General features: G+C 37.8%; 2 protein-coding genes across 4 annotated transcripts; one reads left to right on the top strand and one right to left on the bottom strand.

Annotated features, from left to right (window-relative positions):
• Nucleotides 1-22,876: 22,876 nt before the first annotated feature.
• LOC131149627 (uncharacterized) lies at nucleotides 22,877-44,200 on the top strand. Of its 3 annotated transcripts, none has more exons than XM_058100246.1 (8): nucleotides 22,904-23,146; nucleotides 23,247-23,526; nucleotides 24,213-24,275; nucleotides 24,550-24,589; nucleotides 25,392-25,456; nucleotides 25,689-25,805; nucleotides 42,725-42,853; nucleotides 43,763-44,200. In XM_058100246.1, the coding sequence occupies exons 1-8, from the start codon at nucleotides 23,073-23,075 to the stop codon at nucleotides 43,811-43,813; spliced, it is 819 nt and encodes a 272-aa protein (XP_057956229.1). In that variant the 5' UTR covers nucleotides 22,904-23,072; the 3' UTR covers nucleotides 43,814-44,200. The 3 variants fall into 3 exon arrangements, with proteins under 3 accessions (XP_057956231.1, XP_057956229.1, XP_057956230.1); XM_058100247.1 differs by having other exon boundaries at nucleotides 22,964-23,146; nucleotides 42,725-42,874; nucleotides 43,763-43,891; XM_058100248.1 differs by lacking the exon at nucleotides 42,725-42,853 and having other exon boundaries at nucleotides 22,877-23,146.
• Nucleotides 44,201-67,405: 23,205 nt separating this feature from the next.
• LOC131148819 (photosystem I chlorophyll a/b-binding protein 3-1, chloroplastic) lies at nucleotides 67,406-68,848 on the bottom strand. Its single transcript, XM_058098749.1, has 3 exons — nucleotides 68,443-68,848; nucleotides 68,305-68,366; nucleotides 67,406-68,183 (listed from the first exon to the last, which is right to left on the bottom strand). The coding sequence occupies exons 1-3, from the start codon at nucleotides 68,605-68,607 to the stop codon at nucleotides 67,568-67,570; spliced, it is 843 nt and encodes a 280-aa protein (XP_057954732.1). The 5' UTR covers nucleotides 68,608-68,848; the 3' UTR covers nucleotides 67,406-67,567.
• Between the last annotated feature and the right edge of the window lie 3,241 nt (nucleotides 68,849-72,089).

A 72,089-nucleotide genomic window follows, 5' to 3' on the forward strand; every position in this document is an offset into this window, starting at 1 on the left:
GATCTTTCATTCATATCTAGATAAATTTGTTGTTGTTTTTATTGATGATGTATTGGTTTATTCGAGGAACTATGAGGAGCATGAGACACACTTGAGACAGGTGCTGCAGACATTATAGGAAAAGAAATTATACGCAAAGATTAGTAAATGTGATTTTTGGCTTAAAAAGGTCGTGTTTTTGGGGCATGTTATTTATGGAGATGGAATTTATGTAGATCCTAGTAAGATTGAGGTGGTAGTGAATTGGGCTAGACCGAGGAATGTCTAGGAGATTAGGAGTTTTCAAGGGTTAGCTGGGTATTACTGTCGTTTCGTTGAGGGATTCTTAGCATTATCAGGACCTATGACACGGCTGACTAGGAAGAATGTCATATTTGAGTGAGACAACAGCTATGAGCAGAGTTTTTAGGAACTGAAGCAGAAGTTAGTCACAACACCAGTATTAATTATCCCGTTAGGGGGTGAGGGTTATACTATCTATAGTGATGCATCATTGAAGGGACTTGGCTGTGTATTGTTGTAGCATGGTAGGGTGGTGGCGTATGCTTCCCGATAGTTGAAGGAGTATGAGAAGAACTACCCTACCCATGATCTGGAATTGGATGCAGTTGTACATGCATTGAAGATTTGGAGGCATTGCCTGTATGGCGAGCGGTGTGAGATCTTTTCCAACCACAAGAGCTTAAAGTACTTTTTCACTTAGAAGGGACTGAATATGAGGCAAAGAACATGGTTGGAACTTATTAAAGATTTTGACTACACTATCGGTTATCATCTAGGGAAAGCAAACGTGGTAGTTGATGCGTTGAGTAGGAAGTCCAGGGAACTAGTGTTGGCGGCTATGGAGATCCAGTATCCGATCATGATGGATCTGGAGAGACTCGACATTGAATTAGTTGAAAGTGGTTCTCAGGCTCACATTCCCAGTTTAATAGCGCAGCCTACTCTGCAGGAGAGGATTAAAGCTGCCCAAAAGGAAGACCAGAGTTAGCAAAGGCAATAAATAGAGTACAAAGTGGTCAGGGGGAGGAATTCAGTATTGCAGATGAACGGGTTTTGCGGTTCAGTTCCAGATTATGCGTTCCTACCAATACCGAGATTAGAAAGACTATTTTAGAGGAGGCTCATATATCTTTGTACACAGTCCATCCCAGCAGTTGGGATCTGCGGGAATCATACTGGTGGAGTGGTATGAAGAATGAAATTGTCGAGTACATGGCCCAGAGTTTGACGTGCCAGCAGATAAAAGATGAGCACCAAAGGTCGGTAGGGCAGTTGCAGCCATTATTTATCCTAGAGTGGAAGTAGAATCATATATCTATGGATTTTGTGACAGGACTGTTGACGACATTACACAGTCAAAATGCCATCTGGGTGATTTTTGACCATTTGACTAAGACTGCCCACTTATTGCCTATCAAGATCAGCTACTCCCTCAATTGTTTGGTAGAGATTTACATTCAGGAGATAGTTCGTCCTCATGGGGTGCCAGTGTCTATTGTGTCAGATCAAGACCCGCGTTTCACGTCACGTTTTTGGAAGAGTTTGTAGGAAGCACTAGGATCTGAGTTGTCTTTTAACACGACATTTCATCCTCAGTCAGACGAGTAGACTGAGAGGACGATACAGATATTAGAGGATATGCTCCAAATGTGTGTGTTAGATTTTGGGGTTAGTTGGACTCAGTTCATGCCGTTGGTGGAATTTGCGTATAATAACAGTTATCAAGCTAGCATAAGCATGGCACCGTTTAAGGCACTTTATGGTATGAGATGTCGTTCTCCTTTATTTTGGAATGAAGTGGGTGAGCGGCGAGTAGTGGGACCAGAGCTGGTTCAGCAAGCGCATGATAAGGTTCATTTTATCAGAGACAGAATCGGTGCAGCTCAAAACCGACAAAAGAGTTACGCAGATTACCGCCGCAGGAATTTAGAATTTGATGTTAGTGATCATGTATTTCTGAAAATAGATCCCTTAAAAGGGGTTATGCGATTTGGGAAGAACGATAAACTTAGCCTTAGGTTTATCGGTCCATTTGAGATCCTAAAGAAAATGAGGTCGGTGGCCTACAGGCTAGCTTTGCCACCTGTGTTATCCAGAATTCACGACGTGTTCCATGTATCTATGTTGAGGAAATACATCCCAGACCCTTCTCATATTATTAGTTATGGAGAGTTGGAGCTTAGCGATTCACTAGTTTATGAGGAGGTGCCGGTACAGATTCTGGATTAGAAAGTGTAGGAGTTACGTAACAAGAACATTCCTCTGGTAAAAGTTTTGTAGAGGAAACATACAGTGGAAGAGGCTTCCTAGGAGTCCGAGGAGCAGATGAAGCAAAAGTATTCGCAATTTTTTGAAGAAGCTTAAGTAGTTAGGTAATATTTCTTTTTGCAGGTACATGTAATAGTTTAATTAGTAAGTGATATTTTAGTTTTGGGAGAATTTTATTCTGTTTACGTAATCTCCCAGGACTCGGAATGTAACCACGGTATTCCTCTGCCATAAGTGAGGGTAGGTAATAAAATAAGTAGACCATTTTTCTTTAAGGGATGATGAACAACGTAAATAGTAAATTTCGAGGACAAAATTTTTATAAGGATGGGAGAATGTAATGACCCAGAGAAATTATGGTATTTTAAATAATGATAAAGAGGGGGAAGTAGAAGTTGGAAGGGAAAAGAAAAGGGCACGCGTTCATCGACGAAGTTACAATTGGGCTCTGATACCAAAATGTAACGACCTCACAAATTCATACCATATTTTTTTAATATATATATATATATATATATATATAGACTGATAATCCTTTACTCTTATACCCCTATATGATATGTCGACATACGGGCCGAGCTATTAATATGATATGCTGGTGTACGAGCCGAGCTATTGATGTGATTAAGCCGGCATACGGATCGAGCCTCTTATTTGTTATGTGATGCGGTGTACGGACCGTGATTGATAAAATATGAAATGCCGGCGTGCATGCCGATTATTTTTCACTTGTATATGAAATATGATAGGATGATAGTGAATTGATAATTATTACTATGGAATAATGATGTATCACGGTTTGGAATATGATATATATTGTCAGAACCTGGTTGGCTTGGTTAAGGCTACACTAGACACGGTATAGTAGCTATGTGGTCACATTTATCATGATATTTGTGTTATCGCTGTTGTACGGGGTAGCGTAAGGATGGATAGTTGATGTGGTTAATGAAGTGTTGGCGCCCTGGTGTACGGACCAGTCTGGCAAACCCATCGTACTTACAGACATTTATTTTGACTTGCCAGTGGTCAGCCAGCCATTGTCAGGTCCCACCTTTGGGCCACACAACCCAGTCATGTGAGGGTAATACATGACATTAGCCAGCTAACCTACCAGGGTTGTTTTTTTATTAATATTATAAAAGATGGAATATGCTCATGTATGCTCTTATGTATAACATGGAATATTTATGTTGTCACACACTGGTATTAGTTTATTTTCCCTTACTAAGAGGTGTCTCACCCCAAAATTTCATGAATTTTTCAGGAGCCTCAGATAGGAGAGCGAATAAAGCTCTACTGAGGTAGATACAATTGACCTGCCCTTTCCGAAGGATAAGTCGTTTGCTAAGGTTCGATGGTGGTTTTGGGTGTTGACTCTAGGGCTAGTTTTTGGTTATTTTGGGATGTGTATTATGGATATAGTAAACTCTGCTATTGTATTAAGTGATATTAAGTTATGTATATGATTTTATGTTTTCCTGCTGCTTAGGCTTCCATACTGTATTTTTGATATATCTCTGGTACCCACAGGTACAAGTGGATATGATCTGTAAGATTTATTATCTTGGGTTTATTAAAAAAAAAGATAAAATAGGGGGGTCATTACAATATATCCGTGATAACCACCCTGAAGTAGTCTTCTCGCCGAAATAACAGACACTAATTGTGGCGAAGTGTGAACCCATGCGCCTACGAATCTAAATTCTTGCTCACCTAGGGGTCTGAAGATCACTTCTTTTCGATGACAATCTATGCTAGCTTGATTAGCTGCCAACCAATCCATACCCAATATCACATGGAACCCTTGTATGTCCAATACCACAAGATCGGCTGGTAGTACTTTCTCCTGAATGCCCGCTAGAAAATTTTTAAGTATCCTCCTACACCTTATTATTGATCCAGTCAGTGTGGCTGCTAATAATTCAACATCTAACAATTGTACCTCAATCCCAAATAACTTAGCATACCCTGACGATACGAAAGAATGGATGGCACCTGTATCAAACAAACCAACAACTTTATATGGTAAAGCAGTAAGAATACTTGTCACGACATCTCTAGAAGCCTCAACATCTTCCGGTGTCAATGCATAAACTTTTTCTGGAGCTGTGTTCCTTATCTAGCTGCCACGAGGCGCCTGGTAACCACCCCTGAACGATCTGTGAGCTGGTGCATGAGCCGGCAGTCCGTGACATGACCAAGCCCTATGACCGGGTCTCCCACATCGATAGCAGACGTTCTCTCCCATCCTACATTCACCTAGATGTCTCCAGCCACATCTGGAGCAGATGGTATAAGTCTGCTCACCCTAGAAACCCCGATGTCCCATCATCTACCTCTGGCCCCCACTGAACCGGTCTCCCCTCCATGGGCCCCGGCTGGGACCTGCCTAAAAACCCGTAAGCGTGGGCCTCTTCCTTTGGCTTGGTACTTCCACATCTTTCTTTTCACTCTCCTCTGCTACTGTGGCTCTGTCTACCAATTCTAAAAAGTTCTGCATCTTTAGAACCACCACCTACTTATATATATCTTGTTTGAAGCCCCTCTCAAACATCTTGACCTTCTTAGCTTTATCTAACACTATAAATGGAGCGAATCGTGATAGCTCGATGAATTTTTCCGCATACTGCTAAACTTTAAATAGCCCCTGAGTCAAACTCAGAAACTCCTACACTTTAGCCTCTTTGGTAGTAACAGGAAAATATCTATCAAAGAATATGTCTCTAAACCGACTCCATGTCATAGGCACTGGTATAGATCTCTGCTCCTCCAGTAATATGATAGTCATCCACCATCTCTCAACCTCTCCTGTCAACTTATACATGGCATAGAGGACCCTCTATTCATCGATGCAGTGAAGCACCACCAGTACTTTCTCCATCTTCTGCATCCAGTTCTCAGCAACTGCAAGATCAGCTACTCCTAAAAACGCTGGAGGGTTCATCTTTGTGAACTTCTCTATCGTACACTCCTGCAATGCAGATGGACCTCCTTGCTCCATGGAGCTCCATGTAATCTCAGTCATGACCTGCTATGCTACGCTGCGTAAAACAGCATCTGAGTCCTCGCTGCCTATGCTAGAAGGCCCTACTCCATCATCGCCGCTAACGTGAGCACTACTACCTCCAAGATCCATCTTGCAATAACACCAAATTATTCTGAGAATCTGAACTTCATAATGCTACTCTTATATTAATCTAACTAAAATATCATTATACCACCTATCACTAATTTAAGGTCTAGTCCTACCATATGGAAAAAGAAATCGACGATAGTTTACTATGGTTTTCCTGAAATCGTCACCCCAAGAAAAACACAGAAACCACCCCGAAATTCCTGCTTCCAGGCTGTAGAACAGAACGCTAAATTCTCATCCTAGGTTCCCATCATTAATTCACCGATATTATGATCTATCCCAATTTCCATCCTTCTCAAAATTTCATTCCTATATTTTGGTATTATTTTTCGCTGTACTCTAAAGTATATAGAACCTAACAACCTAAGCTCTAATACCAAAATGTAACGACCTCAAAAATTTATACCATATTTTTTTAATATATGTATATACAGACTGATAATCCTTTACTCTTATACCCTTATCATGACTACTGGAACACCTATGCAACAAAAACCATAAATTTGTACAACCATTATTACAATACCAGAATTTAGTATTGTTGATTTAGGTGTAATCCCAAGAGGTGGGGTGAATTGGGTATTTTAAAATTTTTTGAACCTATTTACTACTTAACCCCTATTTGTATATTTACCAAATCAAATGTTGGGATTTATGACTAACTTAAATTGATTTTATCAATGAGTTCTTTTTACCTAACTAAATGTGTGTAGAGCTATTCAACATACATATGCAATATGAATAATAAAGTGAAATGCGGAAAATAAAAAGTTAAGGGAGGAGAGAAGAGAAACGCAATTTTTACGAGGTTAAACCAACTCGCCCTACGTCCTTGCCTTGAGCAACTCACTCAAGGATTTCACTAAAATTCCTGCTCCTTAAATTGGGACGAAGCTTCCCTTACAATCTGTTGCTTACAAGAGGTACAACTCCCTCCTACTCCGCTGCTTACAAGAGATACAACTCTCTCCTCAAACTCGGTTCACACACCGAACTGTGAATACAATAAAATCTATAAGAACATTCAAAATTGCTTCCAATAAAAGCTCGTGAGTACAATTCAAATTCCTAATACATTAACATATGATGAAACTTGAAGCTCTGAATGTTTGAAACAATACAATCGTTTATGTATGATATGCATCCGCACAAAAAACTTTTTTTATCAAAAACTCCCAAGTAAAGATATATTTGAAACGCTTTGGAGTATACTAGGGTTCTAGTTCACTTTGTAAAGATGCACAAATATATCTAATGTGAACTTATCAAAAGCTTTATCTTGAATATTATATTAATCAAAGTTAAAAAGCTTTCTTTCAAATATTCAATCACGACAAGATCTTTGTAATATGCAAGTATATATATATATACGATATGTATTCCAAAGATAAAAAACTAATGTAATCTATTTCAGAAAATATCCTTCAACAATATATATATAAATATATATATATATATATATTTATGAACTTCAAGGATATCTAATCAAGTGGATTTGTAATATTAAAAGTATCAAGTCTTTGAATGGAAAAACTCACTTGAACCTAAAGTATTCAATCAATAGCTAAAGCTCTTTTCAAGTGATAATCTTATCAAAGTGATTTAATATATGCGCTCTCAAGATCAACTTCTTAACCAATATTCAAAAGTAGATCTTACAATGAAAAGCTCTATGAAAATATATATATATATATATATACTCTTGAATCAAAAAAATATTCAACTTATAGCTAAAAACTTTCTCAAGTATTCAACTTGTCAAAAACAATCTTTATATGAATGTGAAAAACTTAATATCAATCTTTCTAACGATATTCAATAACAATTGATGAGATGAGAAACTCTTGAAAATATTAACTTGAATAACCAAACCTCAATCCTAAGTTACAATCAAGATGTATAAGAGAGATCCCTTTTTTGGTTTTCTGAGTTGATTTGCCTAAGGAAGATGAATATAGGTCGAAGTGCAGGTAATCGTATAGCTTTACGCTCAGATTTCTCAATTCTCTTTCAAACAAAGTTCTTTTCTCTTCTCTTTTCATTTGGCTTGTCTTGGCTTACCTACTAGGGTTTAGATATTCAGTCTTTATAGTGTCTTACCCTTAGAATTGATCTCAACCGTTGGATCAATGAAACATCTCGCAAGTTCTTTTAATAAAAGTCAGATTTTTAAGTTTTCCCGCAAGTTCAAGCGACTGAGGTCGAAGCCCGGGCGACTGAAGTCCTTAAAGCTTTGAAAAATTAACTTGGAATACAGGGTTAGATGACCGAGGTTAAGGGTCAAAGGACTGAAGCGTCGAGTTTAGACGACTGAAGTCAAAGTTCAGTCATATGAGGTGCTTCTGCCAGTTTCTATTTTTCACCAATAAATCTTCAAATGGCTGAGCTTATTCTTCAGACGTCTGAGGTAATTCTTCAGTCAACCGAACTTAAAGTTCAGTCATCTGAAGTTCCCAATTTCTGCATATTTTCTTTCCAGTTCAAAAATCTGTTTTACTTTCTTTTTTTGCTCTTTTATAAAAACATTTTCTAAGGTTTTAACAATATTTCTAAGTTCATGAATGTCTTCTAATGATGTTTATGAAATGCATAAGTCCTAAAGACATTCTAAGGTATATGTTGAGCCTCAAATTAAATCATACGAAAATGTAAATACATGAGTTCTAAGTACCTAGTCCTATGACGTTCTTGAACTTTGCCGCTTGCATCTTGATTCTCATACTCTTTGAGTTCCATGGATCTTGCCAAGATATGTCAGCTTTACTTTATGGCTTCCATGACTCGTTATCCTTCCGTGCATGCTTAATATAGTTCCTGTTCACAAACTCAATGCACAGATCAAATACCAAGTGATTTGTCATTATTAAAACCGAATTGGACTCGTAGAGTCAACAATCTCCCCCTTTTTGATGATGACAAATACACGAGCAAAATATATATATATATATATATATATATATAATAGGTTACACCTAACAAGGCTCCCCCTCAATTAATGCATCAAATATTCAATAAATAACAATATGCTCATGTTCATACACAAAGTGTTTAACTTGAATCCAAATGAAGTATGAAATATGCTCATAATGAATATGCTCATGATGATTCAACCATGACATCAGCAACAGTTTCTCCCCCTTTGTATATCTCACCCTTTGCATAACGTCAATAATAGTTTTTGCCCATTGTTCTTTGCTTCTGATTTGTTTTTATTATTTTTGCTCCCAATTTTTCTCCCCCTTTTGACATCAAAAAAAAGGTGTATAATCAAAACCGGATTTGACTCGTAGAGTCAACAAGTATTATTCCCCAAAACACATATACATAACTACACATTTTCCCAGCAACCTCTACCAAAAACCCCTGAATGCAACTCAAAATACATCCCCATGAAAACACTTACGCTGCAAACAGGGTAGTGTAAATGACCTCTCTATCTCCGAGTCTGATCTGCTCATCTAACTGGTTCGCCTAAAAAATGTTAAATTATTGAGATAAGACAACTCTCAGTAAGAGGAAATATGCTATAATCAGTGTGTGACATCTGAGTTTACATAAATAATATATTGATGATTAATTGAAACTGAGATAGCGTGTAAAATAGTATACAATATAATTCACACCTAGGTAGCTTAAAATACAACTGTATTATCTGAACTTTCTATTTATTCATACTGCTAGTATTATAATATATCTGCTATTATTTTGTGAAATCTATCTACATATAAATAACCGTGTAAACTTTCCTTAGAAAATTGTATGTCATGATTTAACCCCTCATGACAGGGTTGTGTAGCCCGTAGGTGGGACTTAACATTGGTTGGCCTACCAAGATAAGTCAACTGAAACTTTATCATCATCAGACTGCCCTCCTCTACCAAGAATACTGGGGAACCTGCAATCCCTCCAAGGCATGGTAACTAATCTCCCCACCGTCAAACCGACCAACTCAACCTAAATTTCTAGGGAGCCTACAATCCCTCCAAGGCTCGGTTGACTGAAATATACACACTATCTAAGATATGTGGTTACACTCTGATATGAAATAGCTACGGTACCGTGCTCTGCTGACTGAACTGATTCATCAGGGATCTAACACTATAGAATACTATATATATTACTGTTTTACCATGATTCTAATACAACTAAAATAAACATAACATTGTAATATCTGATCCGAATAACTGTAATATCTGTATAACTGAATATTTGAATATCTGAATATCTGAATAATTGAATATCTAAATGTTGTGGTTTTGAAATCTATAAATATCATGGTATTTTGTAAATGCTGAAAATATATGTTTCTGTACATATACTGTAAATCACGGTATTCATAAATTGCTATAATATATGTCTCTATGCACATACTGTAAATCATGTTATACTGAAAGTTGTACAAATTCCATACTGATCTCATAGTAACTCATGCCATACAACTAGATAAATCCATATTCTGAAATCTGTATTTTCTAGTAATAAAATAATTTATGAACTGTATACTGATATGAAAAAATATATAATTTAATTCCTTTAAACATCTATAAGTCACATCCCAAAATACATATACTTTATTGATAACAATTTCTAAAATTTCTAGTGTAGCATATTTCCCTTACCTGGCAAACTAAGCTCGTCTAACAATCCTAACTCACGCCCACTACTTTCGTAATTCTAAAATCCTGAAATTGTACATATATATATATCCTTGTCAATTAACTGAATCCCCAGAATAATTTCCATACTCACATTTTCCTAAACTATAGCTCATTTATCATTTTACCTGGGTTCCTGAGATAACACCCGCTGGTATCCTTAACCCATGCTTGCAGTGTTTGGAAGCCCAAACCCTGAAATCGTAACACTCTAGTTTAATTATCCCAAACACTAGTATATCAATATTTAATACAAAATCTGGCATCAGAAAAGCCTACTAACCAAATATACCTTAAATAACCCACTTACCCTGATTTTTGGATGGTATCCAAATTTCTCAAACCAAAATTATGCTCTAACTAAGTTGTAGAGAATATCCCCAAGATCATCGTGGTAGCTTCTGATCATCGAACCGGGGAGATACGGAGCCGAAAATCTAGAGAGAAGGTAGAGAGGCCAAAATTCTAGAGAGAGAAACAGAAGGGAATGAAATTTCTCACCAGAAGATTTTTGCATATTTATAGGTGACCTAACATATGGCTTCGTCGATAAGACACGTGGCCTCGTCGATGAAGTGAAGACGACAGTTTGTCAACGAAGGTAGCGAATTCATCAATGAACCAATGGGTCTGAAATACACCCTCTCGATACCTCTTTATCTATGAAACACTGAACTATCCTACAAGGAGTTAGTCGACAAAACCGGGCATTCGTCAACAAATCTTGTTTTGACCTTCTTAAAATTTTCCTTCCTCTCTATTATTTAATTATTATAATTTTCGGGTCTTTACATCTTTGGTTAATTTCATGGACTTAGAAACCTTTTAAAATATTTGAAAAATATTTTTATAAGGTCAAAAGTGATTTCAAAAAGGTTAAAATTATTTTTGGAATGAAAAACACCAAAAAGAGATTTTCTAAATTATGTTCTTTTTTCTATATCCGCATTGATGTACAGATTTATCTATCAAAGAAATTTATCTTCAAAAATGATCAACATGCACGTTGTAGGATTGTTTCTTGGTTTTCTGTTGATACTAAGAACATCAAATTTGGAACTGTATAGAAAAAGTTATGTCTAAAATACTGAAAGGTGGTCAAAGGTGTCAGGCGACTGACCATATATGTTCAGGCGACTAAACAGCAGACAGAACCTATCCAAGTGACTGATCCCTATGACTCCAGGTCCCTGACCCTATATTGACTTAAAAAATACACTGAAATTTGAGTCCAAGCAACTGACTCCGATAAGTCCAGATGCTTGAACCTCGTAACGACTATTTTAAAATAGTGTTTAAAAGTTTCCAAATTATGTTGCTTGTGCCCCAAACTTTGTCAAAACTTGGAAAACACTCCAAGTAACTTGGGCAACACGAAAATATGACTTTTTTAACTCTATAAATACATGATTTCACAAATCAAAATATGCCAAGAATTAAAATCAGCAATCAAGCCTTATTGCCTACAATCTTCAAAAGCTCTCTTGTTCACATACTTGCTGAAGTTTCTACTGAGTCTTGCTAATATTTTCTCACCAATCCTTGTGCACAAATTTTGAATCTTTCAATCTAAGAAAGAACCTAGTGATATTTATCTTGAGCTTCATCTTTCTATATTGTTATTTGATTGAAGTATATTGTTTTCAATTTTACTAATATGCTCTTATTGAGAGTGTCTTTGTACACCAATTTGTTTCTTGATTTTCTTGACGGTTCAGGATTATTGAATCATTGTACTGAGCATGGGGTATCGCTTGAAGAGGGGGCTCCACCCTAGTTGAAGGAGTGTACCGAGCGTGGGGCATCGTTGGAGAGGAGTGTTTTATCCTATTGAAGGAGTGTTGTAAAGGTTTGCTCCACCGGTAAAGGAGTGGTCTAGTGGAATCCTTGGGTGTGTTGCCTAAGGCGAGGACGTAGGCGGGTATAGCTGAACCTCGTAAAAATCCCGGTGTCTCTCTCTTCCCCTAAACCTCTTTAATTTCTTGCATATATAATTGCGTGGATGAATGTTAAATTTGTGAAAATTAACTTGTGATTGGGAATTGTAACGGGAGTACGTTGATTAATCTTTGCAGAAACCAAAAAGGGAGTACCCTGATTAATCTTTGCAAAAACCAGATTTAAAAGCTTGTTGAAATTTATGGTTTGTTTCATATTGTAAAATCAAGCTTATCTTGTTTGTTGGATTGACATATTCAAAAGCAAAACTAAAATCTAATATTGGTTGTGTATTCACATCAAGGTTTGAACTTGACATTGATATATTGAAGTGCTGAATGTTTAAAACTGAGACTTATTTATTTGATATTTTGAAACTCAGTTTGATATCATTTTCATTCATTAATTAAAGAAAATCTGAGTTTTTTGCTCAAGTTGGTCTTTAACATGAAAGATTGATTGGATGGAATTTTTAGATAAAGCCTTGAAAGCTGAAATTGTTGAATGCACAGCTGATATAAATCTTGTGAAATAAAGTATTCTATTGAAACAAAATTACAAGATACTTAAAATAACTTTCAGATATCAATATTGTCTTTGGAGTATAGTGAAAAGAAAATCTGATCTGAATATTCATCTATTGAAATTCTAAAAGTTGAGATTAGCAATATCATCTTTTGTTAGTTACTTTAAATAAGGTGGTTAAAAAGAATTGTGTTGATTGATTTGAGAGTGTGATTGTAATAAACTCAATCTTAACAAGGGGTTAATACTTAACTAAAGGAACTTAGAGTTTGCAAAGAAATTTTTAAAATCCAATTCATCCCTCTCTTAGGAGTACATCTTCCTTTTTAATTTAGCCTACATGTTTTTATACCCTCCAAAAGATTCCTCTTATAAATTTCCTTCATCCAATGCTCACCCATATGCGCTAACTGCATATGCCACAAAACGGTGTCATCTAACTCAAAATCTATGGCTGCAGCTCCACCTATGGCTGCAGCTCCACCTACAACTGTAGTGCCCACCAGCAGTGTATAGATAATTCCCACTAACTTCTAGCCTTTCATTGTCGTTAGAATGCTTTTACACACCTTCATAACCTCACTTTCAGACTTGTAACTAAATTTGCTATAATCCAAAGTGCCCAATGAAATCAAACTCTTCCATAGGTCTGGTATGTGCCTTACATCACAGAATGATCTTACAATACCATCAAACATCTTAATTATGAAGTTTCCCATTCCAATTGTTTTGCATGAAACATTATGAACAAGAACTAACTGACCTGTGGGTGTTGAGCCATTCTTTATTTGGTGTTATATGATAAGAGCACGCCGAATCTAGGATCCAAAAGTCCATAAGGCGATTCGACCCCGATGAAACTGAAAGCATATCACCATCACTGCTTTCCAAGTTTCCTTCCATTACTACATTTGCTAATTTTGAAGTACCCTTTTATTTTTCAACATTCCCCCTTTTCCATTCCGACACTCCGATTTTATATGCCCTTTTTCCTGCACTAAAAACACCAAATATCCTTCTTCTTCTTGGACTATGATTGAGACTTATTATAATTCGATCCATTCTTGAATTTTCCTCTCCCACATTTATGGTTACCCTTCACCACAAGCCCTTCACCATGTGAAATTTCATCGTTGACCTTCTTTCTTTGATGAAAGCCCAGCAATGCGCTTGTTACCTCTTCCAAATTCAAGGTTTCTTTACCCCATTTTAAAGTCGTAACCAAGTTTCCATATGTGTGAGATGTAGGTAGGGAATTCAATAGCATCATTGCTATTGACCTTATAGGTCATACCTAGTTTTGATTATGACAAATACTCTGGTATTTAATGTCTATCAAGTTTGTGTACAGACTCCTATTAGCAAGATCATTTGATGGCACATGAAGACTTGAAGAATAAAGACACTAAAGATACATTTATTGTAATTTACATTATGTTCATTTAGGGACTGTAATAGTTAAATATGAAAGGTCTATAATAATTAATGCACATCATGCATGTAGGAACTACAAGCTCAAAGGCCTTAGAATGACCCTAGGTCCCTACACATCACTTGAAAATCAAGAGACCTTAGACAAGACATCAAATGACGCCAGGTTTTTTAGGTTAAGTTAAAATACCTAAAACCTTAGAATGACCTTAGGTCCTTGCACTTATACGTAAGATTGTCCCCAATATCACATATATTATTAGGGGAATTAATTGAAGTAAAACAGGACTTAGAGGGATAATTCAGTAAGGCTTCGAGCGATTGAACTGGTGTGTTCAAAACCCTTCGGGCGACCGAACCATTAACCAATCAGAGTGTTGGGGCAACCGAACCAAAAGGAACGTAGCGTCCTCGGTCAACCGAACCACAATTTTGACTTTTCCCACCAACTCGGCAGGCCAAACTTCACGTTCAAAAATGCCTCGAGCTACTGAACACATGAGTTTGGTAAACTAAACTCTAGGCCAGGCGACCGAACCTCGGATAGAATAGAAATCGTCTTCGGTTAGCAAACCAAACCTACACTCAGGCACCCAAACTTCAAAAATCAACTTTTTCTATTGTGTCTATTTGGGTGACCGAACCATGGGTCAGGCACCCGAAACTCTCGGGTTTTCAATTTTTTACCGCAATTAAGAGGGATAAAATAGGATTAATTTTCTTAAATGGTTTTAAAACAAATTTAATAATACCCTACGTATCCCCAACGGTTATAATTTTAACATATTCTATATATTGGGGTTCATTTGCTTGGATTAGCATGTGATTAGCAAATAGATTAAGAAGAAGTCCTCTAAAACTTCCTAAGCCCTATTTCCATATACAAACCCCATACACTAATATACTACCATTCTTTTGAGAAATTAAAGTTTTGTGAGTGTTTATTCATTGCTCTATTGTGCTAAGAACCCTCGTTTGTGTATTGCATATTTGATTTTCGATTGAGGGTTAAACAAAGATGTTTCTCCTTGATTTCAACTAATAAATCTTTGGTTGGGAAAAATCTTATAGGTAAGTGAGTTTTTGCATTATTATCGCAAGACTCATTGAGCTTGTATTTTTGTGTGTGCAAAAAAATTTTACAAGCTCATATTTGAATTTCTCTTTGTGCTTTGATATTGAGAAAATATTTTTGAGATATTTTGATTATTCTTGGTACAAATCTTTGAAACCCTAAACTGTGATTGAGATTTCATCTTTACATAGTTTCAAAGATTAGATTGTTAATACACTCTTGTGCTTGAATTGAGATAGTCATTATTTTGAGTGTTGATTACACATATTTGCACCGAGTTTATAGTTCCTATATGTTTGAGGTGCATTGATTAGTGCTTGTGTGTAGTGGTACATATTTTCTTATGTGAGAAGCATTTGTTTGTTTGTAAATTTTTTTATATCTTTTGTATTTCAGGCATGGGCCTGAAGAGGCAAACTTGCCCTGGTAAAAGTCCTGAATTGGCTTTAACCCAGTTAGGAAAGTTAGGTGCACCATCCTGGTAAGATGTAGTTGTAGGTTGAGGTCAACCCCGTTAATTAATCTAGTTGTAAACGGTGCTGCTCCACCCATTAAGTGTGCCGTAGTGGAAACCCTCTTACTTGTGAGCTCGAGGCGGGGATGTAGGCAGTATTGGCCGAACCCCGATAACATATCGTACGTGTGCGTTATATTTTCAGCACTTTATATTCTTGCACATGTATGTTTGATTCGATATATTATGAATGCTACGCATGATTTAATTTCTGCATATTATCTGCGCAATTAGTATATGCTTAGAAAGACCCTAGGTTGTGAAATACTACTATTGGATTAGCTAAACCTAAGAAGAATTTTTAAATACCCAATTCACCCTCCTCTTAGGAATACACCAAAGTCAACAATTGGTATCAGAGCCTCGTAGCATTGACTTAAACGTTTTTGCTAAAGATTGGGATGACTCACATTGGTGTATCCCCATTTGGAGAGGGACGATCACCTTCTAGTCCTCCATCGTTTTGTACTATTAACTACACCCATTGGAAAATTCGAATGAATATTTTTATAAAATCTATGGACTGGAGGGCCTGACAGGTGATTGATAAAGAAATTTGTATGCTAGTTGAAAATGATAATAGTTTAATACATGCAAATTCATATGTCATGGATTTATTATATTGTGCTTTAGATTCTCATATTTTTCATGAAATTATGGCATGTAAAAATGCGAGAGAGATCTGGGTTGAACTCGAAAAAAAGTATGGAGAGACCCAAGAAAAGGAGACCACCACTTCGGAAATGTTAAGCTCAAAGGAACTGGAATCGGTAAATCACGGGGTAATTGAATTAACAGAAAAAGAGGTATATGATTCTCACTCTAACTCAATTGATGATTCTTGTGCCAAATCCTATGATATCATAAATGCTGAATCATGTGTTGAATATCATGATAATTATGTTAATGATGCATGTGATGATTCTTATGTTGAATGTTGTAATATATTATGGGATAAATCATCTGTTGTATTTTGTGATAAATCTGTTGATGATGCATGCAATGATATATGTGAAAATTATTGTGTTAGTTCTTATAATGAATCATGTGTTGAATTGAATAATGAAAACATGTTGTCATATGAAAAACTAGAAAAGACTTTATTGAAAATGAATAAATTTCTAATTAAGTTATCTAAGCAGAAATTTTTTTTTAAGAACGGAAATAAGAAGCTGACAACACAGTTCGAAAAATTGAAAGAATATCATATTGTCTTAGGAAAGAAAAAGATTGAGAAGATATTGAAAATTGTCTGCTTGGAAGGAAGTGAAAAGAAGATCCATAATAAACCCTTAGGAATCAAAAAGAAAAATCACTTTAAAAAGGGTTCAGGCTTGATTCATAATGCTCATAGTCATTCAATTGCCTCATCAAATGAAAATAGGAGATGTAAGAAAAATTCTTCACATGCATATAATACTTGCTCATCCAGAAGTGCTAGAGGCTTACAAAAAGAAATGAAATGGATTATCAACAAAGCAAACCCCGTAGGACCTAAGGAAAAATGGATTTAAATTAAATTTACAAACTAGTTAATTTTCCCTTAGACCCTAGGATTAGATTTAGGGGTTAGTAATGTCAATAGGCTTGGGAGGTAGCTTTGGTTCAAAATATAGAAGCTTAGTATACATATCCGCTTCCAAATGGACAAGGCAATTGTGCCTGGTATATATTTCCTATTGCTTAACTCATGCTTAAATATGATCATCTAAAGTTAAGCATACTCTGTCCATTGCACAAGTCTGAATTTTAGGAAATGAATCCTTTTAGTTAAACATCTTGTCCTAAACTCATCTTGAAAGCCTAAAATGCCTTATAAAATGTTTAGCCATCACTCTAGGCTTGAAGCACTATTGATCATAAATGATTAATATATATTGAGTGCTCATCATAAGACATCCCTTTTTCTCTCCAATTGTATCCTTGCTTCATAATTATAATATATCTAAAGGATACATACCACTGACCAAAGAGCTATATTCAAAAATTCATACTCTCCAAGAAGCTCTTTGCTCATACATGGACATGATTACTAAGCACGAAAATGTTTTGAACAATGTCCTACCTTTCCTAAATGCTTTTATGAACTTAATAGAAATTTAATTATTAAAAGTATTTATTCTTTAGTTCTCTCACATGTATTAAATTCATAAGAAAAGAGGCAGACATACGCTTATCATCTAAACGAATATTTATTGTGACTTTTTGGTCTAATAAGCCTAATGCATCCATCGCCAAGTTTAAACCATTGAAAATCTTAAGCACCTTGGCTAAAATATTTAGAAATAAAAAAAAAAGGCATAAAATGAATCAAGTGCATAACTCAGGGGGAACATTTATCTTTCATGGTTATAAATTGAAATGCTCTCTTGACATTTTATCTTTTATGCCCATATGCCCTCATATGAAAAGCACTGAACTCCTACTATTCATTATGTGTTAAATGAGCATATCTTCTAATGGATAATTTATCTTTTGTATCATTTGTTGATTGCTACATGATTGCATGCTTAGTCTAGAATGCCTTCTGCATGACGGATGCAATTGATGTGAATTGCACGCTGGTAGTGGATTTTAAGTTGTTGCATGATTTATATGAATATTTTATTGAGAACAACTAGCTATCAGGTATATATTTTATGGGAAAATGTCCGATTTACAGATGTCATGCTACCAAAATTTCAACAGGAATTTTCCTAATAGTAAAACCTTGTATATAGATGATTATGATAAAATTAATGTTAAAATCTTTTTGAAAGGATGAGTGAAAACTGAATAAATTAAACTTAATCCTAACATAATCATCAAACATTTAGAAAGACTCAGATCTATCCCTATAGGAAACGCATAAATGACCCATATGCATCACTTTCATCTACTGAAATATTGAGGCTCTTCTGAAATCTCTAAACATTATATCATGCACTTAAAGTTTTATGTTTTGATATGGAATGTTCTTGGGTCACGAACTTTATAGTATGTATTAATATACACTTTTTTTATGCATCTATGGTCTATAGGGACAACTATGCTAATAAGGATAAATATAGTTGATTAATAATCAGTATGATTGATTTAAAAGTTTCAAAATGATGGCTTATACTATTAGACATAATGAAATAATTCTCTATCTAGTATAAGTAGTTATTGCATTTAATTTAGAATTCAAATTGATAAGGGGGGCATCTAAAATTAAAATGTTTATCATATTATGCTCACAAACTTTTTAGCTTAGATCTGTTATTGAATCAAGTGTGTCATGTGCTTGAATAAAATGATTATATTAAAAATCTTAAGTTGAAATATGTAGTTTTGTCACAGTCATTCGTTTTTGCCATATGATCTTGTTTTTATCTTCAAATATATCTTTAAGTTTCATATGGTTATATTTTTCTAGTCATGAGATGTTTTATGCTTAAATATTTACTAGAAAAATTCTGCTTGTATGTGCTTTAAATTAAAGTTTCTTTTTCAGTAAGCACCCCAGTATTTCTTGACAACATCCTAAGGGTGATATATATTTATTATATACATATATTTTTAAATAGCATAACTGGTTTGATAACTTCACATGTAAATGCATGTGAACTTGTTAGACTATGTTTGTACTCAAACCAACTATTTGCTATCATATGCTGTGTGCTTTAAACTCAAATCTTCCACGGGTCTTATGATATGTTTCAATTGCAATGGTTTGTATATATTTATGATCTAACCTCGTTTTCATGTCATTTAAATCATTTAAATGACAAGTTATATTGTTTGTGTGCTTAATTGTTATATTTCATACTTCATGAGGTTATCTTTATCATTCATTTTGCATTGTATGACTATTCTATCTTTTAGATGATTGAAAGTTATACTTCTGTTTATTATTTTGATCCATACTAGACTGTTTGAGTTGATTATTGTGAATAATTATATACTTGAACTCAATTAGGTCATTGAAATATAGATTTTTTTTTTTGGGAAATACTTTATTTTCAAATGGCATGCTGCCGAAAATTTTAAAATATTCTCAAACCATATCTTATATTTAAATGATTCTTTCTCAATGCCTTGCCTATATGCTTCCAAGTTATCATGAACCTTTTTGCTGTTGCCAAAAGAGGGAGAAGAGGCAAAATTTGGGTACTTTAGATAAATGTTTTGAACTTTTAAATTTCTACATTTCACTTATGCAAAGTTTCAGGGGGAGCCTTTCTTGGCTGTACCCACTTTTGCATAAGGTATTTATCGTCATAAAAAAGGAAGAGATTGTTGACCTTATAGGTCATACCCTGTTTTGATTATGACAAATATTCCGATATTTAATGTCTATCAAGTTTGTGTGCAGACTCTTACTGACAAGATCATTTGATGGCATATGAAGACTTAAAGAATAAAGACCCTAAAGATTCATTCATTGTAATTTATATTATGTTCATTTAGGGTCTATAATAGTTAAATATGAAAGGTCTGTAATAATTAATGCACATCATGCATGTAGGAACTACAAGCTCAAAGGCCTTAGAACGATCCTACATCTCTACACATCACCTGGAAATCAAGAGACTTTAGAAAAGACATTGACCGATGCTAGGTTTTTTAGGCTAAGTTAAAATTCCTAAAACCTTAGAATGACCTTAGGTCCTTGCATTTATACGTAAGATTGTCCCTAATATCACATATATTATCAGGGTAATTAATTGAAGTAAAACAAGACTTAGAGGGACAATTTAGTGAGGCTTCAGACGACCAAATTGGTGTGTTCAAAATACTTCGGGCGACCAAAGCATTGACCAATCAGAGTGTTGACTTGGCTTTGGGCAACCGAACCAAAATGAACGTAGTGTCCCCGGTCAATTGAACCACAATTTTGAATTCTCCCACCAACTCGGTAGCTCAAACTTCACGTTCAAAAATGCCTCGGGCTACTGAACACATGAGTTCGATAAACCAAACTTTGGACTAGGCGACCGAACCTCAGACAGAATAGAAATCGTCTTCGGTCAACGAACTGAACCTACACTCACGCACCCAAACTTCAAAAATCAACTTTTTCTATTGTGTCTGTTTAGGCGACCGAACCATGGGCCAGGCGCCCGAAACTCTCAGGTTGTTCAATTTTTTACCGTAATTAAAAGGGGTAAAATAGGGTTAATTTTCTTAAATGGTTTAAAAACAAATTTAATAATATGCTACGTATCCCCAACAGTTATAATTTTAACCTATTCTATATATAGGGGTTCATTTGCTTGGATTAGCATGTGATTAGCAAATAGATTAAGCAAAAATCTTCTGAAATTTCCTAAGCCCTATTTCCATATACAAACCCCATACACTCATATACTACCATTCTTTTAAGAAATCAAAGTTTTGTGAGTGTTTATTCATTGCTCTATTGTGCTAAGAACCCTCATTTGTGTATCGCATATTTGATTTTTGATTGAGGGTTAAACAAAGATTTTTCCCTTTGATTTCATCTAATAAATCTTTGGTTGGGAAAAATCTTATAACTAAGTGAGTGTTTGCATTATTATTGCAAGACTCATTGAGCTTGTATTTTTGTGTGTGTAAAAGTATTTTTACAAGCTCATATTTGAATATCTCTTTGTGCTTTGATATTGAGAAAATATTTTTGAGATATTCTGATTATTCTTGGTATAAATCTTTGAAACCCTAAACTGTGATTGAGATTTTCATCTTTACATAGTTTCAAATATTAGCTTGTTGATACACTCTTATACGTGAATTAAGATAGTCATTACTTTGAGTGTTGATTACAGATATTTGCACTGAGCTTATAGTTCCTATCTGTTTGAAGTACATTGATTAGTGCTTGTGCGTAGTGGTACATATCTGCTTGTGTAAGAAGCATTTGTTCGTAAATTTTTTTTTTTATCTTTTGTATTCTAGGTCTGGGCCTGAAGAGGGAAACTTACCTTGGTAAAAGTCCTGGATTGGCTTTGACCCAATTAGGAAAGTTAGGTGTAGCATCCTGGTAATGTGTAGTTGTAGGTTGAGGTCAGCCCCGTTAATTGACCTGGTTGTAAACGGTGCCGCTCCACCCTTTAAGTGAGCCGTAGTGGAAACTTTCTGACTTGTGAGTTCGAGGCAAGAGCATAAGTAGTATTGGCCGAACCCCAATAACATATCGTGCGTATACTTTATATTTCTAGTACTTTATATTCCTGCACATGTATATTATATTCGATATATTGTGAATGCTGTGCATGATTTAATTTTCTCATATTATCTGCACAATTGGTATATGCTTAGAAAGACCCTAAGTTGTGAAATACTGTTGTTGGATTAGTTAAACTTAGGAAAAATTTTTAAATACCCAATTCACCCCCTTCTTGGAAATATACCAAAGTCAACAATTGTCTTGTTATCTTCCTCGAATTTCACATCAACCCGCATTAAATCACTTATAATTTGATTGAATGCATTGATATGTTGGTTCAAATCCGAACCTTCCACCATCTTAAGCCAATACAACTTTTACTTAAGAAATAATTTATTAGTAAGAGACTTAGACATATACCGACTTTCAAGTTTATGCCAAACAGCCACGGTAAATCCTCGTCCATGACATGATACAACACATCATTGGCCAAACAAAGTCTGATAGTCACCACAACCTTTACTTCCAATTCCTTCCAATTTGTTTCATCTATGTCATTCGATTGAACTCCATATAAAGTTTTCACCATGCCTTACTGCACTAACAGATCCTTAACACTTCTCTACCATAAACTGAAGTTTTCCATTCCATTGAATTTAATGACATCAAACTTTGCAAAAGAAGTTCCAGAAGCCATTACAACAATGCTTTGATACCAATTTGTTGTGAAAAATGAATGCACAACAAAATAAACTGATCTTACAACGCAACACTCAATGGTGGTAAATATAAAAGAATAATCACGCAGATTATAATGAAAGCAATACCAAAGACACATAGACACATAAAATTACGTGGTTTGGCAATGCGTACATCCATGGGAGCAATCGACAATGTCATTTTCATTATCTTATGTCCAAAGACACTTTGTTACATAGTACAACATATATTTATAAGTTTCCCAGAGGCTGTCCCTCCAAAACCCAACCAACTTAACGTTCCAATTCAAAATTTTAAAAATCAACGTTGTTAATCGGGCCAAACCGTCAACGGTTTGCAGAGATATCGTCGACGATTATATACCAATAGCAAACAATCGCAATAACTGGTTCAGAACCATCGACAGTTCACTGTACCTACGCCAAGTAGACTAGAATTTCATTTTCCACCATATTTTTTTTTCGTACATGCATACCGGAGCCATATATCACAACAAATATAAAAATAATAAAAACGTAAAAGCTCCAAATGCACTTTGAAATTCAAACCCGTAATCCCTCCATCCCTGCGGTAACACGGTCATAGTGTACAAAATAAAATGCCGGCGTATTATTAAAAATATTCAATCGCCGGTCAGCCCTTGATTCTTCTTTAGCGCTAGCTTAATTGTTAAAGGCCCAAAACATAGAGGAAAGATGATCAGTGATAGGGAAGAAGCAACGTCCGAGGATTCTTCATCTCCGCAAATACTGGAGCAGCAGTGGATCGAGTATGTAACACATCGTAATGATAATTTTAGCTTCTACAATCTCAAATTTTGTGTTAACTTTTCGTTTTTTAATCTTTGCAAAGGGGTTTCACTGTTTCAGGGTTCAAGATTCACTGCGAAGAAGGTTGGTTGCGGAAGACGATTTCGCATGGCGATTACCCACAGCCTTGTCCCCGGCCATGGCGGCTCCAGTCAAAGCTGGAGAAGAGTATTTGAAGTATGTGGGTGGCGTTGATGTGAGCTATTCCAAGGATGATCCGTCCGTCGCTTGTGCTGCCCTTGTTGTTTTGGATCTTCAAACTCTGGAGGTTGTCTATGTTGATTACTCTGTTTCCGATCTCCGAGTCCCATACGTACCTGGCTTCCTGGCTTTCAGAGAGGTTCTTCACATTCCCCTCCACCTCTCTCTCTCTTTCTCTGGGCATGACCTTATCTTCCTTTGGAATATTTATGACTTGGATACCTGCTTATCCGCCTTGGAAATTTTAGAATAATGGTGTATGTGTCCTTTTGAGTACCTCCATAAGGGGAAACAAGGTTACATGGGTTAGCCTTTCTGAGGTTTCAGCATCATCATTGGGCACCTGTTGCCTTTTATTTTGATTACGCTATTTTTTTTTTTTTTTTGAATTTTGTGAGGTGTGACAGAACTTGAGATTGAGCACTATTCCACTGTGCTTTGTGTGAGACTAGAAAATAGAAAGCCAATGTAGTGGATGGCAAAACTAGAGAAAATTGCAACTTAAAATCACACCTTACCATGAAATTCAAGTAATGCTGTTTCAAGAACACAATTTGGTGCACTTGATTATGGTGATTTGGCGCGCGCGCGCACACACACACACACACACACACACACAGAGGGAGAGAGAAAAAAATAAAGAGAGAGAGACATATAGTTGCTAGGTAAACTGTGAAAGACACTTTCAAATTCCATGGGTTGCTTTGTTCAAAGGTCCTCTTAACTGTCAGTTCTACTGACCAACTGTTGCAAGTGCTAAGATATATGTTACATTAGTGTTAAGAGATATTCCATCTAATGTATTTTGTTGTTTCTTAACTGCAGGCTCCAATTCTTCTAGAGCTTTTGGAGAAAATGAAGAGTGATGCTCATCCTTATTACCCGCAGGTGACTTTTGTTTTCCATACAATTTTTTTTGTTGCTTCTACAATTTGAATTTGATCCCTACATTTTTATTAGCTTATTAACAAATTAAGATTAGCTCTACTTGATTTTATTTGACAATAATTTTACTTAATGCAGTGTTAATTGTTAATCTTGAGTTGCCTTGAAATTAGTTATATATAACTATCTAAACTATATTTTCTTCGGTTTTTCCACAATTTAAGTGCTTTATTTTCCCTTTAAATTCCTTACTATGATTTTCTATAAATGCCCACAGTTGTTAATGGTTGATGGCAATGGGTTACTTCATCCTCGAGGCAAGTGTTTTAGCATTGGATCTCCTCATACACTCCTAGTGTGCTTTAGATAATACAAACATGACTCTCTCTCTCTCTCTCTGACACGCACAAAAAATACACTCACACTCACACTTATGCCCACACGCACAAAAAAAGTGATGATTAGCAGCAATTTCAAGTCCATTTTCTTTTTGTTTTTGCCAATTATTGGAACATATAATCCATTGAGTGGTGAGTGGAGCTCCCTCTTTGAGTATCTCCTTTGTGGTTGTAAGCTTCTTCCTTGTTACCCTTGAGATTGTTGACTTGTAATTGTTGTTTTTGTTTTGTGGGTTGATTAAAGGGGCTATGCAAGAAATATGTGATATGGGATATGTATTTTTTCTCTGTAGTTTATATTTTTAATTTCTTTAAATTTGCTGTCATTTTCTGCCAATTTTTCCATTCCATCTAAAATCCTTTCAGCAGCCAATCCAAGGAAAATGGGCCCAATCAAATCCATATTGATATTGGGTTGGAAATTGTCTATTAGGCTTACTGGTTTTTATAACTTGGATCTGGCCTATGTCAACCAGTAACCCGACCCAATCTGCTGGAGTAGCCGTCTTATTAATATATCATTAAGGCAGTAATGCCCATACAAATTGCAGTGCTATTACGTATTCAATAATGTCTCGCATAAGGACTATTTAGGATTTAAATTGGATATATATTTTGATCATTGTGCGGGCTTTAACTGGTTTACTGCTATTAGATCATTGTTATTAAACTACATTTATTCTGCTGAAGAAATCTCTGAATCATAAAGTTACTTCTGCAGGGTTTGGTTTGGCTTGTCATCTGGGGGTTCTGGCCAATCTTCCTACAATTGGGATTGGAAAGAATGTGAGTTTTGACTCATTAGCTCTAAGTAATAGCTTCTTTATTTTTTTTAGCATTTTAGCTACTATCATGATGGATCTCTCTCTAATAGTGAAAGATCAATTGTGTTTTAAGTTTAGTTTTAGTTTTTTTTTTTTTTAACCTTATTCTCTTGCACTTATTTTATCAAGAAGTCAGCACTTAGATGGATCCATTTCATTGAAATTATGACAAAGTTTTGACTTTGATACGTCAGTTGCATCATGTGGATGGTCTTACCAAATATGGAGTGAGACAACTGCTTGAAGCCAAAGAAAGCTGTAGTGAAGATATTGTTATTTTAACTGGAAACACTGGGCAGACATTTGGAGCAGTAAGAATTCTAGTCTATCTTCTTCTCTTTGAAGCAGTATTTTAAGAACTCATTGAAATATGTTCATTTTGTTTCCATTATGCTGTCAAGAGTGAGAAAAAGCCTTAGGAGTTATTGCCATTTTATCAGGAGCATTCAATCAAATTACTTTGTTAATTTTGTTAGAAAATTTCTTAGTGTGATCCATTATTTGGGTTTTACAGAGTTACTCATTGTGTTTGAGGAGAAAGGCTGTATATAAAGATTTTCTTAGATCCTTTAGGCCGCTGGCTCCCAATTTGATGAAGGCACAAGGTTAAGAACAATTGCAAGAAATTAGAAGGAAAAAAAAAAATCAATCACATGGTAGAAGAATTTTTGTGGTTCAGCACTGAGAATCTAATGCCCAAGGGCAGTCATTTCATAATCTAGGCAGAGAGAAGTATAACTAGAGAGCCTAAGCACACTTCTCCACAATTAGTGAAAACCTAGTAATCCTTTTTAAAATAAAAGAAATGTGGGATGAATAACCCAAGTGAACCCTTATGAGAGTCTCTAGCCTTTTGGCTTGAACTTCTCCTTGGCTATGCACCAACTTCTCCTCAATTAAAAAAGTTCCACTAACAAGCTGGTCCATCACCCATTAATGACCAAGCTGCCCCATCACCTATTAAGGACACATGTAACTTTTTGTCAAACTTGGTCTTGGAAACTTACCTGGACATGCTTCATTATCTACTATATAGCCAATTAAATTTGGCTTGAGAAAGCTACTCCCTCTACCAAATTATTATGACTTAAAATTGGTGGTGTTAGCCCCCTCCCGGGGCCCAAGAAAAGAAAAAGGATAGAGACTTTGCTCGATGTACAATTCATCCCTTAACCCTCACACATTATGATAATTGGGCAAAAAAAAAAAAAAAAAACTTACAGTTGGGATCCCCCCCCCCCCCCCCCCCCAAAAGTTGTGGAAAAAAAAAAATAATAAAACAACTTCATATTTTATATATTGTTGCAATTTGGAAAAAGTTCATTGTTGGTTCCCTAAGACCCCATTTGAATCAAGGATTTTGTTTTGGAAAACAAAAGGAAAGGAAAATAAGTAGGAAATGCATTTTCCATTGTATTTCCTCTCTACATCAAATAGTACTAAAAATGAAAATTTATTTTAGTATGATTAAAAATCAAATGTTATTCATGTGTAAATCAAAATTTTATTCATTGATTTGTAAATATTTTATTTTATTTTTTACTTTTCTCGATAACCAAACATGAAAAAGTTGGATTCCTACCTATTTTCCTTCTCTTTTCCTTGTATTTTCTAGGTTTCAAACTTACCCTAAGTGTCCTCAAATTCTTGAATGATTAGTTATCTTGCAGTTTGGCTCCACCACTCTTAAATTTCTAATTACACCCTGGGCAAAATCTTGGTTTTGTTCTTGACTCTTGATAAATTTTGTTTGATACATTTTCTGATTTGAATGCAGTGGGGAGAATGAATTGCCAACTTCAAACATGTCAATTATTTGAAGTATGGTCTTATTAATTATATCATTCTATTATAATATTACTAATAAATTGGACAGGTATGGTAGGTACTTTTGATGACCAAGATGTGTGAAGGTGGGCTTTGTGTTTGTGTGTCTTCTTTAGTCTCAATGTGCTTCATTTAAGAGCTTTTTGCCATGACATCAATAATTTAATGTATCGGTTTTGGCTTGGTTTTATTTGATTGAATGAAATATGGTCCTAATTACCGAGAGAATAAATATGTCAGAAATATGGGTCAATCTTGTGTGAAATGCTATGTGTCAGAAATAATGCTTGTCAGGAAAATTTAAAGTACATAGAGGTCTTGAAATGAATAAGAGATGCTGTTAACACATTGATAATGGCTTGTAATGCTACTAAAGCACTGGTGATGCCAATTGTTGAAAATTAAACTTGATTGAATCTGGAGATGGCCGGCAGCCCACCGCAGTTGAATTTTCTGGAGTCGGCAGGCAACCTATTCCACTTAACAGCCGCACCTGTTGATCACCAACCTCACCTACCAGTTGCATTTGTTGATTTTTCATTTTGTATCTGCTATAAATAGAAGTGTGTGTGTGCAATGTAATGTGGAGTGTTGAGAGTATAAAGCCAGTGAGCGTGAGAGAAAGTTTTAATTTGAAGTTCTCTTTATCCATTTTGAGATTGAAATATATTGTTATTGTGTATTGATTCTCACTGAGTTTCAGTCACAACTAGTGACTGAGTGATCCTCTCCACCCATCAGTGGTATCAGAGCGTCTAGGTACGCTGGAATTCGCCAAACAGAGGCGAACAGAGGAAAAATTCATTTTTCTTCCTAGTTTTGAAGTTGCTCAAAATCCAAAAATTGAGCCTACCATTGTGAAATTTGACTCGAGACGATTCCAACGGTGGAAACCACATCTCAAACGGACTTTGGGAAGATTCGCACGCACTCACACGCACCTAAGACGGTTTCAGCGCTTCTCCCATGTGCCGATGAAGACTCTAGTCGCTTGCGACATGGGTCCACGCGCTCCGCACGCGTCTTCCTCGCCCGCTTGGCGAGATCCGACCCGGCCATCAACCCACAACCCGGCTCCGCGACCCGCAACTCGGATCTGTACCTGAGACCGATCCGCTTCCGACTTCCCAGCCGCCAACACGCGGCACGCACAGATAGTGCCACGTGGACTGACGGTAAGCACTAACGCCGTTTAAACGGCTGTTAAGTTAAACCATCCCAGTTTTAAATCACCAGAACTTCGTATAGACGGTTCAGTGATTTTTGGACTGATTCTTTGCAACCCAAAACTGGTTCCTAAGGTTTGTTGACCTTTTGAACGCATTGGTGGCATCCGATTTACCAAAATCAGCCCCCATCTCTTTATTTTTATAAATTAAATTAAATGACGAACGGTGCTGCCCAAGCGGTCATTCCAAAATTGATTCGGGAGAATTATGACAACTGGTCGATTCAAATGAGAGCCTTTCTAGGTGTTCAGGATGTCATAGACATCGTTGAAGATGGGTACAGAGAAAGCCAATCAAAAGAAATTGAAGTAGTTATGTCCGATGCTTAAAGAACAATACTGCGAGTCGATCGAAAGAAGGATTGCAAGGTGAAGTCCATAATCTACCAAAGCCTTGATGAGGCCACGTTCGAAATCATCGCCTCCGCCAAGACATCCAAAGAAGTTTGGGACTCTCTCCATCGAACATAGAAAGGGGTAGATAAAGTGAAGAAAGATTCGTCTTCAAACATTGCGAGGTGAGTTCGAATCTCTAAAAATGAAATCTATTGAATCTATTGCTGACTACTATACACGAGTTATGGTAGTATCAAATCAATTGAGAAGAAATGGAGAGACTCTCAATGACGAGAGAATTTGTGAGAAAATTTTGCGATCTATAGATCCAAAATATGATTATATAGCTGTGACTGGAAGAAATAAAAGATTTGGCAACAATGTCTGTAGAAGAACTTGTGGGCTCACTCCAAGCCCATGAGCAGAAAGTCAACAGAAGGAGTGATGATAAAGCATTGGAGCAAGCCCTCAAAACGAAGTTGTCCCTCATTGCAGATAGATACGACAAAGGGGGGACGTCACAACAAGGAAGAGGACGAGGCCGAGGATCTCGTGGAAGAAATTCTGGAAACTTTGACTCCAGAGGAGGTAGCAGAGGCGAAAGAGATTCCACTAGAGTAGGACGAAATCAACAGAACTATGTCCCACGAGGCAGAGGACAAGGAAGAAGAGAAGGATGCAATAACCGCTCGAATGTAGACAAAAGAAACATTCAATGCTACAATTGTCAGAAGTACGGATACTATAGCAATGAGTGTTGGGAGCGACAACAAGAAAAGGTTAGCGATGAGGCTAACCTTGCCGAAACTGAACACGCAGATGGAGAATCGTTGATGCTGATGGCACACAATTCAACTCCCCAGGACCAAAGCGTTTGGTACCTTGATTCTGGAGCCAGCAACCATATGACTGGCAGAAAGAACTTATTCTTTGAACTTGATGAGAAAGTTCAGGGGGAGATCTCTTTTGGCGATAATTCTAAAATTCCAGTCCGAGGGAGAGGAGATGTTTTGATCAAACAGAAGTCTGGAGATCATGCTTACATCTCCAACGTCTACTATGTGCCAGCCATGAAGACTAATGTACTTAGTCTCGGATAGCTCGTGGAGAGAGGCTATCGAATTAGCTTCAGTAATAAACAGATGGTGATTACAGACGCTCGAGGAAAGCTTGTTACTTGAGTTCAAATGGCAAAGAATCGAATGTTTCCGCTAGCCATCCAACATGATATGCCAAGGTGTTTGAGCACTATCATCAAAGACAAAAACTGGCTATGACATCTAAGGTATGGGCATCTAAATTTTGAAAGTTTAAAAAAATTGGGAAGCAAGTAGATGGTGAAAGGCGTACCCAATATCCATCATCCAAATGTGATATGTGAAAGTTGTATTCTGAACAAACAACACAGAAACAGCTTTGGAAAACAAGCCGACTGGAGATCTACCATGCCGCTCTAGCTAAAACACACAGACGTGTGTGGTCCACTAAGACCATTTTCAAATGGACAAGATCGATACTTCCTAACCTTCATCGATGACTAAAGTAGGAAGACTTGGGTCTATTTCCTGAAAAGGAGGTCAGAGGTGTTCGATAAGTTCAAAGAGTTCAAAGCTCTTGTGGAGAAATAGAGTAGCTATCGCATCAAGTCACTCCGGTCAGTCCAAGGAGGAGAATACAGAGACGAAACTTTCCTGGAATTCCTTAGGCAACAAGGGATTCAAACACAGTTCACACCGACCTACACTCCCCAGTTGAATGGTGTAGCTGAAAGGAAGAACTGCACAATCCTTAACATGACCAGAAGCATGTTAAAGGATAAGAATGTGCCTAAGAGTTTTTGGGCAGAAGCAATGTTATGTGCAGTCAATTTGCTCAATCGGTGTCCTACAAAGAGTCTTGATACAAAGACACCACATGAAGCCTGGAGTACTCACAAGCCCAGTGTGAGTCATCGTAGGGTGTTTGGCTCCATAGCCTATGCCAAGATCTCAGAAGCAAGAAGGACAAAGTTGGATGATAAAGGAGAGAAGTGTATCCTTGTTGGATACGGTGATAGCACCATGGGATATCGACTCTATAATCCCATCAACAAGAAAGTATTTCACAATCGGGATGTCATTTTTGAAGAAAATGAATCCTGGAAATGGGACCAGGCTGAATGTTCCAAAGATGTGGAATTGACACTTGAAGGAGAAGAACCTACACAGAGAAGAGAAGTGGCTATCGAGCCACAAGTTCCCGAGCTGCAGACACCTCCACATGGTTCATCACAGAGGAATGAAGCTCCATCACCAATAGAGCGTGAAATCTCATACATGAGACTTAGAGGAGCTCGAAATCCAGCCGACCTGTATGAAACTACAGAACCAATAGAAGAGTATGTTACTCTATATTGTCTGTTGTTGACTAGCGACTCAGTTAGCTTTGAGGAAGCTAACGATGAAGACAAATGGAGAAAAACGATGGATGAGGAGATTCAATCCATCGAGAAGAACAAGACTTGGGAGTTGACAAATCCCCCGAAGGGCTGCAAAACCATTGGTGTGAAATGGGTCTACAAGACCAAGAAGAATGCACAAGGAAAAGTTCAGAGATACAAAGCAAGACTTGTCGCCAAAGGCTACAAGCAAAAAGAAGGGGTTGATTATGGAGAAATCTTTGTCCCGGTTGCCAGACTTGAAACCATCAGATTACTAATTTCACTTTCAGCACAAAATGGATGGAAGATTTACCAACTGGACGTGAAATCAGCATTTTTGAACGGTTTTCTGGAAGAAGAGATTTATATCGATCAACCACCTGGATATGTGAAGAAGGGTAAAGAAGATAGAAGTTGAAGAAAACACTCTATGGCTTGAAGTGGGCACCTCGTGCGTGGAACATGAGGATTGATGACTACTTCCAAAAGAATGGATTTGAGAAGTGTCCCTACGAGCATGCGCTATATATAAAGATGGAGACAGATGGAAGCATGCTGATAGCCTGCGTATATGTTGATGATTTGATCTTCACCGGTAACAATCCAGAGATGTTTGCCGCTTTCAAGAGGAGCATGGTCAAAGAATTCGAAATGACAGATATTGGCCAGATGGCTCACTTCCTTGGCATAGAAGTCGTGCAAAGCGAGAAGGGAATCTTCATCTCCCAGAGCCACTATGCAAAAGAAGTACTGAAGAAGTTTGGGATGGACAAATGCAATCCTGTGACAACTCTGGTTGAAACGGGATTGGAGTTGAGAAAAAATGAGCAAGGAGATGTTGACCCCACTTATTTCAAGAGTTTGGTTGGAAGCTTGAGGTATTTAACGTGCACCAGACCAGATATACTATATGGAGTTGGACTTGTCAGCAGGTACATGGAGACTCCTGACCAGTCTCACCTGAATGCAGCGAAAAGGATACTTCGATATGTCAAGGGTACCATCACCGATGGTATGTTCTATTTATCAAGAGGTGATTGCAAACTTATCGGCTATTTAGATAGCGATTGGGGAAGAGATCTTGATGAAAGAAAAAGCACGACGGGATTCACAGTTTTCATGGGAGATATAACGTTTAAATGGTCTTCGAAGAAGCAACCCATCGTAATGTTGTCATCATGTGAAGTTGAGTATGTTGCTGCAGGCTCAGCTGTTTGCCATGGTATATGGATTAGGAATGTACTGAAGTATCTGTGATTTCTTCAAGATAACCCCACAAAAGTCTACATTGACAACCGATCAGCGATTGCACTTGCGAAAAATCCAGTTTACGATGAAAGAAGCAAACATATTGATACTTGGTATCATTTTATTAGAGAGCATGTGAAGAATAAAGAAGTGGAGTTGATATCTTGCAGAACGTATGATTAGATGGCTGACATTTTCACGAAACCGCTTAGGCATGATATTTTTGCAAGACTGAAGACAATGCTCGGACTGACAAAGTTAGGAGAGTCAAGTTTAAGGGGAGATGTTGAAAACTAAACTTGACTGAATCTAGAGATGGCCGGCAGCCCACCACAGTTGAATTTTCTGGAGTCGGCAAGCAACCTACTCCACCTAACAGCCGCATCCGTTGATCACCAACCTCACCTACCAACTGCATTTGTTGATTTTTGGTTTTGTATCTTTTATAAATAGAAGTGTGTGTGTGCAATGTAATGTGGAGTGTTAAGAGTGTAAAGCCAATGAGCGTGAGAGAATGTTTTAATTTGAAGTTCTCTGTATCCATTTTGAGATTGAAATATATTGTTATTGTGTATTGATTCTCACTGAGTTTCAGTCACAACCAGTGACTGAGTGATCCTCTCCACTCATCAATTGAGAAGTTGTAGACTCATTTCTATTTGATGGGATTGTAGAGTCGATATCCCATGGCGCTGTCACCGTATCCAACAAAGATATACTTCTCTCCTTTATCTTTCAACTTTGTTTTTCTTGCTTCTGGGATCTTGGCGTAGGCTATGGAGCCAAACACCCTAAGATGACTCGCACTGGGCTTGTGAGTACTCCAGGCTTCATGTGGTGTCTTTGTATCAAGACTCTTTGTAGGACACCGATTTAGCAGATAGACTGCACATGATACTGCTTCTGCCCAAAAACTCTTGGGCACATTCTTATCCTTTAACATGCTTCTAGCCATGTTAAGGATTGTGCGGTTCTTCCTTTCGGCTACATCATTCAATTGGGGAGTGTAGGTCGGTGTGAACTGTGTTTGAATCCCTTGATGCCTAGGAAAGCTTCGTCTCTGTATTCTCCTCCTTGGTCTGACTGGAGTGACTTGATGCGGTAACCACTCTATTTCTCCACAAGAGCTTTGAACTCTTTGAACTTGTCGAACACCTCTGACTTCCTTTTCAGGAAGTAGACTCAGGTCTTCCTGTTGTAGTCATCGATGAAGGTTAGGAAGTATCGATTCTGTCCATTCGAAAATGGTCTTAGTGGACCACACATGTCTGTGTGTATTAGCTGGAGTGGCATGGTAGATCTCTAGTCAGCTTGTTTTTCAAAGCTGTTTCTATGTTGCTTGCTCAGAATACAACTTTCACATATTACATTTGGATGGTGGATATTGGGTAAACCTTTCAGTCACTGGTTGTGACTGAAACTCAGTGAGAATCAATACACAATAGCAATATATTTCAATCTCAAAATAGATACAAAAAACTTCAAATTAAAACTTTCTCTCACGCTCACTGGCTTTACACTCTCAACACATCACACTACATTGCACACACACACTTCTATTTATAGCAGATACTAAACCAAAAAAATCAACAAATGCAGCTGGTAGGTGAGGTTGGTGATCAACGGATGCGGCTGTTAGGTGGAGTAGGTTGCTTGCCGACTCCAGAAAATTCAACTGCGGTGCCGGCCATCTCCAGATTCAGTCAAGTTTAGTTTTTCAACATCCCCCCTTAAACTTGACTCTCTTAACTTTGTCATTCTGAGCATTGTCTTCAGTCTTGCAAAAATATCATGCCTGAGTGGTTTTGTGAAAATGTTAGCAATCTGATCATACGTTCTGCAAAATATCAACTCTACGTCTTTATTCTTGACATGTTCCCTGATAAAATGATACCTTGTATCAATATGTTTGCTTCTTTCATGGTAAACAAGATTTTTTGCAAGTGCAATCGTTGATTGGTTGTCAATGTAAACTTCTGTGGGATTATTTTGAAGAAATCCCAAATACTTCAATACATTCCTAATTCATATACCATGACAAACATCTGAGCTGGCAGCAACATACTTAGCTTCACATGATGATAGCGTTACGATGGGTTGCTTCTTCGAAGACCATGTAAACGCTGTATCTCCCATGAAAAATGTGAATCTTGTCGTGCTTTTTCTTTCATCAAGATCCCTTCCCCAATTGCTATCTGATTAGCTGATAAGTCTGCAATCACCTCTTGATGAATAAAACATACCATCGGTGATGGTACCCTTGACATATTGGAGTATCCTTTTTGCTGCATTCAAGTGGGACTGGTCAGGAGTCTCCATGTACCTGCTGACAAGTCCAACTCCATAGAGTATGTCTGGGTTGGTGCATGTCAAATATCTCAAACTTCCAACCAAACTCTTGAAGTATGTGGAGTCAATATTTCCTTGCTCATTTTTTCTCAACGCCAATCCCGTTTCAACCGGAGTTGTCACAGGGTTGCATTTTTCCATCCCAAATTTCTTTAGTACTTTTTTTGCATAGTGGCTTTGGGAGATAAAGATTCCCTTCTCGCTTTGCACGACTTCTATGCCAAGGAAGTGAGCCATCTGGCCAATATCCGTCATTTCGAATTCTTTGACCATGCTCCTCTTGAAAGCGGCAAACATCTCTGGATTGTTGCCGGTGAAGATCAGATCATCAACATATAGGCAGGCTATCAACATGCTTCCATCTGTCTCCATCTTTATGTATAGCGCATGCTCATAGGGACACTTCTCAAATTCATTCTTCTGGAAGTAGTCATCAATCCTCATGTTCCATGCACGAGTTGCCTGCTTCAAGCCATAGAGTGTTTTCTTCAACTTGTACACTCTATTTTCTTTGCCCTTCTTCACATATCCAGGTGGTTGGTCGATATAGATCTCTTCTTTTAGAAAACCGTTCAGAAATGCTGATTTCACGTCCAGCTGGTAAATCTTCCATCCATTTTGTGTTGATAGTGAAATTAGTAATCTGATGGTTTCAAGTCTGGCAACCGGGATAAAGATTTCTCCATAATCAATCCCTTCTTTCTGCTTGTAGCCTTTGGCGACAAGTCTTGCTTTGTATCTTTGAACTTCTGAGCCTTCTTCTTGGTCTTGTAGATCCATTTCACACCAATAGTTTTACGGCCCTTTGGAAGATTTGTCAATTCCCAACTCTTGTTCTTCTCGATGGATTGAATCTCCTCATCCATCGCTTTTCTCCATTTGTCTTTTTTGTTAGCCTCCTCAACGCTAACCGGGTCGCTGGTCAACAACAGACAATATAAAGTAATATACTCTTCCATTGGTTCTGTAGTTTCATTCAGGTCAGTTAGATTTCGAGCTCCTCTAGGTCTCATGTTTGAGATTTCACGCTCTATTGGTGATGGAGTTTCATTCCTCTGTGATGAACCATGTGGAGGTGTCTGCAACTCGGGAACTTGTGGCTCGATAGCCACTTCTCTTCTCTGTGTGGTTCTTCTCCTTCAAGTGTTAATTTTGCATCTTTGGAACATTCAGCCTGGTCCCATTTTTAGGATTCATTTTCTTCAAAGATGACATCCCGACTGTGAAATACTTTCTTGTTGATGGGATTGTAGAGTCGATATCTTATGGTGCTATCACCATATCCAACAAGGATACACTTCTCTCCTTTATCATCCAGCTTTGTCTTTCTTGCTTCTGGGATCTTGGCGTTAGCTATGAAGCCAAACACCCTAAGATGACTCACATTGGGCTTGTGAGTACTCCAGGCTTCATGTGGTGTCTTTGTATCAAGACTCTTCGTAGGACACCGATTTAGCAGATAGACTGCACATGACACTGCTTCTGCCCAAAAACTTTTGGGCACATTCTTATCCTTCAACATGCTTCTGGCCATGTTAAGGATTGTGCGGTTCTTCCTTTCAGCTACACCATTCAACTAGGGAGTGTAGGTCGGTGTGAACTGTGTTTGAATCCCTTGATGCCTAAGGAATCTCAGGAAAGTTTCGTCTCTGTATTCTCCTCCTTGGTTTGACCGGAGTGACTTGATGCGGTAGCCACTCTGTTTCTCCACAAGAGCTTTGAACTCTTTGAACTTATTGAACACCTCAGACTTCCTTTTCAGGAAGTAAACCCAGGGCTTCCTGCTGTAGTCATCGATGAAGGTTAGGAAATATCAATTCTGTCCATTCGAAAATGGTCTTAGTGGACCACACACGTTCGTGTGTATTAGCTGGAGCGGCATGGTTGATCTCCAGTCGGCTTGCTTTCCAAAGCTGTTTCTGTGTTGCTTGCTCATAATACAGCTTTCACATATCACATTTGGATGGTGGATATTGGGTAAGCCTTTCACCATTTTCTTGCTTCCCAATTGTTTCAAACTTTCAAAATTAAGATGTCCAAACCTTAGATGCCATAGCCAGTCTTTGTCTCTGATGATAGCGCCCAAACACCTTGGCGTATCATGTTGGATGGTAAGCAGAAATATTAGATTCTTTGCCATTTGTACTCGAGTAACAAGCTTTCCTCGAGCATCTATTATCACCATTTGCTTATCACGAAGGCTAATTTGATAGCCTCTCTCCACGAGCTGTCCGAGAGTAAGTATCTTACTTTTCATGGCTGGCACATAGTAGATGTTGGAGATGTAAGCATGATCTCCGGACTTCTATTTGATCAAAACATCTTCTCCTTCGGACTGGGATTTTAGAATTATCGCCAAAAGAGATCTCCCCCTGAACTTTCTCATCAAGTGCAAAGAATAGGTTCTTTGTGCCAGTCATATGGTTGCTAGCTCCAGAATCAAGGTACCAAACGCTTTGGTCGTGGAGAGTTGAATTGTGTGCCATCAGCATCAACGATTCTCTATCTGCATGTTCAGTTTCGGCAAGGTTAGCCTCCTCGCTAACCTTTTCTTGTTGTCGCCCCCAACACTCATTGTTATAGTGTCCGTACTTATGACATTTGTAGCATTGAATGTTTCTTGTCTACATTCGAGCGGTTATTGTATCCTCCTCTTCTTCCTTGTCCTCTGCCTCGTGGGACATAGTTCTGTTGATTTCGTCCTAGTCTAGTGGAATCTCTTTCGCCTCTGCTACCTCCTCTGGAGTCAAAGTTTCCAGAATTTCTTCCACGAGATCCTCGGCCTCGTCCTCTTCCTTGTTGTGACGTCCCCCCTTTGTCGTATCTATCTGCAATGAGGGACAACTTCGTTTTGAGGGCTTGCTCCAATGCTTTATCATCACTCCTTTTGTTGACTTTCAGCTCATGGGCTTGGAGTGAGCCCACAAGTTCTTCTACGGACATTGTTTCCAAATCTTTTGTTTCTTCTAGGGTCACAGCTATATAATCATATTTTGGATCTAGAGATCGCAAAATTTTCTCACAAATTCTCTCGTCATTGAGAGTCTCTCCATTTCTTCTCAATTGATTTGATACTACCATAACTCGTGTATAGTAGTCAGCAATAGATTCAATAGATTTCATTTTTAGAGATTCGAACTCACCTCGCAATGTTTGAAGACGAATCTTCTTCACTTTATCTGCCCCTTTGTGTGTTCGATGGAGAGAGTCCCAAACTTCTTTGGATGTCTTGGCGGAGGCGATGATTTCGAACGTGGCCTCATCAAGGCTTTGGTAGATTATGGACTTCGCCTTGCAATCCTTCTTTCGATCGACTCGCAGTATTGTTCTTTAAGCATCGGACATAACTACTTCGATTTCTTTTGATGGGCTTTCTCTGTACCCATCTTCAACGATGTCTATGACATCCTGAATACCTAGAAAGGCTCTCATTTGAATCGACCAGTTGTCATAATTCTCCCGGGTCAATTTAGGGATGACCGCTTGGGCAGCACTGTTCGCCATTTAATTTAATATATAAAAATAGAGAGATGGGGGCTGATTTTGGTAAATCTGATGCCACTATTGTGTTCAGAAGGTCGGCAAACCTTAGGAACCGGTTTTGGGTTGCAAAGAATCGGTCCAAAAATCATTGAACTGGTTATAGGAAGTTCTGGTGGTTTAAAACTGGGCTGGTTTAACTTAACGGCTGTTTAAACGGCGTTAGTGCTTACCGTGAGTCCACGTGGCATTATCTGTGTGTGCTGCGTGTTGGCGGCTGGGAAGTGGGTCGGTCTCGGGTATGGATCCGAGTTGCGGGTTGATGGCCGGGTCGGATCTCGCCAAGCAGGTGAGGAAGATGCGTGTGGAGCGCGTGGACCCGTGTTGCCGGCGGCCGGAGTCTTCGTCAGTGCGTGCGGCGCGTGGGAGAGGCGCTGAAATCGTCTTAGGCGCGTGTGAGCGCGTGCGAATCCTCCCGAAGTCCATTTGAGATGTGGTTTCCACCGTTGGAATCGTCTCGAGTCAAATTTCACAATGGTAGGCTCAATTTTGGATTTTGAGTAACTTCAAAACTGGGAAGAAAAATGAATTTCTCCTCTGTTCGCCTCTGTTTGGCGAATTCCGGCATACCTGGACGCTCTGATACCACTGATGGGTGGAGAGGATCACTCAGTCACTGGTTGTGACTGAAACTTAATGAGAATCAATACACAATAACAATACATTTCAATCTCAAAATGGATACAGAGAACTTCAAATTAAAACTTTCTCTCAAGCTCACTCGCTTTACACTCTCAACACTCCACATTACATTGCACACACGCACTTCTATTTATAGCAGATACAAAATCAAAAATCAACAATGCAGTTGGTAGGTGAGGTTGGTGATCAACGGATGCGGCTGTTAGGTGGAGTAGGTTGCCTGCCGACTCTAGAAAATTCAACTGCGGTGGGCTGCCGGCCATCTACAGATTCAGTCAAGTTTAGTTTTCAACATCCCCCCTTAAACTTGACTCTCCTAACTTTGTCATTCCGAGCATTGTCTTCAGTCTCGCAAAAATATCATGCTTGAGTGGTTTCGTGAAAATGTCAGCCATCTGATCATACGTTCTGCAAGATATCAACTCCACTTCTTTATTCTTCACATGCTATCTGATAAAATGATACCGAGTATCAATATGTTTGCTTCTTTCATGGTAAACTGGATTTTTTGCAAGTGCAATCGCTGATCGGTTGTCGATGTAGATTTCTGTGGGGTTATCTTGAAGAAATCTCAGATACTTCAGTACATTCCTAATCCATATACCATGACAAACAGCTGAGCCTGCAGCAACATACTTAACTTCACATGATGACAACGTTACGATGAGTTGCTTCTTCGAAGACCATGTAAACGCTGTATCTCCCATGAAAAATGTGAATCCTGTCGTGCTTTTTCTTTCATCAAGATCTCTTCCCCAATCGATATCTGGATAGCCGATAAGTTTGTAATCACCTCTTGATGAATAGAACATACCATCGGTGATGGTACCCTTGACAGCAATAGATTCAGTTCTGTTTCTTCACAAGTCCTTTGAACTCTTTGAACTTATCGAACACCTCTGACTTCCTTTTCAGGAAGTAGACCTAGGTTTTCCTGCTGTAGTCATCGATGAAAGTTAGGAAGTATCGATTCTGCCCATTTGAAAATGGTCTTAGTGGACCACACACGTCTGTGTGTATTAGCTGGAGCGGCATGGTAGATCTCCAGTCAGCTTATTTTCCAAAACTGTTTCTGTGTTGTTTGCTTAGAATACAACTTTCACATATCACATTTGGATGATGGATATTGGGTAAGCCTTTCACCATCTTCTTGCTTTCCAATTTTTTAAACTCTCAAAATTTAGATACCCATACCTTAGATGCATTAACCAGTCTTTGTCTTTGATGATAGTGCTCAAACACCTTGGCATATCATGTTGGATGGCGAGCGGAAACATTTGATTCTTTGCCATTTGAACTCGAGTAACAAGCTTTCCTTGAGTGTCTGTAATCACCATCTGTTTATTATTAAGGCTAATTCGATAGCCTCTTTCCACGAGCTGTCCGAGACTAAATATATTAGTCTTCATGGTTGACACATAGTAGACGTTGGAGAGGTAAGCATGATCTCTAGACTTCTGTTTGATCAAAACATCTCCTCTCCCTTGGACTGGGATTTTAGAATTGTCGCCAGAAGAGATCTCCCCTCGAACTTTCTCATCAAGTTCAAAGAATAAGTTCTTTCTGCTAGTCATATGGTTGCTGGCTCTAGAATCAAGGTACCAAATGCTTTGGTCCTGGGGAGTTGAATTGTGTGCCATTAGCATCAACGATTCTCCATCTGCATGTTCAGTTTCGACAAAGTTAGCCTCCTTGCTAACCTTTTCTTGTTGTTGCCCCTAACACTCATTGCTATAGTGTCCGTACTTATGACAGTTGTAGCATTGAATGTTTCTTTTGTCTACATTCGAGTGGTTATTGTATCATCCTCTTCTTCCTTGTCTTCTGCCTCGTGGGACATAGTTCTGTTGATTTCGTCCTCCTCTAGTGGGACCTCATCGATGAATGTTAGGAAGTATCGATTCTGTCCATTCGAAAATGGTCTTAGTGGACCACACATGTCTGTGTGTATTAGCTGGAGCGGCATGGTAGATCTCCAGTCAGCTTGTTTTTCAAAGCTGTTTCTATGTTGCTTGCTCAGAATACAACTTTCACATATTACATTTGGATGGTGGATATTGGGTAAGCCTTTCAGTCACTGGTTGTGACTGAAACTCAGTGAGAATCAATACACAATAACAATATATTTCAATCTCAAAATGGATACAAAAAACTTCAAATTAAAACTTTCTCTCACGCTCATTGGCTTTACACTTTCAACACACCACACTACATTGCACACACACTTTTATTTATAGCAGATACTAAACGAAAAAATCAACAAATGCAGCTGGTAGGTGAGGTTGGTGATCAACGGATGTGGCTGTTAGGTGGAGTAGGTTGCTTGCCGACTCCAGAAAATTCAACTGCGGTGGTTTGCCGGCCATCTCCACATTCAGTCAAGTTTAGTTTTTCAACATCCCCCCTTAAACTTGACTCTCCTAACTTTGTCATTCCGAGCATTGTCTTTAGTCTTGCAAAAATATCATGCCTGAGTGGTTTTGTGAAAATGTCAGCAATCCCAATTGGGGAAGAGATCTTTATCGACTCTACAATCCCATCAAAGTACACAGAGGTCTTGAAATGAATAAGAGATGCTGTTAACACATTGATAATGGCTTGTAATGCTACTAAAGCATTGGTGATGCCAATGTCAGGTAATATGGTGCATAAATCTTGTGCCAAATAAAGAACAATATAAATATGCTTAGAAGAAGAGAGGGGGGGGGGGTGTGTGGGAAGAAGCAGAAAGAAACAGTGTGCTGAAGTATTGCGTATCATTATTATATTTTGGATTTCTCAAACTTTTAATGAACTTAGTTCTTGCCATGTGCTTCAAAACTTCGGTAGGGGTACATTTTAAAGGCAAAGTGAAAAAAGATCCTTTTCAAGGGGAGTAATTTTCAAATTCTCAAATGCATGGTCCAGTGAAAAAATTAATTTCAAGGGGTGTAATCTTGAAGTGCTCAAATATACAATTTCAAAATAGCTTTATTTGCTGAGGATAGTTGAGCCCTTTCTCTTGTATATCTAATGAGTGTGCAGAAGTCTTCCTTAAACCAAGGAAGAATGTTGGAGGTGCCACCTCCCACAAAAAGAAATAAAAATTTAGAAAAAGGAGAGAAAGTGAACCATGATTTGAAGTTGTAAAGAATTGGAGAAAACACAGAAGAATTTAAAAGCATAGTTGCTGGCCTGCCTTGCTGCCCTCATAGGCTATTTTCTTGTACTTGTTCTCCTACCTCTTCCTGCTTTTCCTTTTTATCCCCTTCTTTTTCTTCAATTCAAGACTTTAAATCATGCTTGAAATCACAGATTTGTTACTTGATTAAAGAAATAAAGACTTGGTTGGTTAACATGAAGCTTGAACAACAAATCTAGATAGGTTTTGGCTATAAAGTAGGGTAAGGTTTTATACTCAACTAGATTTGTCTTGCAGAGTACACACCACAACCATAATGTTTGGTCATCTTCATGACGTTGTGAGTCGTTGAAAATTTTGGGTGAAATCTTGACTTCTCAAATTATGGTTTTTCACTTTTTTCGTACAGCTTAAATTGTAAAAGATATCTGGCTTCTATGTAACTATGCTGCTGTTCTTATTTATTTTGAGTTTTACAGTTTGCTTGAAGGCAATTTACTTGTGAAAAAATTTTACCCAGGCAATGCGATTAGCAGAGGGCTCACTGAAGCCCATATTTGTATCAATTGGTCATCGTATATCACTTTCTACAGCTATTACAGTTGTAAAAGTCGCTTGCAAGTATCGTGTGCCAGAGCCCATACGGCAGGTGAGAGCCGAAACTGTTTAGGTACTGTGAATAAACTTACATAGAGTTGAGATTCAATATGCACATTTGATGCTGTTGGGCTTTTGGTTGAAAGCCATTGCGAGTGCTTGCAAATTTTTATCTTGATTGTGTGATTTTGTTCATCTCATGTTTGACCTAGGTAGAGACTGATAAAAAAAAAAAAAAATGCCTTCCTATTCAAATGATAATAATAATTTAGAAACAACTGTTTTACACCTTTGTGGCTTTCACCAGAATGCATTGATGGAAATCCTGGCTGGAATCAGAAGGTTGATAGACAACTTCAGTATTCTCTCACTTTATGTGTAATCAAAATATATGACTATAAATTTAAGCTACAAGTCTTGGGTTTTGATATTAAATGAAAGATGATTCTATGGATAGATTGAGGGGTTCAAAATCTATGTTGACGAGTCACTTACAGTACAAGGAAATGTTATGATGTTATGGTGTCCTCTTGCAGCAACGGGACAAGTGACTTGTATGGCTGTGCTGCATATTTGTGGTTCTGGAGACATTACAAATGGCTACTGAGTAAGAAATCCCATTCAGTAGTTGGGAGTGGTTGAAGTCCTCTTATTTCAACCTTCTGCCTAATTTGCTCATGATTCCTGTGGATAAGCTTTGAACTTGTGATTATTATATAAAGCAGTTCAACAGTTTCTTTTTAAATAATGTATTTATTCCATAATTCCTGTTCCTGAAATTTTAATGCAACACACGAAGTCACTTACCATCATCTGCTTATGTTTTAAACAGTACTTTTTCACTATGTGATGCTCTGCTGCCGCATCTTCATGGTCTCTCTTATACTTCTGTCATGTTGCTCGATAAATGTTTTATTGTTTCAAATGCTATGATACTATCTCCTATCTGTATTTTCTTCAGGCTGATATAAGATCAAGAGATTGCCTCCAGAAGCATCTACGGCTTTGTTAACCCGTGTGTTCAATGCCACGCTCTCCCACGGACGCAGACAGAAGTATAAGAGGGCAGGAACATCTTGCAAACATGCTTTTGAAGTTGTATAAAAATGTGACTTGATGCACAAAGAATGTAGGTGTATATGTCATTGGTTTGCATTTTGTATAATAGAGAGCAGGGATATTAAAGGGAGATTGCTACAGTCAAGCACAATCAAATAAGTGTCCTTGTATCCTTCAGGCCCATGATGTTTCCATGATCATTACCTTGTGTTCAATTCCATGCCTAGAAAACAACACAATCTGGAGTGAGGTTCTTATTTGTTGTATGCTCCTGCTGCTGTATAAGAATAAAGTGTATAAGCCGTAAAGCTGCATTTCAGAGTGGATTTTGGACCTTAAATTTGGATTTGGATGGATTTGGATAAATTTCAATAGAATTTAATATTATATTTTTCTTCAAATCCAATACAAGGATTTGAGATTTGAATAAAACATGTTCATGAGAGAGATTGGTTGTTAATTAAGGAACTGAAGTTCCCAATATGGTATGCTCCTCCCTAAAATTGTTTTACAAACATGTGCAGGTATGAGAAGAGTGAATAGTATTGAGGACGTCTATGTTTACATTGCTCAACCATTTTGTTGGGAAGTGCCTCGACATGAGTGAAACATCTTGTTTAAGAATGTTAATAAAAGCAAATTATTTGTATTTGAGTGCATTATTATATTGAAAATATTCTAATATTATGAATTGTCTTAATCATTGGGGAAAATTCTTGATAAATATCGAACAATTTTAATGCAGAATGCATTTAATAAATCCATGTAAATCAAGAAAATAACTAGGTAACAGGAGCCACTATGGGGTGTATATGATGATCATGCATAAGATCAAAAGGTTTAGAAGCAAGTAGCTATTGTTAAAATGTAAAGCTAATTGACAATTGACAAGCATGATAATCTAAGTCATGTTACTTGTCTTTCCTTTACTAACAAATGAAACTAGAATTTTGAATTTATTCTTGGAGGCATGACGAGATTGTCAAATGCTAACCTAATGTCGGGTACAACAGATGGAATGTACTAGTAGTTCAATGAAACATGACAAATATATTACTTCTTAAAAGAATAACAAATATATAAAATTATTAAGATAAATTTCATTTCATTTCATTCTATTGTTGCATATTAAACAAATCTTAAGGAATAATATTTTAAGGAGGCTAACCATTGAAAAAAGAATATGATAGATGTAAGGATAATAATTCAAACAAAGTCATACCTCAATAATCCTTTTGATAATGGATCTTGTGCAACACTATTTAGTTAGAAAACAGAGGTACAGACAAAGATGCCAAAGTTCTCCAACAAAAAGTGAGTTCCATGAATAGTTTTGGTACAAAATTGATGCTAGAAGTGGATAAGTTCGAAGTTTGAACAAAGTCAACATGACTAATATGCATAAAAGAACCATCAACTATTTGCATAGGTGGAGCATTAAAATTAGGTGTTTTATTTGTTGAGGAAGATAAAGTAGAGTTCATGTGATTATAATACGGAGTATCTAACGTGACTAAAAAAGTTGAGGATTGTAATTTAGAATAAGATAAAACCTCATTAATAGCATTAACAACCTCTTGTTTAACTCTTGATAGGTTGAATATATTGATATTATCCTCAAAAATTGGATATTGCTAGACTATTTAGTAGTATTGGCTATAGGTGAGCGTTGAGGGGGATGCACAACCTAGTCACTCTTTTCTTGATTATTTTTTCACTTGTCATCCAACTTCTTTCAATTTAAACAATGTGACCCTTCTCCTTGCAATACTTGCTAAAAGCTTGGAATGAAGTGGTGGTAAGTGTAAGAGATGATGGTGTAGCTAAAATAGACTTCAAAGATATGTGGCATTTCTTCGAGTCCTCTCAGTTAGAAGTTGCACAACTACTATCTTACTAAAACTAGGTAATGGTTCACAATGCATAGTGTCACGAGCTAAGCTTGTTCAGGGCATTATGCTTGCCTGTGACCACTTATTTCGTATGTTGGGGATGAGTTTCCATCATGTAAATACTAGTGTAGGGTTATTTTATGCTAGTAGTGTCTTTGTATGCCAAATAAATCAGTATGACTCCTTGGTCACTTTGATGTTTCCTAGTGTCAAGATGATAATTACATAAAAATCTCTTTAGGGGAGGGTGAGTGTTCATCAATCTTTGTAAAACTTACTAGCGATTGTCAACATGCTTAGCCTACTTGCCTCCCTCGCTAAGTACAACATGTCAACGGAGGATTTGTTAATGAATTACGTTTGTTTCAATGTTTACTGCTTGCTTGCCACGACTTTCATGAATTGATTACTGTTTTTGCTGCTATTTGAATGAATACTAATGAAAGTGCTTCGTGGATGAATGTTGGTAAACGATAGACTGGCTAGTTAAACAAGAGTGCTTTAGCTAGCGCTGCATGGCCCCTTCACAACGGTGTGAAAATAGTCAGACCATGACATTTGGTATCAGAGATAAGTTAGTGACACTTGGCTTCAAAGCCCAAGGTTGAGTTGTGACTTGAATTTGATTGCATTCGTTGTTGGATTTGGGAAGCTTTGGTAAGTGACCATGACACCAAACGATGTTGAAAGAATCAGTGCATTGGAAGCACAGGTTGAAGAGTCAACCAACAATATGGCCAATGAGATGGCCCAACTAAAGGGACTTATTGATGAAGTGATGGGATCACAGCAGCATGAAACAAGTTTGACAAGTGAAATGTCAGAGGTTTTTCACCACACTAAGAAAACTTTGCAAGCCCGGATGGCAGATCTGGATGCAAAGATGAATGTGATGGTTCTTGCTATGGGGAACTCCAACACTCCGGGAGTTAGCAAGACCAAGGTGCCAGAACCCAGGATGTATGGGGGTGCCCAAGATGCCAAGGAGTTAGAGAACTTCTTGTTTGATGTGGAGTAGTACTTTTGTGTTGTGAGGATGACCTCAAAACAGGCAAAGGTGGATACTACGACCATGTACTTGATTGGTGATGCCAAACTGTGGTGGCGTACCAAGTACAGAGAAATTGAAAATGGAAGTTGTGTAATTGATAGTTGGGCAAACTTGAAGAGAGAGCTCAAGGCCTAATTCTTTCTTGAGAATGTTGAGTATAATGTAAGGAGAAAATTGAGAGATCTCAAGCATACGGGGTCGATCAGGGAATATGTGAAACAATTTTCTGCTTTGATGTTGGATATTCGAGATATGTCGGAGAAGGACAAGTTGTTCTATTTTCTAGAGGGGATGAAACCATGGGCAAGAACTGAACTTTATAGGTAAAGGGTTCAAGACTTGTCAACTGCACAAGCTGCTGCAAAACGCTTGACAGACTACGCTGGTGATGAGACCACTTCGTCTAAACGGTTTGGCGGAGAGGGAAATAGTGGAAAGTCTTTCAAGAATGGCAAACCCAAGAGTGGGGGAGCTGATTCTAAATCATCAACCTCAAAGGAAGCTTCATCGTCTCAAGGGTTCAACACACCCAATGGAAAGGGGAAGAGTAAAATTTCGTGCTACTTGTGTAGTGGGCCTTATAGAGTTTTTTAGTGCCCTTACAAAGCATCACTTAATGCTTTATAGGCTTCCATTACAGAGCAGGCAGTGGAAGACGATGAGGAAGAGAATGATGCCCCGAGGGTGGGTTCAGTGCAGCTGGTGAGCGCATTGGAAAAGTAGGAAAAAACACCAAAAGTTACATGAGCAAAAGGGTTAATGTTTGTGGAATTGAGGATAAATGAGAAAAGTACTCGCGCTATGGTGGATACGGGAGTTACTCATAATTTTATTTCGCAGTTGGAAGCATTGAGACTCAACTTATCCTTAGAGAAGGATACAGGATGCATGAAAGCAGTTAACTCTGTAGCCCAGCGTACTCTAGGAGTAGCCAAGCAAGTGGCTGTAAAGCTTGGATAGTGGGAAGGTCATGCGAATTTCACAGCGGTGCCACTGCATGACTTTCCAGTCATTCTAGGAATGGAGTTCCCAAGGGGGACAAGGGCAGTGCTGATGCCTTCGGCTGGTTCCCTGTGTCTAATGGGAGATCACTCATGCATGGTGCAACTCGTTGCAATGAAAGGAGACGACGAGAAGTCCCTTTCAGCCATACAACTCAATGATGGATTGGGTTAGGGTGAGCAGACACATCTAGCCATGGTGGTGGTAGACAAAGAAGTAGGCCAAGAGCTAGAGCCTACGACCATCCAAATGGTGTTGGATGAGGATAAGGAGGTGTTTCCGGATAAGCTACCTCACAATTTGCCTTCACGACGGAATGTGGAGCAAGAGATCGAGTTGTTATCAGGAGTGAAACTACCTGCTAGAGGGCCATGTCGGATTGTGCCTCGAGAGATAGTACAGTTGGGGAAACACCTTGATGAATTGGAAGCGGGATGCATTCGCCCTTCCAAAACACCGTTGGGAGCATCGGTGTTGTTTTAGAGGAAACATGAATAGCAACTACGGAAGGTGTTCGATAGGCTGAGAGGAAACAGTCTAGATATGAAGAAAGGGAAGTTCTCTTTCGCTCAGTGGAGCAACAAATTCCTTGGTCAAGTGGTTGAACAAGGTCGTATCTAGAGGGGTATGGAGAAGGTAAGGATGACTTAAGAATGGAAGATCCCCATGACAGTGAAGGAGTTGCGTTCCTTTCTTGGCCTTACTAGATACTGCAGTAAGTTCGTTGAGGGGTATTCACGGAGAATGACTCCAATGATAAGACTACTGGGAAGGTATTATTGGGTGCACACGCGAGATAATGTGGTTGATTATACCAAAACTTGTCTCACTTGCCAACAAGACAAGGGGGAGCGGAAGAAGTATGGTACTTTCATGGCCGCACCAAAGTACTGTTTGACAGAGGAGACGACACAATTGTTCCTTGTGACTGTTGTGAAACATTGGGGTGTTCCCCAAGTTACTATTTGTGACCGAGACTTAATGTTCACTAACAACTTATTGACAAAATTTTTCAAGATATTCAGGTCACATATTGACATCTCTTTGAGTTCTCACTGATAGATAGACGGATAGATGAAGAGATTCAGAGAGTTGCTAGATGAGTACTTGTGCCATTTTGTCAATGAAAACCAGAAGAATGGTGTGCAACTACTTGATGGGCTCCATTCTGTGGCAACGCCCAAAATAACCAACAAGAGCCCTTTTGAGCTTGTTACAAGCCAGTTGCCACTGTTACCTCACACAGTGGGCGAGCCGTACAGACGAAAGAGTCCTAGGGTGTACATCTTCACCAGTGAAGGGAGACAGAATGTAGAGTTTGCCCAAGCCTATTTGGAGAAAGCTTCTGAGCAGATGATGAAGTGGGCAGATAAGGGGAGAAGACCGCAATTTCATGTCAGTTGCCTCAAGTCGTTTAGCCCCAAAACCAATGACCTGAGTAGAAGTCAGTTCAACAGAGCAGAGTTGAAGGCAGTGCAACTTGACAGACATGACGTTGAAAAGATCTTTGCAAACAGAAAGTTCATATCCTTAAGGAAGAAGCGGAAGAAGTTCCTAGTGAAGTGGAAATGCCCTGATGATAAAGAAATCAACTGGATTTCTGTGGAAGATATTCAACCGTTCGTGGACAAATTCAAAGTGTACCTACCACCAAAAGTCTACGAGGACGTCAACCACATAAGTGGGGGAGAATGTCACAAGCTAAGCTTGTTCAGGGCATTATGCTTTCCTGTGATCGCTTATCTCATGTGCTTGGGATGGGTTTCCATCATGTAAATACTAGTGTAGGGTTATTTTCTGCTAGTAGTGTCTTTGTATGCCAAATAAGACAGTATGACTCTTTGGTCACTTTGATGTTTCCTAGTGCCAGGATGATAATTACATAAAAACCTCTTTAGGGGAGTGTGAGTGTTTATCAGTCGTTGTAAAACTCACTAACAATCGTCAACGTGCTTAGTCTACTTGCCTCCCTTGCTAAGTACAACATGTCAACGGAGTATTTGTTAATGAATTACGTTTGCTTCAATGTTTACTACTTGCTTGCCATGACTTTCATGAATTGATTACTGTTTCCGCTTCTATTTGAATGAATACTAATGAAAGTGCTCCGTGGATGAATGTTGGTAAACGATAGGCTGGCTAGTTAAACAAGAGTGCTTTAGCTAGCACCGCACAACCCCTTCACAATAGTGTGAAAATAGTTGGACCGTGACACATAGGTTTGTTTTTTCATTTTCATAGACATTTAACGTCATTGTAACAAATGGACACGATTGAAGTTCATTATGGCAATGAAGATGTACCTTAGACTCATCAAGGGAAGGAACATTGGTTTAGATAAAGAAATTTGAACCCAAGTATAGGATATTTTACAAGTGTTGACACTCTATTTTGACTCGAATTTCATGAAAATTTTGATAATGAGAGTAATTCAAAAGTTGAGGGGACTAAATCGTCCAAATTCATATTTTGAAGAAAAAGAGGAGAAAATAGTCAAGTTGAATGCAAAAATGTGTTTTTGATTGAAATTTTGTCATTAAATGCCAGAAAAGTGAAACTACAAAATCGCTTATTTAAGGGTGCCACTGTCATTGAGATAATTGAGCAAAAAATTCAAATTTTATGAGTCAAAATAATTTTTTTTAATGTGGACAAACATTTTTTAAGTTTGAAATTGAAATCCTACAATTTTTGAAAATTTTCTAGCAAAAAATTAATTTTTCAGCTCCTTTTAAAGTCTTTTGGAAACTTTTAGGGAAGAGAAGAGATGATCAAAATTTGGCTTGAAAGGTTAAAATTATCTACTTAGGGTTAATATTCAATTATGTGAATTTTCATATATTTTGTGAAGCAATATATATAGTTTTGTCTTTTCTCCATTTTTGAAAAATTAGAGGGATTTTATTATTTATATGCATATACTATAGCATTTTATGAATTTTTCTTAAATCAAGGGGGAGGATATATTCATTGATCAAATTTCTTTGAGGAATAACTTTTAATTTTTTTTATACTAATTTTAATTGATTAAAGTGAAAATGAAAACTTAAAAAAATTGAAACAAATGAAGAAAAATTTTAAATAATAATTATTTTTTGTGATCAAAGAGTCAAAGTCAAAAATTTCCTCTTTTTTTTGGAGGCATTTGGACAAGATCACATTCCTATGCAAAAAAGGAAACAAAAAAAAAGAAGAAGAAGGAATAATACTAAAAATAAAAAACAAATCTTAGAAAACTAGAAAAAAAATGTCTAGGAAGAATGAAGTCTGCTAAACCCCACATGTATGATAAAGTTTTGGAATCTTAGAGCATCGTGCAAGCACGAGCCAACTCTTGGTTTTTAAAACTAGAAATGGCACCAAGGAGGAATAAAAGCAATCATGGAGAGAGAGAGAGAGAGAGAGAGAGAGAGAGAGAGAGAGAGAGAGAGAGAGAGAAGAAGCAAAGCTGAAAGAACAACTCACACCATGACACTAGGGCAATTGTTAACTTTTTAAGTCCGATCCCTGTTTTGATGTTGACAACCACTAGTATCTTATATGTGTATTCAGTGAGAATTAAGGTGTACTCCCAAGAGGGGGGAGTGAATTGGATTTTTAAAATTTCCTTTTTAACTTTGGTTTACAAATACCTTAATTAAGTATTACCCTTTTCAAATTAATTTCCAACAGTCACACAATCCCTTTTCAATTTATCTTGATTTCAATCACAATACCAATAATATCATAATCCAACTTCTAATGAAAATTATCAAGATAGACTTTCAGAATTTTGATCTTAAATACTCTATATTTTATCTTCAATAGGATAATTAAATTCACAATGTTTATCCTAGCTGTGTTTTCAAATTTCAATATTAAGAATTTATCCAATCAAACAACTAATAATGTTTGTTGATTTCAAATATGAACTAAATCAGTATTTCAGCAAAACTTCCAATATGCAGCAAATTCTCAACAACCAAATAATCATGCACCCAAATTATATGTTTGCAATAAAGTAAAGAGATTAAGTGAAGAGAAGTTGAAGACTAGATTTTTTACAAGGTTCGGCCGGCGGCCTACGTCTTTACCCCAAGCAACACACTGTGAGGATTCCTTTCCAATTTCATTACTAGGTGAAGTTACAACACCTCTCCCTCAAAGGTGGACTTCACCTCTCTAACGAGAATCCCCTCTCGTTAGGCAACGATCCAACAATCCTAAATCGTCAAACAAACAAGAAACCAAGAAATAGCTTTGTTCATACAGAAAGTACTCTCAGCTAGAGCAGATTTGTACAATTGAAATCAATATAAACAAACAAGAAACCAAGAAATAGCTTTGTTCATACAGAAAGTACTCTTAGCTAGAGCAAATTTGTACAATTGAAATCAATATACGTCAATCAATAAACAATATAGAAGATGAAGCTTAGATGAATATCACCAAGGTTCTGATTAGATTTGAAAATCTCAGTAGAATAGATCAGAAGTTTGTGGATTGGTTCAACAATAGCACAACAATACTTTTGAAAAGATTTTAGTAGGATAACTCTGAATTTGTAATTCATATATGCTTGATTGTTCTATGTAATTTATGAAAATAACAATTATTTATAGAGTAATAAAGCATATTACCATTTTCCCAAGTTTCTTTCCGTATTTCCCAAGTATTCTCCAAGTTTGGGAGTTAAGAAATCAGTTTTGGAAACTTTCCTAACACTGTTTTAAAGTTAAACATAAACTTCAGTCGACTGTGACTAGAGGGTCAGTCGCCTGAGCCTTTTAAGTTCAGCGTATTTTGAAAACTCAATGTTGAATTAGTTGACTGTGCTCTAAAGGGTCAGTTGCCTGTCTCGTCTCTGATTGCTTTAAAATTAGCAGCATAAAAATGTCAGTAGCCTGATGAAAATCCATCAGTTGCTTGTCCTGTTTTCAACTTATGTTCTTTTTTTTTTTTTTTCAAAATTTGATTTCAAAACTGAAAGTTAAGGTGTAGTCCCAAGTGGGGGGGGGGGGGGTGAATTGGGATATTAAAACTTTTAGTTCTTTTTATGAATTCTTAACTTCTTGTTAATTTAGCAAACACATAGAAAAATCTTAATTGAATAATCAATCCCCAAACCAACACTACAAGTAAACAAACCTTGAACAATCCAAGAACCAATCTACAACTAAAGTAATCAATAACAAAATACCCAATCAAGATAGCTTTTTGGCAATTCTCATCTTTTCCAAGAACTCAAGGTATTTGGTTGTATGTAGCCTTGTGAATATATGTAAGCCTTGTAGTTAATGGAATTTGTTTGCACTCTCTTAACTAAGATTTTTGCAAATGATTAAACAACGTACTCCCTTTTGGGTTTCCTCAAAAGTTTAATCGAAACGTACTTTCTTAAATTAAGAGTCTTCTTTAATCTCAGTTTTTGATTTCAGCAACCCACACTTTGCATACACACAACACAATGTATATATACGTTGAAATTAGAGAGAATAGTAAGAGAGACACCGAGATTTTTATGAGGTTCGGCTTATCCCCAGCCTACGTCCTTAACTTAGGCCAATACCACCTAAGGATTCCATTATAACACTCCTTTCTGGGTGGAGCAAACCGTTACAAATTCCTCCTTAAGGGTAGATCCCCCTCTCCAAGTGATACCCATGCTAGGTCACTCCTTCAATAGGCTAGAGCAATGCCTCTCCAAGTGATACCCCACACTCAGTACAATGATCCAACAACCTAGACCATCAATTCACTATAAGGAAACAAGAAACAATTCTTGTGTACAATAACACTCTCATAAGAGCAGATTAGTACAATTTAAAGCACTATATACTTCAATATTCAAATATTAAAGGAAATAAGACTGAAGTTCAAGAGAATTTATCACCGGGATCTTCTTTAGATGAGAATTAGCAACTTAAAAGTATAGAGATCAGAGAAGATTGATTTAGCACTTTAGAATTCTCAGCAAATCAACATTGTAAGAGTGAGAGCAAGAGAGAGCTTTGAGATAGCAAGTGTGCTTTCAGCTTTGAAACATATTTTTGAATTTCTTAGTATGCTTTGATTTGCTAAAACCATGTATTTATAGGCTAATAAAAGTATTTTCGTGTTGCCCAATATTACTTGGAGTATTTCCCAAGTTTTCATAAAATTTGGGGCATAAGAAACCTTAGTTTGAATTTTAAAATATTTAAAATTTCTAACTGTTAACAGTGTTCAGTAGACTGAAGTGTCGGGTTCAGTCTTCTGAAGTACTTTTAAAACTCTGAAAAATATAATTGGATATAGGGTCAGTCGACTGGGGTGAAGGGTTTAGTCTTCTGATGTGCTTCTGCCTGTTTCTGTGTTTCACCAATAAATCTTTAGATGACTGAACTTAATCTTTTGTCTTCTAAAGTAATTCTTTAGACAACTGAGCTTAAACTTTAGTCTTCTGAAGTTGACTCTTCAGTCTTCTAAAGTTGACTCTTCAGTCTTCTGGGCCGTGACTTCGGTCTTCTGAACAGTTCATTTTCTTGTTTTTAATTTTTAGTTTCCAAAATCTATTTTCCTCTCCTTCTTTGCTCTTATATAAAACATTTTCTGGAGTTTTAAAATAGGTCTCTAAGTCCATGTATTACCCTTAAAAGAGCTTCTAAATATTTCAAGTGATATTTAAATATTAAAGTACTTAAATAAAGACTTCTAAGACTTTTCACATTCTAGGTACTTGAGTCTTCATGTTTTGTCTTTCTTTGAGCTCTCTTGTTTTGCTTTTCTTTGACTCTTTTGCTTTGCTTTTCTTTGGCTCTCAACAAATCATCCATGTCCTCATTTTCTTTAAGCTCTAATATATCATCTTTAAAAACATGTTTTTGATTCTTTAAGCTTCATTTGATCCTTGTGAACACTTTGACCTTACTTTCACATATGTGAGCCTTGAAATAACATCACTTAACAAAATTTGTTAAGTTCCACTAGTTTTAGCATCAAAATAAGAGTTTAAGCCTTATAAGGCCAATAGTACACATCCAATGTGAGACCTCGACAAGCCCAATTCATTAGCTTAAAGACGTTAATAAAAAAAAACCATGTCAACTAAGCTACAATTGTCAACCAAGACTCTTTTCATTGTGATGCGTAAAGACTGTCATTATAACTAGTGCGATGTTGTTGTGCGAATATGACACGTTCTTTAGATCCCCACTATGGAAGCTTATTTATGGATTTCGTTCAACAATCCTTTTCCTTTTTTGCTTTACAGAAATGCCATTCAGGTGAATGCTAGGACTACCTAATATTATATGAATAATTGCCATCATAGTGTGACGACTTGCCCAATTTCCACATTTATATATATATATATATATATATATATATATTCAATATCACAATTCCTAGCTTAGCAGGTCATAATACACCTAGACCCGTGGGTACCATAGATAAATCAAAGCACAACACGGAAGCCTAAATAGCAGGAAACATATATTCAAAATGTTGTAAATACAAACATCCATCATATTATTACAAATACCAGAGTCACTATATCCACAGTATTTCCATATATATACAACCCAAAAATAAGATCTAGGGACATTTCCCCAAAATCTAACTGTCCCTACAAAAACTTACCCTTTAAAAAGGGCAGACAACAGCTGTAGCTTAGTGGGGCTTTTCCAGCTTTCCTATCTAGGGCTCCTGAAAAGTTTATAAAATTTAGGGGTGAGACACCTCTCAGTAAGGGAAATAAACTAATACTAGTGTGTGGCAACATAAGTAAACTGTATTATACATATCCTATACAGAACATATCTAGTAACTGTTTTGTCAAATCTGGGAAAACATATACATATCAAATCATGACAGAACATATAGCATTTTCATAAGCATATTTCATCTCATATAATAATAATAACATAAAAACATTCCTGGTAGGTTAGCTGACTATTGTCATATATTACCCCCACATGACTGGGTTGTGTGGCCCGAAGGTGAGACCTAACAATGGTTGGCCGACCACTGCTAAGTCAAACATACAGTCTGTAAGTCCGATGGGTCTGCCTGACCTGGTTCGTACACAAGGGGCGATCATGCACACACACTTCTTAATAACCACATCAACCATCCAATCTCACACTACTCTGTACAGTGGCGTTAACACAAATATCATGATCACGAGGACCATGGACACATAGCAACGGTACTATGCAAGTGCTAGCCTAGACCAAGCCAACCAGGTTCTGATATCATATAACATATACTAAAATTGTGATACATAGATATCTCATATAATTTATTTTTACATTAATCATATCATTTTGCGTATAAATGCGTATCATGAAAATCATCGGCCAGTACACCGGTATTACACATTTTATCATAGCTCGGCTCATACGCCAGCAAATCATAGCACAGCCCGTATGCTTGCAAATCACATCATAGCACGGCTTGTACGCCAGCAAACATATCATAGCATAGCCTATACACTGGCAAATCACATCATAGCAAGGCCTGTACACCGGCAAACATATCATAAAATCTCGGCCCATATGCCAGTTTTCCATCATAAAAATCTGTATCATAATCACATTTCTAGAAAATGGTATCTCATAGCCATTTCTACTCATGCCACACTAAACAAGTTTTCCATATTCAACATACGATCATATTCAACAATATTTCCCAAATATAAATCATATATCATATATAAATATATTTATTTTCCAGGAATCAAATGCTATATATATATACATACATATTCTCAAAAGGAACTAACTTAGTTTATCCCCTTACCTGACTACTGAGAAAGCCTTCAAAATACTCTAGTCTAACACCCGTAAGGTTTCCTGACCAATACCCTAAAACTGAAAATTTCTAGTATTAAACTTCAGTATTTCCATGCATACATCATTTCCTATAACCATCACAAGACCAAATATGACTTAAAAAGCCTTACCTCAACTCAGGGATGATTTCCAACTCGTTTTCACCAATGATCCGCTCCGACCAATTTGGAGAGAACTTCCCTAGGAGCATTGTGGTGACTTCGGTTTGTCGATCCATGTGAAAAACTGGCCTAGAATTGAAGAGAGAGAGAGAGAGAGAGAGAGAGAGAGAGAGAGAGAGAGAGAGAGAGAGAGGGAGGGGCGCTGTAAATGACAAAATATCTCGGTTTTCCACTATTTATACTACCAGATTCGTTGATGAGACACGCCACTTCGTCGACGAATCCTTCAGTAAATTCATCGACGACTCCCTGTATTCGTCGACAAAATTCATGCTGCCCCAAAACCTCTCTCGGTATATTCTCGTCGACAAATCCCTGTATTTGTCGACGAATTGCCTCATGTACTCATCGACGAAGCCCTGTATTTGTCGACGAGTTTCCTTATGTACTCGTCGACGAAGCCCTGAATTCGTCGACGAAGCCTACTGCCTCCTTTTGTTTTTGTTTTCATTTCTCTCTCTCTTAATATTTGAATATCATTATTTTCCTGGTCGTTACATTCTCCCCCCCTTATAAAATTTCGTCCTCGAAATTTACTAGTTGTACCTTTATCTATACTCTCCATCATTCCGTAGAAGAAAAAGGGTCTACTTATTTTATTACTTATCCTCACTTATGACGGAGGAATACTGTGGTTACATTCCAAGTCCTGGGAGATTACATATATAAAAGAAAACTTCTCCCAAAACTAAAGTGCTACCCGAATTAACCATTACATGTACCTGTAAAAGAAATATTACTTATCTACTTACATTTTACCCAATAAGATCTATTGGAATAAATGCGGATACCTCTGTTTCATCTGCTCCTCGGACTCCTAAGAAGCCTCTTCAATCGCGTGATTCCTTCACAAAACTTTTACCTGAGGAATCTTTTTGTTACGTAGCTCCTGTACTTTCCTATCCAGAATCTGTACTGGAACCTCCTCATACACCAGTGAATCACTAAGCTCCAACTCATCATAACTGATGATATGAGAAGGATCTGGGACGTATTTCCTCTACATAGCAACATGGAATACGTCATGGATCCTGGATAACGCAGGTGGTAAAGCTAGTCTGTAGGCTACCGGTTCCACTTTATCGAGGATCTCAAATGGACCGATAAACCTAAGACTAAGTTTACCCTTCTTTCCAAATCGCATAACCCCTTTCATCGGAGCTATCTTCAAAAATACATAATCACCCATGTCAAACTCTAATTTCCTGCGGGGATGATTGGCATAACTCTTCCGTCGGCTCTGAGCTGCACTGATCCTGTCTCTGATAAGTCGAACTTTATCACGCGCTTGCTGTACCAGTTTTGGCCTCGCCGCTCACCCACTTCATCCCAAAACAAAGGAGATCGACATCTCCTACCGTATAAAGCCTCAAATGGTTCCATGCCAATGTTGGACTAGTAACTATTATTATAAGCGAACTCTACCAATGGCATGAATTGAGTCCAACTACCCCCAAAATCTAATACACATGCACGGAGCATGTCCTCTAGTATCTGTATTGTCCTCTCAGTCTGCCCATCTGACTGCGGATGGAATGCCGTACTAAATGATAACTGAGACCCTAGAGCCTCTTGCAAGCTCCTCCAAAATCATGACGTGAATCGCGGGTCTCGATCTGACACAATAGATACAGGCACCCCATGAGAACAAACTATATCCTGAATGTAAATCTCCGCCAAACGGATAAGGGAGTAGCTGATCTAGATAGGTATAAAGTGGGCGGTCTTAGGCAAACGGTCAAAAATCACCCAGATGGCATTCTGGCCATGTAATGCTGTCGGTAGTCCTAACACGAAGTCCATAGATATATGATCCCACTTCCACTCTAGGATAAATAACAGCTGCAACTGCCTTACCGGCCTTTGGTGCTCAGCTCTTACCTACTGGCATGTCAAACACTGGTCTACATACTCGATGATCTCTCCTTTCATGCCACTCTACCAATACGACTCTCGCAGATCTCTGTACATCTTTGTATTACTAGGATAAACTGTATATAAAGATCTGTGAGCCTCCTCTAAAATAGTCTTCCTGATCTTAGTATCGGCAGGAACGCATAATCTAGAACGAAATTGCAAAGTTTCATCATCTGCAATACTGAATTCCTCCCTTTGACCACTTTGTACTCTATTCATCACCTCTGCTAATTCTGGGTCTTCCTTCTGGGCGACTTTAATTCTTGCAGAGTAGGTTGTACTACTAAGCTAGAAATACACATTGGAAGATCACTCTCCACCAACTCTATGCCGAGTCTCTCCAGATCCATCATGATCGGATGCTAGATTTCCATAGCTGCCAGCACTAGTTCTATGGATTTCCTGCTCAATGCATCAGCTACCACGCTTGCTTTCCGCGAGTGATAACTGATTGTACAATAAAAATCTTTTATCATCTCCAACCACCTTCTCTACCTCATGTTCAGTTCCTTCTGTGTGAAGAAATACTTTAAGCTCTTGTGGTCGGAGAAAATCTCACAGTGCTCGCCGTACAGGTAATGCCTCCAAATTTTCAACGCGTGTACCACTGCAGCCAATTCAAGATCATGTGTAGGGTAGTTATTTTCATATTCTTTCAACTGCTTGGATGCATACGCCACTACCCTACCATGCTGCATCAATACACAGTCATGTCCCTTCAAGGACGCATCACTGTAAATAACATACCCTTTGCCCCCTGATGGGATAACCAATACAGGTGCTGTGACTAATCTGTGCTTCAGTTCTTGAAAACTCTGCTCATAGCTATCGTCCCACTCAAATTTTACATTCTTCCTCGTCAACCTTGTCAAAGGTGCTGACAAAGCTGAGAATCCTTCAACGAAATGGCGATAATAGCCAGCTAGCCCCAAGAAACTCCTGATCTCCTGGACATTTCTCGGTCTAGCCCAATTCACTACCACCTCAATCTTGCTAGGATCCACAGAAATACCATGTCCAGATACAACATGCCTTAAGAACACGACCTTCTCAAGCCAAAATTCACATATACTGAACTTGGCATACAACTTCTTTTCCTAAAGTGTCTGCAAAACCTGCCTTAGGTGTGTCTCATGCTCCTCATAGCTCTTTGAATAGACCAGTACATCATCAATAAAAATAACAACAAACTGGTCTAGGTATTGATGAAAGACTCTGTTCATCAAGTCCATAAATACTGCATGAGCATTCGTTAGACCAAACGGCATAACAAGAAACTCGTAATGCCCATACCTGGTCCTAAAGGTCGTCTTCGAGACATCTTCTGCTTTCACTTTTACTTGATGGTAGCCAAATCTGAGTTCAATCTTCGAATACACCCGTGTATCCTGGAGTTGGTCAAACAAATCGTCGATACGGGGTAGAGGATACTTGTTTTTGATTGTCACTTTATTAATATCCCTATAGTCTATACACATCCTCATGGTCCCGTATTTCTTCTTTACAAATAAAATTGGAGCTCCCCACAGAGATACACTGGGTTGTATGAAGCCCTTATCAAGCAGATCTTACAACTGATTCTTCAATTTTGCCAACTCTGCTGGTGCCATCTGGTACGGTACTTTAGAAATCGGCACTGTATCGGAAGGTAGATCAATAGAGAAATCTATCTCACGATCGGGTGGCAAGCCTGATAACTTATCTGGGAAAACATTTGTAAACTCCTTTACTATAGGCGTACTAGCAAATTTCAATTCATTTTCTGATATCTCCTTCACAACCACCACAAATCCTTGACAACAACTTAGCAGTAATCTTCTGGCTTGAATAGCTGAAACTAACTGAGGTGGGGATTGCACTCGCGACCCTACAAACTTGAACTCTGTTTTCCCCGGAGGTTTGAATATCACTTCTCGTGCTCAGCATTCTATGCTGGAAAAATGGGCTGCTAGCCAATCTATGCCAAGAATAACATCAAACTTATGCATGTCCAGCACTATCAGATCAGCAGACAAAGTCATTCCTTGAATATCAACTGGACAACCTCGGAGCACCCTATTACACCTCACTACTAACCCAGTTGGTGTAGATACCAACAATTCAACATCTAATAGTTTTGTTTTAGCCCCACATAATTTAACACACCCCGAAGACACGAACGAATGCATAGCTCCTGAATCAAACAATGCTATAACTTTAAAAGAAAACATAGCAACCATACTTGTCACCACGTCACTTGCCATCTCAGCCTCACCCTGCGTCAAAGTAAACACCCTGGCTGGAGTCGTATCCCTCTGCTGGCCCCCACGTGGCGCCTGATTCCTCGTTATGGTCTGGGAGCTGGAACTGCATCTGGTGGGGTAGGGCAATCTCGTACCATATGCCCTGATCTACCGCAGTGATAACACAGCACACCACCATCTAGTGGGGTAGGACAGTCTCTCACCATATGCCCCGATTTACCGCAGCGATAGCACACCATACCACTAGTTCGACACTCCCCCTAGTGCCTTCTACCACAAGTTTGACAGACTAGAGGACCCTGCCCTATATGTACCTCACGTCCTCCAGTCTCCTGCCTCCATCCTCTGCCGTGATTTCCTCTCCTCCACTGACTCGGTCTATGTCCCTGCTGGTAGCTGGTAGATGTAGATCTCTTCCTCTGTCCCTGATCCTCTGCATCAAGATGCTCACCAATCTCTGCCAAGGTTGCCCTGTCCACTAACTTAGCAAAGTCCTAGATCTGAAGCACCACCACCTACTTGAATATGCTCCGTCTCAAGCCTCTCTCAAACTGATTAGCTTTCCTCGCTTCATTAGGAACAATGTATGGGGAAAAACGAGAGAGCTCGATGAAACGTGCTACATACTGCTGGATGGATAGCTGTCCCTACTTTAGACTCAGGAACTCTTCTACCTTAGCCTCCTTGACAGTAGCTGGAAAACACTTATCAAATAACAATTCTTTAAACCGATCCCATGTCATGGCTATAGGGGTCGCCCTTTGCTGCTCCAACAGTCTCATTGCAGTCGACCACCTCTCGGCCTCTCCTATCAGTCTATAGGTGGCGAAAAGGACCTTCTGTTCCTTGGTACACTGCAACACGGCCAAGAACTTCTCGGTCTCCTGCATCTAGTTCTCGACGGCTGTAGGATCAACTCCACCTGAGAATGTCGGAGGATTCATCTTCGTAAACTTCTCTATAGTGCACCCATGGCCTGCAGATGGACCACTCTGCTCCCTCGAGCTCCTAGCGATCTCAGCTATAACCTGCTGAGTCACGCTACGTAATATCGCGTTAGAGTCGGTCCCAGCTACACCTGATGGTCCTGCTCCATCACTGCCACTCGCATGGGCACTATTTCCTTTTGCATCCGTCTTCAAAAATAGCAGTTGCAGCTCAGTAATCCTATCCTTATAATTTTCCCACCTATCCTCACCACTTATCTCAACATTTCTAACTCATTTCTAATCCCAAGTCCTACATTCTAGGAACACAACCCGATAATAGCTTATTATGATTTTCCTAAAATCGTCACCCGAGAAAAAAAATTGAAACTTCCACGAAAGTCCTACCTCTAGACTTTAGAACAACCTTAAATCTCTTCCTAGACTCTGGTATCGTTTCCGCTGTATTCTAGAGTCTACAGAACCTAACAACCTAGGCTCTAATACGACACTGTGACGACCTGCCCAATTTCCACATTTATATATATATATATATATATATATATATATATATATATATATAGAATATCACAATTCCCAGCTCAGCAGGTCATAATACACCTGGACCCGTGGGTACTAGGGATAAATCAGAGCACAACACGGAAGCCTAAACAGCAGGAAACATATATTCACAATGTTGTAAATACAAACATCCATCATATTATTACAAATACCAGAGTCACTATATCCACAGTATTTCCATATATATACAACCCAAAAATAAGATCTAGGGACATTTCCTCAAAATCTAACTGTCCCTACAAAAACTTACCTTTCAAAAAGGGCAGACAACAGCTCTAGCTCAGCGGGGCTTTTCCCGCTTTCCTATCTGGGGCTCCTGAAAAGTTTATAAAATTTAGGGGTGAGACACCTCTCAGTAAGGGAAATAAACTAATACTAGTGTGTGGTAACATGAGTAAACTGTATTATAGATATCCTATACAGAACATATCTAGTAACTGTTTTGTCAAATCTGGGAAAACATATACATATCAAATCATGACAGAACATATAACATTTTCATAAGCACATTTCATCTCATATAATAATAATAACATAAAAACATTCTTGGTAGGTTAGCTGACTATTGTTATGTATTACCCCCACATGACTGGATTGTGTGGTCCGAAGGCGGGACCTGACAATGGTTGGCCGACCACTGCTAAGTCAAACATATAGTCTGTAAGTCCGATATGTCTGCCTGACCTGGTCCGTACACCAGGGGCGATCACACACACACACATCTTAATAACCACATCGACCATCCAATCTCACACCACTCCGTACAGCGGCATTAACACAAATATCATGATCACGAGGAATATGGACACATAGCAACGGTACTGTGCAAGTGCTAGCCTAGATCAAGCCAACCAAGTTCTGATATCATATAACATATACTAAAACTATGATACATAGATATTTCATATCATTTATTTTCACATTAATCATATCATTTTGCGTATAATTATGTATCATGAAAATCATCAGCCTGTACGCCGATATTACACATTTTATCATAGTTCGGCCCGTACGCCGGTAAATCATAGCACAGCCCGTATGCTGGCAAATCACATCATAACACGGCCTCTATGCCAGCAACATATCATAGCACAGTTTGTACGTTGGCAAATCACATCATAACACGGCCTGTACGTTGGCAAACATATTATAGCACAATCCGAATGCTGGCAAATCACATCATAGCACAGCCTGTACGCCGGCAAACATATCATAAAATCTCGGCCCATATGCCGTTTTTTCATCATAAAAATCCATATCATAATCACATTTCCAGAAAATAGTATCTCATAGCCATTTCTACTCCTGCCATACTAAAAAAGTTTTCCATATTCAACATACGATCATATTCAACAATATTTCCCAAATATAAATCATATATCATATATAAATATATTTATTTTCTAGGAATCAAATTCTATATATATATACATACATTTTCTCAAAAGGAACTAGTTTAGTTTATCCCCTTACCTGGCTACTGAGAAAGCCCCCAAAATACTCTAGTCTAACATCCATAAGGTTTCCTGACCAATACCCTGAAACTGAAAATTTTCAGTATTAAACTTCAGTATTTCCATGCATACATCATTTCCTATAACTATCGCAAGGCCAAATATGGCTTAAAAAGCCTTACCTTAACTCAGGAAAGATTTCCAACTCGCTTTCACCAATGATCCGCTTAGGCAGATTTGGAGAGAACTTCCCCAGAAGCGTCGTGGTGACTTTGGTTTGTCAATTCGGTGTAAAACTGGCTCGAAATCGAAGAGGGAGAGAGAGTTGTAGGAGAGAGAAAGGAGAGAGAGAGAGAGAGAGGGGCGTTGAAAATGACAAAATATCTCAGTTTTCCACTATTTATACTGCCAGATTCGTCGACGAGACATGTCACTACATTGATAAATCCTTCAGTAAATTCATCGAAGACTCCCTGTATTCGTCGACAAATTTCAGGCTACCCCAGAACCTCTCTTGGTATATTCTCGTCGACGAATTGCCTCATGTACTCATTGACGAAGCCCTGTATTTATCGACAAGTTTCCTTATGTACTCGTCGACGAAGCCCTATATTCGTCGACGAGTTTTGGCAATTCCTTGAAATTATTATTATTATTATCTCCAAAATGCGATGTCATCGACGAACGCAAAGTGTTCGTCGATGAAGCCTACTGCCTCCTTCTGTTTTTGTTTTCATTTCTCTCTCTCTTATTATTTAAATATCATTATTTTCTTGGTCGTTACACAGTTTGTTTCTTAACATTGGGAGTCTTGTCTCGCCCCCTAAAAAAATATGTTGCCTTTACCTCCTATCCTGATATTAATTGTGAATTGTCATTAACAACCTCAACGAATAAGGATTAATTTATTCTTATCACACAAATTCCAACATTCTTCGGTAGTGTGACCCTATATATGGTTGTGAGGAAACCAACAATTTTTTTCTAGTTCCTTTCCTATCCATTCCAGCCTTCATCCTCATATGCAACCTTACCTTTTTATCTTCTTTAATTATTAGAAAAACATTTTCATGGGATTTTTTAAGTTAGGAGTAGTTGTTAAAAGATTTCCCATTCCCTTCTATTATCTTTTATCATCCCTATTTGATTCTTTCAAAGAGGATGTGGAGGGCTTAGATTTATCCATCTTCTCCTTTCTTTTTGTTGTCTCTGGAGTAAAATTTTCATTTTGGATCTTATATTGATTCATTGCCTAGACATTTTTGTTCACTCTTGGTAGTGACTCTTCAAAATTAGTTAGGGTGATCTTGATAAAGATAAATTGAATTTTGGGCCTTTTTTGTTGTACATATAGGCTACAATCATATTATCCCTATTGAGACCCACAAATTGAACAATTTTCATGTTGAATTGTTGAGTAAAATCCTTAAGAGACTTATTTACCTTTTCTTAACCACCATCAAGTCCATTATTGTGACATTTTTCGCACCTTCTTGTTTATTAAATGAAATGTGATTAAAAGCTTACTAATCTATTCAAATGGGGATTATAGATTCTGAAAGAAGGCTCATGCACTAATCTAAAGCAAGCCCTTTCTAAGTGACAACAAGGGACAATATACGATTGAGTTGGGAACTCTGAGAAGAATTATAAGAGCTCTAAATTTTCCACATGTTTCTTTATCCCATTCCTATCATAATTTGAGAGAATGGACAATCAAAAATTAGTTGATAATGGCTCATCCAAGATAATCTAAACAAATGGAAAAGGTGTTTATGTGGTATGGGTCCTAGCATAGTAATTGTCTTCCGTTGTCATGCACTTCAAGCTACTAGGAACATTTTCATAGGTTGTTGAGGTGCTATATGTGCTTGTTAGGATGTCATTATGCTGGTTAGGTTGCCACCAATGACTATGGTGCCATCAGTATCCATAGTGCTACTAGTACTTATTGGGTTGCCACCAATTCTAGTTAGATTTCCAATACCTGCAGTGTCACCAATACTTGTTAGGTACTTGTTAGCCATTTGTGCTCATTGGATCACCATTGGTATCAAAAGTGTAACTAATACTTGTTGAATTACCACTAGTATGTGCTTGGGGTGTCACAAGTACATGTTGTCAATGCAAGGAACTAGTATTCTCAACCTTCTCTTTCCTCGATTGCCTCAATGCAGGGGGGTGCCTTGCCCCAAGATTGGTAATTGGCCATCCATCACGTTTCAAAACATTTTTCATTCTTTTGTTCACCTAGATGATGAATATTTAGATGCATAAGGTCCAATACTACTGACTAGTCTCTATGCTTAAAGGAGTGAGGGGATGCTAAAAATCCTTTTCACTCCTTAGTTCTTTAACTCCTTAGTTCTTTTACATATAGTATACTTAGTATAATGAATCTAGGAGTACTAGCCCGTTTTTATCTATTGCTTTTGTACCTTAGCCTACTAACCTTATGAGGAAGTTAGTTCATTTGTACATGAGGCTTTGTAAAGGAATTATCCTATTGCATGGGAGTTACAATGTTACATCATATCAAGGACCCTCCCTTTGGTAATGGAGATACCATATGGTTCAAAGTTGTTTTTCCAGTGTAGATCAATAATATTCTTAATTTTCTCCTCGAGATCAATATATTTTATGGTTGGGTCATTGGATGCAATATTGTAAAACAAAGTCATATGGATGTGGAGATCTAATAATGACCCTCAATGCCTAAGAAAGATTTCCAAAAGATTTTAATTGTGTACGAAAGAAAAATGATAGAATACTTTCTCCCTAGAGATATTCCCTACTTCAATTTGTTTACCTTGGTTGTTACACTTATGGTAATGACCTTCATAATTGCCTCATTAGACTCAACTAGTTATCGCAATAATGAATCATCCCATAAATAGGTATCCATTGCTAGGAATTTACTTAATGTTTCTCTTGCATATGACTTAAACTAAGCAATCAACCCAATCTAGATTGTGTAGCTCAATTAGAGCTTTGTGAAATGACGCCTTGACAATAGGTTGATGACATGCCTCCTGGGTTAAGGTTTAGAGATATGACACCTAGGTATATGAACTCTTTGATGTGGAAGATTGTCCATATGAATTTTAATTTTATACCCAATTGTTCTACTTTTATTTTGACACCAAAGAAAGAAGCAGACTCGATAATCAAAGTGAACCAAATGAATTAATTTTATTCTATGTTTAAAAGTGCAAAATTCATTTAAAATTGAATTGATGGGGATCTAAACAAAATCAATAGAAATTTTATTAAGTTCCATTCAAATCTAGAGTCCAAAATTTATATTGATTACAAGCAAAATTAATTTTTACCAATCAGTACAAGATTTTGTTATAATATCTCATGATCAATTGAATTTTTCTTATTGTTATTTAATATATCTTAAATTTTAATGAATGCTGAAATTTAATGTCACACAAAAAAAGAAAAAAAAAGTTCTTGTAATAACTATCCTGCTCTACTAATTTAATAGAATTTTCCAAGTAGTTATGGACTGGTATCATGTAGATTAAACAGATTAAGGTACAGAATCCACGGACATCATACATAGAGAACAATTGTTCCATAATTCCACAACAGAGAGAGAGAGAGAGAGAGAGAGAGAGAGAGAGAGAGAGAGAGAGAGAGAGAGAGAGAGAGAGAGGTCTAATGGAATTTGAGACTGGTCAAGACGTTGTTGTTGACGGGGTCAGCCAAATGATCCAAAAGGTTTTGGTAAGGGCCAACTCCGGTGACCAGTCCCTGCACAAAGTACCCCAATATTGCCAACATCGCCAGCCTCCCATTCTTCACCTCCTTCAACTTCAACTCCTTCATCGACTTCTCATCCTTTCCGAACCCCAGCGGGTTGAACAGCGGCCCACCCGGGTACACCGGGTTTCCCGACCCGCCCAAGTACTTCTCCAGCCCCAGGAAATACTGCTTCCCCAAGCACCCCGGGTTCACCCAGTCCTGGAATCTCCTGTGCTCCGCAAAACCCATCAGCGCCAACTCGAACACGAACAGCGTGTACGGGTCCGCCCAGTAGTTGTAGGTCCCCGCCGGCGGAATCACCCCGGTCTTGAACCATGGAAGGGCCGTTTCTGCCGGGATGAGGCCCAGCTTCCCGAGTATCTCCGGCGCTATGGCGCCGACGGCCCCCAACATAGCGTAACGGCCGTTGATGACCTCGCCGTAGGCCAACCACTTGGGCTCGATGAATCCTCCTGTGCCTTCCGGGTCGGACAGGCCCAGCGGATCGAACCCGTAGTCCCCTGGTAGGCTGTAATTAATTTTTTTTTCCCAACAATATTCGAGCGCGGAACAGTCATCAGATTCGTAAAAATCAAACAATTACTCAGCCAAAAAAAAGTAAAAAAAAAGTGATTATTTAGATGCGTTACCTGCCGTCTAAGTAGGAAAGGCTTTGCTTGGATGCAAACCAGAGAGGTCTGTCTGCTCCTTGCTGAAAAGCACAAAATCTTTCCTTATGTTAATGGGTTTTACAGTACAGAGAGAGAGAGAGAGAGAGAGAGAGAGACCTTAATGGGAGGAGTAGAAGCAGCCCTGACTACAAGGGATGACGACCTCCGTGATGAAGGGGAAGAAGGAGAATGGAGCAGTGGCCTTATTCCCCCTAAAATTTGCTGTCTGGCGGTGTCCACTGAAGAAGTTAGAGATGACGAGAGCAAAGCTTGCGTCGCCATTTTTGCGTTAGCGGGGGGCGGGAGAGAGACAGAGAGCGCGAGAGAGATTTCTGAGAACAATGGATGATTGTGGTCACTGAGGAGGGGGAAGTAATAACAAAATTCAGCAATTCACTTCCACGGCCGAAATTAACAAGGAAGGAAATTGAGTATATGAGGACCCAGTTAATGAGCAGCTAACTAGTAGGCCAGTAGCTACTTGTGGGCGAGGGAGCACCGGCCGGTTCGTGGTGGGTGGTGGGCAGTCCTGACGGTACGTGGCGGAAGTTCCAGATGAGATTAGGATCTCCGTTATCCAACCAGGATATTACACGTGGCAACAAAATCTCGACAGCTGAAGTGAGCTTCTGAATCTTTCTGCCACGTGGCAACCCTCACATCCATGCAATGCGAGGCTTAGAAGGATGCAATAATGGGGCTTTCAATATATCTGAAAATTTTGATACATAAAAAAGAGAATTAAATAAAATAAAGTCATTCTATTCCTAAATGTTTTTATACAACTTTTAAAAATTTTATTTTACTTTTAAAACTATTCATTCTTAAAAGTAGGGTGAAAAATGTAATACAAAGTATACAAAGTTACAATAATTTAGAAGAGTGCCAAACTATTGCAAAAAGGTTTTTATTATTCCATATAATAGAAAATATGATATAAATTTATTTTTTATTATAAAATTCAAAAATATTAAGTCTTTCTCTTGATTCCATATTAAGAACTCCGGAAAAATTTTGCATGTTTATTTACTTTGTGACAGTACATCTTCTTTTTATGATGATTCTATTTTTATTGGTATTGATACCAAGTTTGACTGACTTGTTTTGACTCTCAATATGTTTGGTAACTAAATGAAAATCAAGTAAAAAAAAAACTAAATTATTGGTTCTCTAAGTTACCATTTTGGTTTAGAATATAGTCACCTTATTTTAATTTTGAAAAAAAAAAGGATCACCTTTTTTAAAAAGAGATTAGGTTCGAGAGCAGCATTGTTATTGACTTTTTGAGTTTGATCCCTATTTTGATGTTGACAAAGCACATGTATTTTACGTGTGTATTTAATGTTTAAACAGGTTTATATATTAACATGCACATGTCATAAAGAAAATGGAAGTCAGAAAGAACTTAAAGAGCACATACTCCTAGCATATTCCATGGAGAACATGAAGAGTAAAGAAGAAGTTGTGTTCATCTTTTTTTGTACTGCATTTAATCTGTGGGTCTGTAATAATTTAAATGGTCTGTTATAATGCTCTGCATGCATGATAGAGATGAATGCTCAATGACCATAAATTGACGCATAGGAACCAATACCCTTAAGATAAAATGTCACAACTTATTCACTTATGGTTGAAAAAGTTCAAGGGCCAAAATGGATTTAACGAATACTTCGATTGACGCTAGATTTTTTGAGCTTAATTTAAAAGCTTAGACCTTAAATTGACCTTAAGTCCCCAAACACTTCACGAAAGATCCCCTATGAACTCAAAAGTAATACCTATGTGAACAGGAGTGTCCTTCTAATCAAAATCAAGACCTAACTTAACTTTAAAAGAGCTTTGGGCGACCGACTAGAGGGTGTTATAAATGCATCAATCGACCAAACTGGTAAAAAGTCAATTCTTTGACTTAGCTCAGGCGACTGACCCATATCTGAACTAAATTTCTACGGTCGAACGAAACTTAGAGCTATCTCTTTTTACCAGCCCCGACCGACCAAACCTCTAGGTCAAAATCACCCTGAGCAACCAAATAGCAAGAACCGGAAGACCGAATCCTAAACCGGGTGATTGAACCTACGAAGGTTTGGTTTTTCGCCGTGGCTCGGCCGACCGGTCCTATTCTCAGCCAACCAGACCCAATATGAGCTTTGTGTCTGTTCGGGCGACCAACCCTATGAACCGGGCGACCAAACCTCTTGGGTTCATGAAAGTTAACTTCAATAATTGGGGTTAAAATTTTAATTAAACTTTTTAAAAATATCTAATGTGTCCCCAACGACTATTTTTTGAAAGTATTCTATATATACCCCTCATTTGTTTTTTATTAGAAGGGGATTAGCAAATTGATTAACAAAAAAATCCTCTCAAATTTTTTATACTCTCATTTGCACATACTTCATTTTTTTTTTTGAAGCCTATTTGTCCATACAATCTCAAACTCTTATTTGCAAAAATCATTTTGGAATAGAGAGTATCACTTTCCTACACTCCTCGCTTGCAAATTAATTGCAAGATTGAAAGGAGGTTGATCTTTATTGTGGGGTGCATTTTCATACACTTGTTTTAAGTTTATACTCTCATTTTTCTATACTTATTTGAAAAACATTTCCTGAGAGTTAGCTTGGTGATTTGCCCTATATTATTTTCTGATTGATTTGCATTAATTCGGAAAATCATTTTCTTGCTTTTGATTCTTTGCATACTGATTGCAAGACTTGAAAGCTTGCATTTTATCTTTGATAAATTTTTGCAAGCTTAAACCCCAAAACATCTATTGTGCTTCATTCTTGAGAAATATTATTGAGATTGTTGGCCGAACGAAGCCTTCATATCTTGTTTTGATGGTAACAAATAAAGGATGGTTTAACTAATTTGTGTTCAAGTGATGAGATTTTAGGAACGCTAAAATGACAAGTTCAAAAAGATAAAGAAAGAATGACCAAAGATCACCAAGTGCTTAAAGTCGTACTATATTTACAAAGTGATCTAGTGGAAGCTCAAGGAGACTCAAGATAGTTAAAGCAAATATAGCTCAAAGAATGATCAAATTCAAGGAAAAAGAAAGGAGATTCATGAAGACTTCAAAGATAAAAAGAGTTTTTAAGTTTTAGGAAACTTCATGTAAGTACTTTAACTCTAAATATTATTTTGGATCAGATGAAGCTCATTAGGGGGTAAAATGGATTAGAGACCTTATTTTAAAAACCTCGAAAAATATATTTTAGATGTAAGAAAGATAGAAAGTCAAGAGTTTTGAAAACTAAATAGAAAAATAGGTTTTATGTTTGTCCAGGAGACTGAAGTAAAAGTTCAGGTGTAACGACCTGCTTATTTAACCATTTTTTTTTTTGCATGATAATAAAAACCATTATAAAAAACCTAACAGATCATAATTAACCTGAACCCGTGGGTACCAGGGATACATCAGAAATTCAACATGGAAGCCTAAGCAGTAGAAAACATAAAATCATATATATGAGATATTACCATTGAACACAATACTAGAGTTTACCACACCTATTGTATATATCCCAAAACAATCAAAACCAGCCCTAGGGTCGTCACCCAAAAATCCATCTGACCCTAGTCAAAGACTTACCCTTTAGATAGGGTAGGACTAACGAACTCTAGCGTTGCAGAGCTTTATCCACTTTCTTATCAGGGGCTCCTAAAATTTTCATATAATTTGGGGTGGGACACCTCTCAGTAAGAAAAATAAACTAATACCAATGTGTGGCAACATAAGTATTTTTGTGTTATAC

This window comes from Malania oleifera, chromosome 2 (assembly GCF_029873635.1).
Source record: "Malania oleifera isolate guangnan ecotype guangnan chromosome 2, ASM2987363v1, whole genome shotgun sequence".
Taxonomy (NCBI): Eukaryota; Viridiplantae; Streptophyta; class Magnoliopsida; order Santalales; family Ximeniaceae; genus Malania; species Malania oleifera.

What these genes read in the sequence shown, in the direction of transcription:
- LOC131149627 (XM_058100246.1), top strand. Translation starts at nt 23,073, where the DNA reads ATGATCAGTGATAGGGAAGAAGCAACGTCCGAGGATTCTTCATCTCCG. An exon ending in CTCATCCTTATTACCCGCAG is followed by an intron (nt 24,276 to 24,549) that starts GTGACTTTTGTT and finishes AAATGCCCACAG; the next exon opens with TTGTTAATGGTTGATGGCAA. An exon ending in CAATTGGGATTGGAAAGAAT is followed by an intron (nt 25,457 to 25,688) that starts GTGAGTTTTGAC and finishes TTGATACGTCAG; the next exon opens with TTGCATCATGTGGATGGTCT.
- LOC131148819 (XM_058098749.1), bottom strand. Translation starts at nt 68,607, where the DNA reads ATGGCGACGCAAGCTTTGCTCTCGTCATCTCTAACTTCTTCAGTGGAC. An exon ending in CTTCTACTCCTCCCATTAAG is followed by an intron (nt 68,367 to 68,442) that starts GTCTCTCTCTCT and finishes TGTGCTTTTCAG; the next exon opens with CAAGGAGCAGACAGACCTCT. An exon ending in CTTTCCTACTTAGACGGCAG is followed by an intron (nt 68,184 to 68,304) that starts GTAACGCATCTA and finishes AATTAATTACAG; the next exon opens with CCTACCAGGGGACTACGGGT.